The following is a 72,089-nucleotide window of genomic DNA, read 5'->3' as shown; positions in this document are numbered from 1 at the left end:
TTCCAAGAAGCACAAACTATCATATATCTTGATTTCAATCACAAACCTTATCTTTGGTGATAACCAATTCCTCCATCAATAATAGCTATGAAGGTATTAATCATAACTAAAGTAGAAGTTTTGCAAATCCCATTTTGAGAATAATATAATGACAATATTACACTTTATAAATGATTGTGATGAAATCGAAAGACAAAGGCTTAGATTTCATTTAAGATCCCATTTCAAAACATAATAAAGTCGAAGGAACTCATTTGTTTTACAATATCAGGTTGGAAACAATGGCTACCTCGTGAAACTCTCTTGAGACCTAATATAAAAATATAAACTAAGCCAACTTGGCTTGATAATTAAATTGGAGCTTGAAAAAGTATTTTAATTAAAAATTTTATTTTTTTTATTTAAATAATTTAAAATCTCACGTTGTGTACAATATATGTAATCAACTGCTATTTAAATAAGTATTTGAATATACCTTGAGAACATTATATTCACCAAATAAACTACACTGACAATTAAAGGGTAACCACTCTAAAAATTTGAAAGCATTATTTATAGAGAAACAAGATTGAATTACACCGATCATATAGCTCCTACAAGCTTATGATTTTGAATTAACTTTCTGATTTTATATTACTTTGCTATGTATTATGCAAATTAATGTGAAATTAGAAATAAGTTTTTGGCTTTAACAATGAAAGAACGGGCTTATCTAGCCTCTATTTACTAAGGTGACAATATGATTCTAAAACCATTAAATCAATTCAAACCAAATCAAAATTTTAATTTTGGATCAATATAATATTACATTTGAAAAAATAGATTTGGTTGGATTTCTAATCTCACATCTCTCGCAAAATATGAGTCTAACTACATTTTCAAAGAATATGAAATTCTAAGGAGCCTGTGGTCACCCATCAATGCGGTGTCACACTCCACTCACTCCAGCATGGTGATTTTTATTACTTGTTCCGAATGTGAACTCCATCATCAGGTGCTTTTTATTACTTGTTCCGAATGTGAACTCCATCATCAACTTCACAAACTCACAGCTCGGATCAGTACTTGGTTATAATTAACTTGCCCATTGATTAAACTCTTCTATTTATAACCATTAAAACCAGACTATTTGGCCTAAATCACTTCCGCGTTTTGTCATGTACATGATTTCTTATTGTATGATGAGTTATGAGAACCAAAACCAAACTAATTAATTATACATATAGCTAATTTCTTGGAAATTAGATATATGATGTCCTAATCTAAAATTTTGAGAAATATGGACGAAAATTCACTTCAGCAGAATCCCTGCTCATTCTTTAAATTTTAAAATCCACTTTTCATTACTCATAAATAAGTAATCCCTAACCCATTTCTCATTTGTTTTTTAATGATCAAATATTCAACTTTCACTTTTTGGTTTCTCTTTCCCACATTTTCTTATTATCTTTTTGTTATAAGAATTTGAATTTAATATAATGATAATAATAATAATAATAATAATAATAATAATAATAATAATAATAATAATAATAATAATAATAATAATAATAATAATAATAATGAACACAAATAGAATTATTGTTGAAGTTGTCGATGAATATAGGATCCTATTTTTTAAATTTTGAATTGTTTATTATATATTTAGAGATTAATTTGAGTTTAAGAAGATTAATTTAAGATAGGGTTAGGCTTGCTCATGGTTATTTATGACAAAAGGAGTGGTATACCCTTATTTGATTCGGAAGCATCGATTCTGAACATTTGCAGAAAGGTTGGTTGACACTTCTAGGAGAAGATGTACTCCATACAGGCATACACCACTAGATTGTTTCGAGGGAACGAAAAGGGCATATACTACTGCTGGCATATAGCAAATATCATAGCATATTATAATGTGGCACTCGAATAATACTCGATGCTAATATTTATTTAGTCTACTTTTTGTCTATTTTATGCCATTCACAATTAAGCAAGACTCAACTCGCAAGCATTTCGCTTTTTTATGTAACTGACAATATTCGACATTATTTGGAACATTGAACCGAATGTTGTCTTAATTATTACATCGACAAACACTTAAACTGAGAGGAGGAACCATCTAAAACCCTTAATTAAAAGATGAGTTAACATTTTTAAAATAAAAAAATTTAGTCAACACCTCTAAAAACTCAATCTCAACCATGATGAGCTGTTGTGTATAAATTTAGCCAACCTCCAATGGATGACTAAATTTGTCGAACCTCTACAGGTCTGTAAGAAAATCTGTTGGAATATTGTACATCATTTATTACCATATTGAACTGATATATTCTATTTTAACAATTTAAAATATTAATAACATACTATTTTTAAATTATAACCAACCAATATAGCCAATACCATTGTAGCAAAATGTCTTACAACTTCAGCAAATTTTACATAATATCTTACGGGTCCAATTTAGCCGACGATTATAGTCAACGCCATTGGAGTTGCTCTAATTCTGTTTATTTGAATTTATTATAACTGAATTTGCCTTCATTAAGTTTTAGTTATGTCTAATTTCGCATCGGATGGATCACGACAAAAATGCCAACTTTTTCAGGTACGATAACAATCTGATTTTCAAAGTATCAAACATTTTTCTTAAGAAAAAAAAAATTATAGGTGAATTGCACCATGTCAGTGGGGAGTATTCCCCGCCGGGCAAAAGGGTCCTAAAACCATTAGCAAATAAGAAATCAGTTTTTATATAGAAAATTTGTAACAAATTATCTAACCTTCTCAAAATTTTAATAAAAAAATAATTTATGACATCAACTTGAATAATATCGATGTTAATAAATTTAAATTTCTTTTCAAATTATTCTTTATAATATTATTTAGTCTTGTCGATTAAAATCTTGCATGTACGTACGTAGACAGTGTAAATGGGACTAGGAACGGATATATCCAAAATAATTTAATTTTATCATATTTGAATCGTATTAGCTTCAGAATTTTTAAAATGTCTGTTCATATATGATATATTATATTATCGAATCTCTGGTATTTATTTAATAAATTATCTGTTTTTGATAATAAATATAAACTAAGAATTTACAAATACATATGTCAGAATATTTAAAATTTGGTTGGTTAATATAAATATAAAATAAGAATTTACACTATAATATATATTATTATACGATATTATCATTAATAACACAATATTTAAAATTTGGTTGGTTGCTCGATATTTAGAATCACAGGTTTTCTTAAATTATACTCCCTCCGTCCCTCCCATTTCTTACATATTACAAAATATATTTAGACATTTGCGTTAAAATATACATCTTCATCTTAATTTTTAATTACTCATTTGATTGGTTTGACTATTAAGAATTTATTCAACTATTAAATGAAAAATTTATCTAGTACACTTAATTAAAATATATCAATTCAAATATGTTTATTAAAATTTTTTAAAATTTATTTTAATTGAAATACATTATTCTATCATAATTATATATTCACAATAAAATCAGTTAAATGTAAAATATGTACGATAAAATAACAAATATTATAAATCACCCGTGCATTGCACGGGTTGTAAGCTATTATTATACGATTAAAACCGAAACATTAAAAATTTGGCCGATCGATCGATACGTGGGCCGAGATACGGGTCTATTTATATAATCAATTATTCTTTTAACTGAAATATATTATCTTTTTATATTTTCTAACTAAAAAACTCAATCTTATAAAATTAAATCGAGCAATATAGTAATTAATTTCTTTAACTAAAACATATTTTAAAATTAATTATATATATAGTTATATACAATAAATTAATAACAAATATATTAATCAGAGGGCTTTTTGGGTTGTGAGTGGATCGATTATCACCTAGTGTAGGGTCGTGGTGCAGATCTAATTGTTTAAGTTTGTAGTTGGATTTTCTCTCGTTTGTTTTGATTATAGTTGATTTCTCTCCCTGGTGAGAGTGTGTGATTTTTCTCTCCTTTTATTATGAGAGTTGATTTAGATTTATCGGTAAAAACCTTACAGGAATGCATTTGTAGTTGATAGCTCAAATGGAGTTTTTGGAAAAGATGGTGCACACAAAGCAAGGATCTATACATATACCATCGTCAATTTTAACATCGCTTTTTTGTCTCATCTTGGGTATGAAGACATACATGTTAATTTATTCTATGTTTGTTCGACTCGATCATTCTTATAGATGCCGCATGACTGTTATTTATTGAATTATCTCGTTCTCTTATAAAAAAAGTTATCTGATGTTGAGAGGGTGGACTAACTTCTCGGTGTAAAATACTCCATCAGATAACTCTTCCTACTTCCATGCATGTACCTAGCTAGTTAAAGGAAAAAAAACAAGATGAGCAATCCTTTTCTACTGTTATGTCTTGCGTGGTTCGTGATTGGGTACTTGGAAATGAAGGAAAACAGCAAGAACACGGCCTGTTGTTTTCTCATGGTTTCATGCCTATCATATCATCTTCACTTACGTCTATGTGTATTCTATATTATTATTATTATTACAATCGTCATGGGTTATACTATTACGATAGAGATAGGTTATATTCATGTGATTTGATATATGAAACTAAACCTAACAGATAAGTTATTCAATCTTAGTGCCTGTTTGGCTTACTTTTTGTACGAAGGTAGTTTCTGCTTTTCTTAATCAGTTTGTGTAAAAAAAACTAGAAGCACTTATAAAAAGTTACCAATGCTAGATTTTGTTTCAGGACTTCTACTTGTTTCCTAAACAGTTTAATCACTTATAAGTCTTAATTTACTTCTCACTTCTAGTCAACTTCTTTACTTTAAGCAATAAACACTTTTTTTAAGTCTACCAAAACGGCCTCTTAATTATAATTTACTCCCTCCGGATATTCTAATTTTAGAAGTTCACTATTTCACACGCACTTTAATAATTCGGCAAAATATTGATTTTATAATTTATTTTTAAGATTTTTTTTGATCACTTAATAACTAAATTTTTATTCAGAAAATAATAATAATAAGTTTTCGAACTATGCTTTAGAGGAGTATTAAAATATGTACCGCTCCCCGCGTATACAACCCAGGAGATGGAGGGAGTAAGAAAAACGAAATTAAAGTTGTGATTCTACGACATTCGAAAATAGTGTCGAACACTACTTTGTATAAAGAGATAAACTTAATGCCTCGTTAATCAATAGTGGTGGACCATGGCCTGGGTTAGGGTTACTCCAGCTCAGGTCAAAGTCCAACAACCTCATTATTTTCAGCCTAGGTAGAAAAAATAAGTTGCCAATTTATATAAATTGGTTTATGCTCAGTCCACATAAATGTAAATAATAGAATCCGGGTCCAGAAATATAAGACTTCTCTTAATACGCTGCTCGGTAGCTACGCACATAAAAAAAAAGGCAAAGGCAATTACACATACAAGCCGTGTGTATGCATCAGAGTTGGATAGACCTAAAAGAAAGTTTATGCCCCGAACTGAAAAAATTAGGTGTCCAGATGACGATTGTTTTCTTGAATTGATTTTCTTGCATTCCACTCTCTACCTCAAGCCTGGCCACTCATCTTTGTTGTTGCAACTACGAATACAACGTAAGTATTTTAACTTTTTCTTTTTCAAATTCCTAGTATAATCAGGTATCAAAGACAAGATTGAGTAATTCACTAAAATGTTGATAGAAATAATGGTTGAGTGGTACAATTTGATAATTTCTTCGAACATGTGCATGGAGAAGCTAACTGAAATCATTTGACTTTGTGTTTGTGTTACATTTGATGCATAAGATTATGAGCATTACAGATTTGTTTTGTCGAGCCTTACAAAGTAAATCAATAGATATCTTGAATGCCATGGATTTTGTTGCAACAAAAAAAGAATTGTTACAATCTTTGAGAGATGAAGGTTTTGATGTTTATTTGGATTATGTCATGTCAGTATTTGAAAAATATGACATTGACATACTAGATATGAATGCTCGCTATATGGATGGTATTCGTTCTGTGAGAGAAGGAGATAATATATCAGTTGAGTATCATTATCATCATGATGTATTTAATTCTACAATTGATTTTCAGTTGGAAGAACTTTATTATAGATTCAATGAGATGTTGCGCAGCTTTTGAGACTAAGTAAATCTTTAGAACCGAAGAACAATTTCATGTTGTTTGACATCGAGAATATTTGTACACTTGCTACTACCTTTTATCCTGCAGATTTGGACAACAACATATGTACCATCTTAAATTCCAACTTGATCACTACAAGATTGATGTGGTTTATCATACTAAATTTCGGGATTGGTCTACTCATTCCGAGTTATGAGTACGACATGTTGATATATATAGGAAAGTCGGAGCACTACAATTTGATTTATAGGTTGATTTGTCTTGTGTTGACACTCCCTCTTTCTACAGCAACTACAGAAAAGAATTTTTTCAGCTATGAAATTAATGAAGACCGGTCTTCGAAATAGAATCGAGGAAAGAATGTTTAAGAAACACTATGCTTATCAACATTGAGAGGGAGTATGCTGAACACATTGATGTAGATGAGGTGATAGATGAATTTTACGCTCAAAAGAACCGGCGAGTACAACTCAAATGATGTGAGTAAATCTCCTTTTGTTTATTATTAAACTAGTATGTTATTACTTGTTTTTTTTTACATATATGACTTTTCAATTCAATAGTATGGCTGAATTTTGTGGTTTTGATTTACATGTATATGTTAGTTTACTTGTTTATCTCTTCACTAAATTAATTCGTGGGAATTTTATTTTCATTTTTACTCCAGCACCAGTAGGTTTAGAATCCTGGATCCGCCCTTTGTATTGGTTTCAGTTGGCTTCCTTTTCGAAAGTGGTTCATTACCTAGGGTCATTGGGTGCGCAAAAATTACTACTTCAGCTGTATGTAGAGTTTGCAGCTCCACAGAAATGAAGAGGATGGTTGGTGAAGCTGGATGCATGAAAGACATATGTTCAGCCTATTTGTATTGATGAGATGACAACTCAACTCTATTTAAGAAAGAAAGGTAAATAACAAGTACTTTTAACCGGAATCCGTACGAAGAACGTCAAGTGAATTATTGGAATTATGTGTCCCAAGAATTGTAGGTTGATTGTTGCACATCACTGAAAGAATTTCATTAATATGTTCATCCCTCAGTGTACAAATAATCTTTTGTAGCACCTCCAAGAGTTCAGAAGATATTCGGTTTCAACTTTTTATTTATTCAGAAGATTCCATGTGATACTACTTATGAAGATGTACTTAAAGACGAAGAATCGATGAACAAGCCACGGTTTAATTGTTTAATTGACGGAGAATATTCAATTAATCTATATACAGATGAACCAGACAGTACAAGCCATGGCTTAATTATTTAATTGACGGGGGATATTCGATTAAGCTATATACAGATTAAGCAGACGTACATTTGTGTGTCAGTTACTTTGATTAAAATTTCAACATCAAAGGAAGGTGGCCGTCAATCGATGGACAACTAAAGACGAAGATTTATAAATTTATAGAAGACAGAAGACTTTGCCGTTGAAGATAGGATTTAATAATTTATTTATTCACTTGTCAATATCTTTTTTTTTGGTTGCTTAATTTATTTATGGGTTAACTATCTAATTGGGCACTCACTTCACACCAATATATCATCCGGGTCACTCTCAAATTTTCGGTCTCATTTGAAACACCGTTTTCAGAAATTGTATCAGTCTTAAAAATAAAAGGTTAAATTCGAAAACAAATCGATAGTTTGAGAAGTGTTATTCATGGGGATCTAACACAGTAGGCTATAGGGATTATGTAGGTACGATTAATTAAATTTTCACGTCCAAGAAATGAATAACATTGATGGTGGAAGAGATGGGTTATGGGGAACCTATTTATTTATGAAGTTAATTAGATGATTTACCCATTTATTTATTAAGTTAATTCATAATTGAATTAATTTAATTAACTGAATTGATGGAATTAAATAAATGAGTAATTAATTATTAGTTTTTAAAAGGAAAAACAGCTTTGTCTTGCTTTTGAGGATTGTCTTGATGGCAGACAAGGTATGACAATCTAGAAATTGTCTTACTGAGTTCAACTGGTGTGATGAATTATCTTAGAAGTCTTGGGATTGTTTTGCCGCATTGCCTGGCAAGACAAATTGTCTTACCGAGATTCTAAATTGCCTTGCAATTCTATAACTGTCTTGCTGAGGTCTAAAGATTGTCACACCGAGCTTAGATTGTCTACCCATATTCTTAGAATCACCAAACATATTGTCTTGCAAGGGTATTTTGACATTTAAATTGTCTCTTATTGGCTAATTAATTGTCTCAGGCTTGTCTAGAAATTGTCTTGGCAGTTCAAAGCTCCTCCCTATAAATATGGGATGATTTCTTCATTTGCTAGTATTCCACACATTGTAAAACCTCGATTAATTTGCTTAACTTGCATCTTGTTATATTCACAGAAGTTCTGTGCTTGATCATTCGATTGTTTTAAACCCTAATCTGAAATACTTCATGTCAAGTTTATTCTAGATTATTTAGAGGACATTAAAACTGAACCCTATTAATTGTGTAACGTCAAGTTTAACCAATCATTTAACTTGAACCTTGTTTCATTAATTAAAATTAATCTGATTTCCAAGTTCAATTCCAATCAAATTATTTCCGCGTGAATTTTGTACGATTGTATTCAACCCCCCCCCCCCCCCCCCCCCCACACACACAAAATCGTATCCTGACCTAACAATGCATTTCCTTGCTAGTCAAGATGTTGGAAGCTAAATCAGAAAGTTCTAAAGAGTTAGCAACGCAAGTTGTCTCAAGTTTGATGACTCATCCGCAGAACTGCAAAGAAATTAAGCGAGATGGCAAAAGTGTGCCAAATTTAGTGCAATTACTTGACCATGTCCACTAAACACTACGCTAAGAAGTCCGTAAAAGCTAATGATGTGCTAAAAAGTGTACCAATATTACCGATAATGCAAGATAATGATTATATTGTTGTTTCTAAATATAGTGTATATAGGGCGCATAAGCGCAACTTGTTATGCAATGTATTACGCAACATATTATGTAATCAAATATGATTTCAAATTATAATTGTATTTTAAATGGTATATTTTAAATATTAAATATAGAAAAATATTATATAATATTTAAATGCAACTTTGAAAATTTAATTTGGAATCGTATTTGATTATATAATTGCATAATACTTCGCATAACAAGTTGTGCTTGCGCACCCTATATACACAATGTTCAGAATCATCGATATAATCATTTTTTTAGTATTACCGGTAGTACTATGGCATACTTCTTAGCACATCATTAGTTTTTGTTGACTTTTTAACAATGTTTTGTGGACTTGGGCATATTTTGTCATCTCACTTAACTTTTTTGCAGTTCTGTACGAATCATCAAATATGAGACAGTTTGTTCTACTAACTCCTTACAACTTTCTAGTTTAGCTTCCAGCATTTTGACTAGCAAGGAAATGTATCCAGCTCCACAACCATTTTCTTCATTTTCGTGGAGTTGCAAACTCTACATATTGTTGAGGTAGTAGTTTTTGCGCAATCGATGACCCTGTATGTGAACCACTCTTGGAAAGGAAGCCAGCTGACACTAGGGTTCATGTCACAGCGGCACGGGCATGCCAGATTGGGCATGCCAGACTGGGCATGCCCTAGGCATGCCTTTTGTCCATTTGGCATGCTTTTTTACTAATTTTTTATATAAATAATAAAATTTATATAAATATTATATCTTATAAATATTGAAAATTTTAAATATAGTCCAACTTCATAGTTAAATATTAGATAAACTACTAATATAAGTTAGTATTGTACTAAGTTCGGTTCTTAATATTTACTAACTTTTGTTATATTTGTAAGTGCACTTTAGTATCAATCCTGTAATGATGCAGCAGTTTTTGCTATATTTAATGGAAAATGGCATGCCATTTGGGCATGCCTTTTTGTAAAATACATGCCTATAGGCATGCCAGTGAGAACTGCCGTGACATGTACCCTAGCTGACACCAATATATGGACGGAAGCAAAACCAACCCAGTTCTTCAATGCTCCAACCTCAGGTTTGTTTCTGAGGCAATGGTACATCGATACAAGCTAGGGGTGATCACGGTCTGGTTTAAACCGCAAAATCCGCATAAATCAATCCGATATTAATCCGATCCAAACCGAAACCGAAATGAGGTTTACGGTTTCGGTTCGACTAATTTAAAAAACCGTGGTTTGTGGGTTGGTTTCGGTTTTATATTAAACCAACCCGTTATAAAACCGAACCGCGTATTAATATATATACAATATAAATATTTAATATTATATGTATATATATATATATAATATTAATTTATATATAGATATATTAATTTTTTTAGTTTATACTTGCTAGGTTGTTTAGTTACTTTCCTTATCAATACCAACTGCAAGTCATATCAATTCAGTAATCAACAACTTCGATTCAAGTTTATACATTTTATTAGACTAAAGTTTGTATTTTAATTTAACTACGTGAAATTGTGTAAATGGAGACAAAATGATACTTTATTTTCTAGTATTATTCATAAATCCTCGTCTTTGATTATAAGCATTAGTCATAAACCGATCAATCCGCTTAACCGAACCATCAAAAACCGCACTGCTTGGTCCGGGTTAATTGGTTTGAGGGTCACGGGTTGGTTTGACATCTTAAAAAACCGCTAATGTATGGTTTGGTTCCGGTTCTACCTCCAACCCGAACCAAACCGGACCGCGATCACCCCTAATACAAGCTAATAAACTACGTAATCCACATTCTGTTATAATATTATCATTTTTAAAAATCAATCTCTAAATCAATTTTTTCAAAAATTAAATCAAAGTTGCATTTTCGGTTGCAAAGTTTACATACCATATTTTTAAAAATAAAATTTAAAAAGTGGTAATTTTAAAAATGATTTTCAAAATAACCATATTTTTAAAACTACTTCTAAAAATGTATTATTTTCGGTTATATCTCTAATTATATTTATATGATACTTCTAATAATTTTTATTTTAAATCTCTTAACAATAACAAATGATTATTTCAATTTTTAAAAATTGTTGAACCTCATCAATAATATTTATTATATAGTTATTTTATAATTATATGACAATGATTAACTTATAAATATATATTTTTTTTAATTATCCACATATCGTGCGCTTGTACTTAAGATATGATTACTTAAATGAACGCACAATCCTAGGGGTATTCATTTGAGATTTTAAAGGATTTTTTTATTTATTAAATTCGAGGGTATTCAACTCGGATTTTTAAAAATGTATCAGAATTTTGAGGTATTCAATTAGAATTTTGAATTATATTATAAAATATGATAATATTCACCTAGGATTTTAAATTATACTTTAAAATATGATGGTATTCAAATGCTGATAAAAAAATTTACTTTATAAAATTATGAATTTTGTGGAATTGTTCGGTGTATTTTAAGATATCCCACTAAAACCCATGCTATTTTTAAGTATTGTGCTTAAATCTCAAAAGCTCTCATCAGTTCTGCGACTTTCAATTTAGAATTCGCATAAAATCAAAATTAGATACAATTCATTAAATATTAAAATTCACAGACTATTTAAAATCTATTAAAATTTTAATTAAATATACTTGAAAATAAAACAATAATTTTAAATAAATAATTATCTTTAGAATAAAATGTGTACTTTTTCTCTTATAATAAATTGCAAGCAACATAATTACCATAATTTTCCCGATCCCAGCTAATATTTAGGATGATGAGGTACTATTACAGGCTTTTAGAACTGGATTAAATGACATTTTGGTCAATCAACTGACCGAAAACTTGCAATTGGATCATCCAACTCAAAAAACTTTCAGTCACATCATTGTACTCTTAAAAATTCTCATTCAAGTCACAGTCCGTTATATCCTGTTAAAAATTGGACGGAAATCTGGCTAAGCTTGGTGAGTTTGGCTTTAATAAATCCACAATGGCATGTACAGTCAGCTGAAACAACGTTTTGGTCACTCAACTGACTACAAACTTCCAATCTGGTCATCAAACTCAAGAAATTTTCATTCAAGTCACTGACTATTACATCCGTCAAAAATTGAAAAAAAAAATGACAAATTATACATGAGCAAATAAAATGCAAGAAATACACGCGTATAAAATTAATGATTTCACACTCAATAAACTTAATCCTCTTTAAATCTCCTGTCATTTTATATATCTTTTGGCTATTTTTAAATTTTGATGGAGTTTTCCACAATTACTTAGATATATATAAAATGATGATAAACTAATAAAGATGAAATTTTTGTGAGTTAAGCCATTGACAATAATGTGCGTATTTGTTGTAAAGAGGTGTTGTAGGGGTGGCTTGATGTTATTGTAGGAGATATCTTTGGCCGGTTTCTATCTATTTTTTAATGAATGTAATTGCTAGTGACCCGAGTGAAAGTTTCTTTAGTAAACTATACCTGCACGGTGGATTTATTCAAGCCAAGTCACCAAAACTTAGTCAGCTTTCTGTTAAAATTTTAACGGAATGTAACGACTAGTGACCTGAATGAAAACTTTTAAAAGTACAATGATGTGATTGAAAATTTTGTGAGTTGGATGATCCAATTGCAAGTTCCTCGTCAGTTGAGTGAACAAAACGCCATTTAACCCTTTTAGAAATACAGAAAAGGAGATGACTTTCAAAGGTTTGTAATGGTAAGTTGCGGGGTCTATAGGCTTTATGCAAATACAAGAAATCATAAATACGTAAAGAACAGAATTTATTTTGGATTAGAAAAAGAAATCATAAACATATGAGCAAATATCAGTTGATTTATATTTGCCTTTCATAATTTAACGGTGGTTATTTCTTGTATATGATCCAACCAGTGTTCTAAAAGTCGGCAATTAATTGGGATTAATCGCCGATTAATCGCTGTTCGGTAGTCACCGTCTCGATTAAGCGTTAATCGGTGAAAAAATCGTTTTTTCCAAAAATCGGTCAAAGACATGATTAATTGGTCAAAAAACGGTAAAATCGGAAAAGTCGGTAAAAAATCGGTGAATTCAAAAAATTTTAAAAAACAAAGTGAAAAAAATTTAAAATTATAAATTTAATTTCAAATAAAACAAAACGCACGGAAATGACAAATCACAGAATTTTTTTTTTCTTTACCTTTCACTCTTTCAATGTTAGCCCCTAAACTCTAATTACAAAAATCTGCAATATCTTTATTCGCAGATTTAATCAAATTCAAGCTTATATGAGATAACTTGACACTTATATGTATAAATTTATAATATATATAATTATATTAGTATATATATACTATTAAAAAAATAATATTAATTGGATTGCGATTAATGATCCGATTAATCAATCCGATTAATCCCCGATTATCCGATTAATCGCTGGATGGTGCATTCACCGTCTATGTCCGATTCATGTTATTATTATTTTAATGATAACTTTGAGGGGAAAAGGGGGAAATGGAGGGGAAAAGTAAAGAAAGAAGGAGGTAAACGAATAATCTGTTCATAAATTAAGTAGGTAATGGTTAGAGGTTACCTGAAAATTACTAATGGTTAAAAAATATTAGGATGTATCGGTGATTTAGGTAATCACTAGAATATTAGAATAGTGTAGTATTGTAGCATCTCTTTTTTCATACATTGCCTAAACATGAGTTTAGAAATCAATTTAAATAACTTATTAGACTTGCTCTTAGCTTATTATACAAGTGTATAATAAAAAAAACCAAACCAAACCAAACATACTCAGTATATCCCGCTTAGAGCAGGGTCTGAGGAGGGTAAGATGTACGCAGCCTTGCCCCTGCCCTTAAAGTAGAAAGGCTGTTTCCGTGAAGACCCCCGGCTTAGTGCACAATAAATAATATAATGTGTGATATAATATTAATATACCTTAGCCCATGGCCTTCTTCACATGGGACTTATCTAAACAGTTCCCGTTTGTTGATGATGGGTGATAATGATCTGAAACGGTGACAATGATCTGGAACGAAGATATCAAACTGGATAAGAACTGCCACTATTTGCACACTTTTTGAATTAACTTGATATCTTCTTGTGTAATCCATCTATGTCGGTTCTGCTTCATCAAATTCTTCGACGAAACAACATCTGTGATGATCCATTAGTACGCACCAAACCTTATCAAATCCTTCGACGAACCAACATCCGTGATGATCCATTAGTACGCACTAAACCTTATCAAATCCTTCGACAAACCAACATCCGTGATGATCCATCTTACCAAATCCTTCGACGAACCAACATCCGTGATGACCCATTAGTACGCACAAAATCTTACCAAATTCTTCGACGCACCAACATTCGTGATGATCCATTAATACGCACCGGTTAATGTAGATACAATGTTTGTGTCTATATCAACGAATCATAGAGAATGAATCATTGCAATGAAAACCGACTACAGGAGTTGCTTGAAGATGAAAGACAACAGAAGATTATCCAGAGATTTGGCATATTCAAATCACGTACACTGCTAAATTGTAGGGAGACGCGCTAAATTGTTAGGAGAGATAGATAACTGACAGAGCAAAGTAAATCGGTGTTCAAATCCGGATGGTGGATTAAGATCACCGATCAAAATGGATTGATGCTACACAATTTCCATGAAAATCGAAATTATGGTTGATAATCAGAGTTAGCAAAACGAAGTGAATTAGCGAGGGTGTGATCTTCCTCGGACAGCGTAAACGTTAATGATGATGGATCCTCAATTGTTCCAGAGTTCCTACTGTATATGTATTAAAAATCCAAACTGTCACAATGCTTAAGTTGACCATGAATCCTACCCGGTGGCCAAAAATAACTACCCTCCTCGGCGGTGATTTTATCACTTTGATCAAATTCCCCCATATATACTTACGAGTATCGATATACAAGTGTATAATAGGATGTCTCAATTAAGATCAGCAATCGAATTAAGAAGTAATTTAGGGGCCAGGGCGCTGGCTTGGGCTCGTTCGTAATAGCTTCAAGGGCCGGTTTAGCTTACATGTACCAAAAGCCCGCGGCCCAAACACTTGCTCGAGTCGAGCCTCTGCTCTTTCTTCCGTTGCTGCTTTTTCTAAACTGCAATCAAAATACTAATAGCATCTTCGGAAGATTTCTAATTGACTTCAACATATAATATATAAAAAATTTGATTATTAATAATTTAGTACAAAATCAAAAATATGAACCCCAACAATTCTCTCTATATTTCTTTTCAATATCACATTTTATTCATATTGGGCTCCACTATTATAAAAATCTAAATTCAAAAGTGTTGATAAATTGGAGGGGAAGAATTTTTTATTGATAAAAATAAGGTAAAGAGCCAAGTCGTGGCTTCCAAAAAAGAGGAGAGTGAGTGAACTCTTAACTTTTTAAAAAGTCTCTTGGAGTTCTATTTTAGACATGTCTTTTTATTTTATTTTTATTTAAGAGCTGAATTTGAGAGTCTTTTGAAGATACTCTTACTTATCAATCGTAAAATTATCACGAATTTACACAATCAAATAAACTTTTTAAATATGTTTTTTTTCACTTTGAATATAATGTCACTAAGGTAAGGGTTTTTATTGAACTACAAATCTCACAACACTCGTACCTGCAATATAGTATTTTTTTTCTTCGTACCTGCCACATCGAAAGTAACCTCACTTCTAAATTTTTTTTTTATTGTTCCCCATATAACCCATTGAAAATGGGATTATACATTTTAGGCCAATAATATTTTTCTAAATAAAAAAGTTATATATTTGACCGAGTTGACTGTTGACGCTACGAAGTTGGTGGACGATGACCAACTTTCTCAACTTTCTTCTTCTACCGTAAAAATTTAAAAAATGGAAGGATGTTATCCTCTCTTCTCCAATCAAGCAAGTGTCCTCTCTCACTCTGTTCTAAATAGCAAAATAATTACTTTGTACCTTTTAACTATGTTGAACAAAAAAAAAAACTATGTTGAACAATATGATTAAAAAAAAACTATGTTGAATAACGCAATTATGTCTCATGCATTTCAATGCAACAAATTTTGTTGCACATCACATAGATATTGATGCCGACCTAAAAAAAATTTCAAATTTTTAACCCCAACTGATTTGCAACGTAATAAAATTGATTTAACTTATGAGAAGATAATCTTTTGTATCTGCTAAATTTATACTTTTATCCATCAAAATCAACTCTCGGTTGAAAAGTAAATTTTTTTCATTGATATCGCGCCAGCTTACCCCACTGATGTGATATTTAAATCTTACGAAAAATAATATGTATGTCTGAATATGTTAATTATCATAAAAAAATCGATTTCTTCAATAATATAGAGTTTCCCCTATATATTTTCTCCTCTTAATTAATTAATAAAAAAAGGTCGAGAACAGGATAATACGGATTTTGAATCGATTAGCAAACCACGAGAGAAGGACAAGAGAGTATGGACATAAAGTGAATATATTATAAATCACAGTTGAACAATGAAGCATGGACTTATATTCAAATTTATCTAAAATATCACCCCATCCCCGTCTGATTCCAATTCTTTAAATGGCAACGCATACATGCTTTTTACCTTGTGGTCTAAGGCTCGTTTGGTTGAACTTATGACTTATGACTTAACGTGACTTATTTGATAAGCTGAGAGTTTAAAATATCTGTTTGGATAATTTTGACTTATTAACAGCTTATGAGTTATTAAAAATTTAATAATAAATAAAAAAAATTATGAGCAACTTATGATTTATGGGTAATTTTTATAAAAAAAAGTTCAAAAAAATTAAATTATATTAAAAAGTATCTAAAACTAACTTCTGGTTTTAAGTCAGCTTCTCATTTATTTCTGATATTTTAAGTCCCAGCTTAAAACGGGCTTAAAGCTGGGGCAAAGACTTTCACCATACTAATTTCTGTTGTACGTCTAAACATATAAAAAGACACAAACTTTTTGCTATTACACCCAGAAAAATGATATTTTAAAAATAAATAAGTCATCTGAAGCTGGCCAAAATTTAGTTAGAGCATCTTCAACCATCTAAAGCCCTTGGTTAAAGGGTGAGTTGGCATACTTAAAATAAAAAGATTTAGCCAACAGCTCCAAAAACTCAACTCTAACCATGATCAGCTGTTGTCTGTAAATTTAGCCAACCACCTATGGATGACTAAATTTGTCGAACCTCTACAATCTGTAAGAAAATCTGTAGGAAGATTGTACATCATTTATTAACATATTGAACTGATATATTCTATTTTAACAATTTAAAATATTAATAACATACTATTTTTAAATTATAGTCAACCAATATAGCCAGTACCATTGGAGCAAAATGTCTTATAGGTTCAACAAATTTTACATAATGTCTTACAGGCTTACAGGTCCAATTTAGCCAACGATTATAGACAACGCCGTTGGAGATGCTCTTATAAGAGTAATAGTCATTTTTAACCACCCAAAAGGGATGGTTTTGTGCATATACTGGGCTTGGTGTATGCCCGTTTTCGAATTACAGTAGGTCAGGAGCTATCACATGGCGGGGTGGGCCCAAAACGGAAAAGCAAAGCGAAAGCGGACGGGTCATTGTATTAATTTTGCATGTGCATTGTTATCTTCATGGACCCTGTTTCCTTCTATTTGGATCCTCTCAATCTTATACGAAAAAAGAATGAATATTTTCAGTTAATTTATGATGTCTCTGCTAATAGATACTCATACTTTTTAATCAAAAATTATTGTTCATTGGAAAACGCTAGAAATTATTTAAAAAATTTAAGATTTTTTTTTCAAAGCGAAGTTCACAATTTTTAATTATTTCATTCATATTAATAATAATAGGCAATGAATTTTTTTCAAAAAAAAAAAATAATAGGCAATGAATTGCCTATACAGACATAAACCAATCACTTAATCTGTCATGTTATTTGATAAAAAAAAATTAGAAACAAATTTGAGATATATGATTGATGGCGTATGAAACTGTACACCAGGCTACGGCTTTGACAGTTGTTTTCTATAGCCTACGGCAAACCTATATGCAATCCCTGAAACATGCACCTGTGAGATTACAACTTCTCTGGCTCCTACGGAATGATAAAGACTCATGTGATGGCCTCTGAATCCTGACTTAAACATGTCCCCTACGGTATTATCACCCTACAATGCATGTCTCTCGGAAACTAATCCCCTGCAGATTCCCGAAGCCAATCTTTATTGAACAACAGGCTCTCAAAACCGCAGGCTCCTAGCACCACCTACAGACCCCGTAAACCCTTGCACCCCCAGGGATCTCCTGATCGAACCGTAAGCCTGATCCGAGTAGATGATTAAGCTGCTTGTAAGCTCTCTGCTAGTCACCTCCAAGCACCTGGACACGTGGCACTTTCTCCTGCATCTTGTCACCCCTGAAAAACTGGACTGACCTCCATCTGTCCCATAATAGCTTGTCCTTCTCATCTATCTAGCTACTAGATTAGCCCATTCAACATCCTAAGCAGCCACCTCAGACAATATAAATAAAGAAGAGAAGAACTCCAGGAGGGGAGGACGGAAAAAAATAAAAGGAAAAGACTGTGATAGCTACGGAATGAGGCGGAAAACCGCAGTCCATCAATGATAATAGCTTTTTTTTTTTTGAGTAAAATATATGATTTATCTTATTCATACCTTATTACTTTTATATATGTTGTTGCTAAGTTTTCGATTTTCCGGAGCTCAAGACCTTCACAACCATTCCGGTTACTTTTAAGAAGTGAGTTGTTAAAGAAAGAACTTAATTTGAATTGTATCGTTTCTTTAACGGTGATGAATTTACACTGATCCCCGAACTTTCATGCAATAATGAATACTAGCATATATGTGTGCAATTCTGGTATATAAACTTTGGGTTTAGGGTTACAGAAGAAAGATGAGACCGGATGTGAGGGCTGTCAAAAAAATCCGAAAAATTTGATCTCCATTCGAAAAATTATCATTCGTATCCTTTATTGTGTGTGTCTTATAGTGTGTATATTTATATATTTATTTATAAAATAATATATCTATATAAATTTTATATAACTGTAAAATATTACTCCCTCTGTCCCTCTTATTTCTTTACGATTACTATTTTGGGATGTCCCTCTCATTTCTTTACGTTACTATAAAAAGTAAGCTTTTTCCATCACTTCCCCACTATCTCATATTTAACAATAAAAACTACTATTACACCCACGGCTTTCCTCCACTATCTCAAATCTATTATTAAATATTAATGGGTCCCACCACTTTACCCACTTTTCATCTAACTTTACTCATTTTTCATATATTGTCTTGGTCTCCGTGTCCCCCTCCAATGTAAACAATTGAGTGGGAAGGAGGGAGTATAGACATAGACATATATCATAATATCATTCGAGTTTAATATTTAAAGATAATAAGTTTATATTGAATGATAAATAAAAATTAATTTTTGAATAGATATAAATTGTCTTTAATGACTATAATTCATAACTCAGTTTTTTTTTAATTTTGAATATAAAAATAAAAAATCGGATTAAAAATCGGATTCGGATCCGAATATTATCCGTAGCCAGATAGTATCCGTCAGATCCGAATTCAGATATTATTCTTTAAAAAAATTCGGATTCAAATTCGGATACATATATGAGTTTTCGAATTCATATTGATACAGTCATATTCGTATATGAATTATCCGTTTGACGGAACTATTCGATAGACATCTGAATAAACACAACAGATGGGCAGAACATCAGAATAAAGCTATACTACCTCTTTTTTTTTATATATATATAAGATTCTTTGTGAATGATAGGAGTATTTTGGACAAATTATTTAGGCCCCGGTGTATTCCACTTGGTTGATTGAAAGATGCAGCAATGATAGCATATGTTTGGCAACAATCCCGGAATGGACATGGGGTGCAAGGCTTATCAAATGGATAACTAGTTTCTACCTTTTGTCTCAACTCTTCACTTCCCCCCTCGGAAATGTTGATCTGGTATTCTAACCTTATCTCCAAGACATTGCTTATATTTTCTGTATGATACTCTATTCTGAATTTCTATAGTTTTTTATGTGATAATTTTGACAAATATATTTAAAAAAAATTATGTTAGCATACTCCTTGTTATTTTCTAAATTATTAGGATTCATTTTTCATTATTCATAAATTTTTCATTTAATTTTTAATGATTAAATATTCATTTATCATCTTTTGCACATTATTTCTCACATTTTTATATTATCATTTCGCTAAAACTTTTTGAATTAACACTATTATAATAATTATAAAAAAATCAAATACGAATTACTGGTAGAGTTGTCATTCAATATAGATTCCGCACCTTTTAAAATTTAATTATTTATTATATATTTAAAAAATAAAACTCTTATATGAGTCATATTGTAAATTTTTAATACACCTTTATGTAATTCATTTCCCCAACAACTAATTTGTGATAATTGCTTGGAAGGGTGAATTTTTAGGATACCACACATTTTGAAAGTTTAGATTTCGCTTTCAATAAATATATGATAATACCAAAATATACTTCAAGAGAACTCTAATCCGGAAAAGATTTATTAACATGATACTTCAAATCATTGTAACGATCATAAAATGTTTAAATTCCAATGAACCAAATCTAATCAAATATATCTAGGACATAAAAAAAAAAAAATCTCTTTACCTCTGATCTCTGCATGATCATTGATTAGTCGGTTAACTTTTTGAATAAAAATTCTCATTTTTTTCTCGTATGCATATTTTACTTTTAAGCAACGTATAATGTGGCTGTTTGGCGGGGCTTTTAAGCCCCGCTTCTGGACTTTTAAGTTAGAAGCACTTATTTTGTACCGTTTGTGTAAAAAGTCGAGAAGCACTTATAAAAGGCTACGATTCCTAACTTTTGTTTCATGACTTCTGCTTTTTTCCCAAACACTTTAATCACTTATAAGTCTTAACTAACTTCTAACTTCTACTTCACTTTTTTATTTTAAGCAAGAAGCACTTATTTTAAGCTCACTCAAACGGCCCCAATGTAAAATCAAAATAACAATTTAAGCTAGGCTCTTCATTATTTTAAACTTAGGTCAAAGCATCTCCGATGAGTTGATTATAATGGTTAATTAAATTGGACTTATAACACATTATATAAAATTTACTAAATTTGTAAGACATTTTGCTTCGATGCTACTCACTATATCGCCTATTTTTTAAATATAACATGTTATTTTAGGTTGTTAAGAATATATTATTTTGATATGTTAAGTGATGATGTGACATTTATTACAGATCTGCAATGATTTGACAATTATAATCATTTATAGAAGTTTGGTTAAAATTATTGACAAAAAAGAGCATGGTTGGAGTTTGATAATTTTGTTTGAAAATCTAATTTTTTAATAATTCATGGAGTAATAACTACACTTTTTAGTTACTCCCTCCGTCCTCTTTTACATGTCCATTTTGCATTTCGAGGAGTCAAATTGACCAATTTTTGACTAAACATTACAAATTTTCTACTCATTATTTTTAAAATCTGAAAGTTGCATATTAAAATATACTAAATATACTTTCTATTGATATAATATTTATCATTTTTCTCAATTATCTGATACATGTAAAGTTCAGTCAAAATAAAATCAATTTAACTAGTCAAAAGTCAAAATGAACATGTAAAAGGGGACGGAGGGTGTAAGAATTTTTCATGAGGTTGGGCTCTAAAGCCGGAGATTGTTCCAACGTGTGCGCGTTGATTTTTGAAAATGCTAGAGTCAAAGACAGGTTTCAAGGAGTCCGGATCCTCTGTCTCTTTTTTGTGTCCCTTTGTATGTCTCATCTTTTCTATTAGTCAGTTCCTTACCTTGCACGTGCATTATAGTTTCTCTTTCTGATAGTTTTTCGCAGTTAAACTTTTCCAAATTTATATAACCTATATTTTTATTATTAAAATATAAAATATGTGTATAAAAAATATAAATTAGAATTTCATCCCACAAATAATAACGAGGCCCCTGCATGCACACTAGTTTTATAATTAAAATTAGCCTTCTAAATAAAATCAGTCAATTTGATATTTAATAATAAATTAATATTTTTTTAATTATTTCAATGATATTAAAAATATAAATGATATGTGGCAAACAAAAATAAAAAAATATAAATGATATAATTCTAATCATTTATATTTTTTAATTCTAATTTTAGCTAAAAATATTAGTGTGCATGCAGGGGGGTCTTGTTATTATGTGTAGGATGAAATCAGTTTATATATTTTATACACATACTTGTTACTTTTCTAGTTTAAAAAATGCAACATTTGGGTATATATTATTATATTAAAATAGATCTTATATTCAACATGCTTTTTTATAAATAAATAAATAAAATATATTTTAATAATAAAAATGTAGGTTATATAAATTTGAAAAAGTTTAACGGTGAAAAACTATCAGAGAAAGAATAAAAAGAAAATATAATTCACGTGCAGAGTAAGGAACTGACCAATAGAAAAGAGGGAACATACAAGGGGACACAAAAAGAGACAGAAGATCCAGACTCGGTTTCAAGTTGCTTAAAATCTCAATTAAGAAGTACTATTAATTGAGTCTTATAATTAGCAACGCATAAAGTACAGTTATATATGACTAATCTCCCGAGTCAACAATATAACATGTGATGTCCTTGTCCAACCTGCTAAAATACTGGGAGTAGTTCAGCAGATTCATTTCATCCCGCTCTCTGTTTCACAAGTCAAAGTTGATCCCTCCGCGTTATTCAAAATACGCTACATTTGAAACTTGAAAAACTTTGGCCACTCTCCCAAACTCCCCTCCACATATTTCAAGTTTTCCCATACAAATCTAGCCAACGTTTCTTCGTCTTCTGACACCACCTCTCGGTAGCAGGTGAGACGTACGCAGACCTCGCTAAAAGCGCAAATCGAAATTTTATTCACACACTATTTATACAGAGTGTGCATCTTTTTTCCTATCATTTCTCAGCAATGGCTATGGATCTTTGCAAGGATAATTCAAGCCCTCTAGGCATCATGAGCCCTCGTATATCATTCTCACACGATCTTTCTCCATCCGACATTATTAATTTTCCAGTTGAACAAAGCCTTCTTCGATCAATCTCATCCTCCAGTCCCGAATTTGATTTCGGTAATCATCATAATTTCAACCAACACTCTGTCTCCGCTGAAGACATTTTTCTTGATGGAAAATTGCTTCCAACCGATAAGCCCAAAAACCCGAAACCGCAACTGGCACCTATGCCACCATCATCCAGTCATAAACATGATGCGGTGCTTAAAACTGAGAAAAAATGTTCAGAAAGTCAAACGTCAAATGAAACTCCAGGCTGTTCTGATATTCAGGCAGATGATCAGAAGAAAAAATCAAAGTCATTTTGGCAATTCAAGCGGAGTAGTAGTCTGAATAGTGGCAATAGCTATGCAAGAGGCTTATGTCCGATACCGCTATTATCGCGTAGCAACTCAGCCGGTTCAGCAACTAGTTCAAAACGCTCATCATCGTCGAAAGAGAGTCATAATCTTCACAAGCAGCACGCACAAAAGAGTTCATCAGTCTCATCATCCTCTACAAAATTGTTATCTTCAACGAACCACCAAAAGCCTCCGTTAAAGAAGAATGGCTATGGTCTGAACAGTAGTTACGGATCGTCGACGTCGCATGGGAATGGAGTCAGAATCAATCCGGTGCTGAATGTTCCTTCTGCAAATTTGTTTGGTTTAGGTTCAATTTTCTCTACTAGTAGTCACAAGCAGGACAGGAACAAAAAATTTTAATTTCTGATGTACATGAACAATGTGGAATGCTGGAGTGCACAAAAATCCCGCAGCAGCAAAGCAGAGGAGGTTTGAACAGCGGAAATCAAGTAGACACTTGACCATCAAATCCATGACGTGAAGTACTAGTCTTGTTACGAAATTTTTTCATGATTTGCAACAAAAATTGGGAAGTGTTACAGTAGTTGATTGGTTTGATTAAGATTGTATTGAGAGGAGAATGGAGGATGTATAATGGAGGGGGCACACAGCACATGCTCTTGCTTTCCACCAAGCTCTTTGCTGATGCTGACCAGCGAAATAAACACCTAACCTTTGCTTACGACTTGTCATTTTCTTCTTTGTTTTCCTTCTGTATCGTTTTCTTTTATAATAGAGTACAGTATTATTTTGGTTTGACATGAATGGTACATTACATTACATGCCTTCAAACATGATTACTTTTCCTGTTCTTTACTATATTCAGTTTTAACACTTACATGAAACTTGGTACTCCTACAAAACAGATTTTCAACCGGGAACAAATACTTTTCAAACAGGTGGTGGATTTCTATTGGCTACGGACTCATTAATAATTATGTATGCCTTACAAAAATCTTTAACAATAAAAAAATTTCACCTAAAAGCAGTTCTTAGTGTGTATCAATGAACACCGAAAGATCCAATATTAAAAATGGAAGCACGATTGGATAGAAAACAAGTAGAGGTTAAAAAAAAAATCACTAAATCAAGTTTTGAATTTTGGATACAGTTTAGTTTTCTTTCTCACTTTCTCTTTGCAGATTTTCTGCTATTCTTCTTAGATCATAAATATTATTTAACCAATTTACAGACCACTGCCAAGCACCAACAACTTGCTGACGCTTCTGGCAGTCTCCATTAATGATAAATTTATGTATTTATCAAACATCGTACTTGCCATTTACCGACATGTTCAGATGATTGAAAAATTGAGGATGTAATTATGACTTGTATTTAAAATTTGAATCAGTAAGCAAAGATGAAACCAACGAGAGAGTGATAAAGCCCATAACCGAATGGATTTGTAAATATTACACCTATGGAAGCAAATTAGTTTGATGGGCTTATAACTTTTGGATTAAGAAGGCTACTTCCAAAGAATTACTCCTTTGTCTTTTTGACACGTATATTAGTATGTAAAAAAATAATATCTACATTCAATACAAAAATTCAATTCTCTTATCTAATAAAAATATAGATTCTAAACTTTTATTTGATATAAATTTTATACAGAATAATTATGATTAGATGTGATTTTTTTACTACTTTAAAATATGTGTAAAAAAGTCAAAAACAGTTAAAATAAGACATAGGGAGTAATTCATACCATATTCGTCAATTGGGCTGATAAATTTACAAAATTCGAAGTTAGAAGCCCAATGGTGTTACTTATTTTGAACCCCTAAAATATAATAAATTAATGGTTATCAATATAGGCAACCATAAAGTTGTTTTAGTCCAATACTGTTCCCTATAATCATTCCTATATTTGATAAAATAATATTTTATTGGAACTTCTATTATGATGGGAGAGATGAATAAAGGAGGGAAAATGAAAAATGAAAGAAAATGAGAGAGGGAGATGAGGTGGAAGAAATAGGGGCTTACCTTTCTATCCCCTGAGAGCAAGTCCAATATGTTAAGTAAATGAGCTTCTAAACTCACATTTAGGTAATGTATCAAAAAAGAGGTGCTCCGCCACTATCCTAATGATTACCTTAATCACTGGCACATCCTCAAATCCTCTGGCCATTACCTATTTTTTGTTAACCTCTAGCCGTTACCTATTCAATATTTATGAATAAAAAATTCATCTACATCCTTCTTTCATTAATTTTTTCCCTCTGTTCCCCCTTAACTCTCTTAAATTTTTTATTAAAATAATAATAAGGAAACAAATATATGGATTGCTATTAGAGTTGACACTCAAAATAGATTACCTAAATCACTAGGACTCACTAAGATTCATTATTTTATATTATTAGAGCAAGTCCAAAAGGTTACCTATATGATGTCTTAAACTCACATTTAAGTAATGTGTCAAAAAAATGCACTCCAACACTATCCTAGTGGTTACCTAAATCACTAGTACAACCTCAAATCTCTTGGCCATTACCTATTTATAAATAACCCTGGCCATTACCTATTCAATATTTATAAATAAAATAATCATCTCTCTCCTTCTTTCTTTATCTTTTCCCTCCTTTTCCCATCCTCTCTCTTAAATTTATTATTAAAATAATCTTAAGAGAACAAATATAGGGATTGTTATTGGAGTTGAAACTAAAAATAGATTACCTAGATCACTAAAACTCACTAGGATTCATTATTTTATATTATTAATAAGTAATGAGATAGGTAACCTATTGGACTTGCTCTTGATAGATAATGAGATAGGTAACCTATTGAACTTGCTCTAGAGAATGGCTTTTGTTTTCATTCACCTAAAACTTTTAGGTAAGGAAAGGATGGTTGGAGTGAACAATTATTGTAGTTATTTTTAATTATTGTAGTCACTGGATACTATTTATGTGAGTCTTGGATTGTGACTATGTTTGATTAATCATTTAATTAACTAATATGTATAAGTTGTAAAATTGCAGCAGCTAGTATTATTGGCACGCTGAAATTCTACCATTTTGTGTATTTCCCTTTTTGACTTAATTTCTGATTTTTTACAAAATGAAAATGTATCAATCCTTTCATCATGGTGTCTCATTTAATCTTGTCTTTTGAATTTTTTTAAAATATTTTTAAATATAAGTAAAAAACAATCAGAAAAAGTTAAATGGATGCAGATATCCGATCCATGATCACAATGGATCCGTATATGGATTGACTTGTAAAAAATTTGGTTCTGATCCCATCCGAATCTAAATCTAATAAAAATAGATAAATTTTAAATATGGATTTAGAACCCGATCCGTTGACAGGTTTAGCTCCAAGTCCTAAAAGGAGTTAAAATAATTGAAACCCCCCCCCCCCCAAATTAAGATTGATATTTATTTCAAGACAAAATAATTATTCTCACCATTTTGCTCATTTTAATCTCATTTTTTTGATGCTTGTCACAAAATTCTTATTCATATGATAAGTTAAATATTATTTTATTTGAAAACAATAATTCTTAACAATATTTAAAGGGAATATAATATAAATTTTTGTAATTATAATATTACAATTTTAATATGAGTGAATAATGATGTTTTAGATTACGGATAAAATGAGTCAAATGAATCATGAAAGAAGTACATATTTATATACAAATTTTGAAATTCGGTATTTTTGAGACATTTAGTATTATTATTTGGAAAAATAAGTACTTTGGTTTGGAAAAAAATTATATATGTGTGCGCGTTAATGATCAAATACAAACCACTAAAGCAGAACTTTAAATAGGAACCCATAGAAACTACACCAATATAACATCACCCACCCCTGGATGTCATCATCCACCCGGGGCCCACTCCCGACCCCACTCAATAAACCTCGGGCCCACTAAAATCTCACAAAGGCTCCGGACAGAACTCAGAAGGGCTCTAAACAAGCTCAAGTGCCAATAGTTTACCCCACCTCCTTCCCTCTGTCCACTAGGTCCCACCTAGGTCTGACCACCTTGGGGTCCATTCTCGGGGCCCACAAATCTTCCCATACTTTTGAAAGTATTGGTTCACATTTAAGTTTGTATTTAGTAGTTTGTCATATAAATTTTGACATACATCATAATTTATATTACCACCGTTTCTCTATTCCTTTTTTTATTCGTCTTCATTCCTCTTCGTTCATGTTTTTCTTCCCCTGACTCTGCATTATAATAGGCTTCGTCTTCCCAAAATGTTCAGCTGGCTTAACAGTCATCATCATCATTAGTTAATTCAGTACCATGGCTCACTTTCCCTATCCCCCATTTTGACCTTATATCTAAACTTTCAAGTTTTAAAACGGTATTAGATCCACTTGTAGCTCCTCTTCCGGACTGCATTTTGTTTCCCTGCTCTTTTCCTCTTGTGTTCAAAAATTTTGGCTGTCTCTCAACCACGCCGCTGCTTTCTTCGTCTATATTAATATAAATTGGGGGCCTTTTGGGCTAATTGTATACCCATGAAATCTCAATGAGTCTCGCACTGCTCCTTCATTCTGCAACGTTATATAACAACAATGATGTAATTAGACGACAATTTGAACTCATATTTAGTAGTTAATTTCCAACCAACACAATATACTTATCCTTTAAATTCTAGTCACACAAAAATATTTACCAAAATCAGGGACACAAATTTAATAACAAGCCCCAAAGGGCAAATAAAGTAGAAAGAAAGGGCATAAATTTACTCATTTCCCATTTTTTCCTACTATTCACCAAGGAAGGATTCTAAAACCTAATTGAACAACAATAATATAAACTAATCCAACTACTCTATCTCCCACATTAGACCGGGGAAGAGTTCAAAAAGAGACAATAAAGAGTAACGCAAAGAGCATATCTTTATATAAGACTCCTGGGTTTCACATGAAAATTTGAAAATCAAACTACGGAAACATTACCCATATATAATTGTATTTGGCACTATGGTAATCTACAATTAAATTAAGGTCACATATTGTTCACCGTAAAGCAATCACTGTTTAAGCAATATCTGGGCATGATAATAGCAAAACAAATGATAGAAGAGAAGTTTATTTGTTTCCAACTCAACTTGATAAGGACTCACTTCAACTCATTCCTCGGTTTCACAATAATCTTTGATTTGTAGACAATTATAATAAGGCTTTCACTGTAGTTCTATAGATGTGGTTCTCGGCCGTGCTTATCTTTTCAAATTTTGGATTTGATTTAGGGGAGTGAGTTTAGGGAACAATTGACGGGTGACTGTCACTTGAATCCATTTAATGCGAGGTTATACGGTGTTATGCGTTTTGTAGACATAATGTGGATATAGTGTGATATTCGAACATATTTATCTAGTAGTTTTCTACTCTAAAAGAAAATGTGAACTATCATGCAAATCTAGCGTCCATTTCAGTTTTAATCTAATGGTCTAGAATAGGTCTCCAAGTTAACCAGTCTTTTAGGTTTTTAGGCGAGACAATATGGAAGCAGTTTTTTTTTAGATTTTCTAGTGGATTTTTTTTTTTTTTTGATTTTGAGGTGGAACAATATAAGTGTAAGTATTTTTTTGGGTGGGAGTATCAAGATTATATATAATTAACTAGAGTATAAAATGATATAAAATACAATTTTTTTTACAGAAACATAAAATATAAATTTGTTTAATCTGTAGGTTGTTGTATTGTGATAGTATTATGGTGGATATATTTCAAAAATAATATTTTATTGCTCATTTGAAGTTGATATAAATAGAATATATTATTTTATTATGAGAATAGATGATTTGAAATCAGGTTTGATAATTATAATAAACATCACTTGATTGATTAAATTTTTTAATAAGAAAAATGTGTGGTTGTAATGAATTCTTTTTTCACATATTCCTTATACCTTTTATTTATGATATTATTTATCCAATCTTAGTTAAGAAATTGGAGGGTCGAAGATACGATTTTATATTTAGTCTATGACATTTAATATTTGTAAATTAAAAATATCTAGTATTTAATATTAAAAATTTCTTTATATTGAGTCATAACCCTCACTAAATTAATTGAATTACAATATTAAATAATTTTTAAATATTTAAATTGATGTTTAATTTTATGAGTAAGAGAGTATGTCGTATGAAACTATATATGTGTATTTATAAAATCTAATTCGTAAATATAACTATATTTATCTTTAATGAATTGGGGGTGATTAATTAATATGAAAATTTTAAAATAAAAGATGGATTTTAGTTTTATTTAAAATATAATTTTTTATTTTTAAAATAATTTCGGTTCTTTTGGTCCGGACCGAACCGAATTATTTCGGTTTGGTTTGGTTCAGTCCATTATAAAACTTCGGTCCGAAAAAAAATTCAAACCTCGGTTCTCGGTCTATTCGGTTTGGTCTGGTTTTGCTCATAGGACCATTAATAAACAAAACGTTGACAAACAAAAGACATTACAGAATAGACTTCAAACATATGTTGTTCAGAGACATAAAACAAAAGACTAGACCACAAAGTGCTAACAAGACTTAATTTTCTGTTGTTCAAACTAGACGAGTAAAGCGGAAGGTGAAAATTGAAAGCATGGGGCAATTGCAGTACTAGCTGTCAGCGGTCCGCTGTCCTCCTGACTCCTGACTGCTACAATAGAATATACTCCCTCTGTGTGTCTTAGAGCAAGTGCAACGGAGGGACAATTAGTGCCTCGGGACAAACAAGATGAATTGGCTGGTGAAAAGCGGCACTGGACAACGCTGCGGATGAAAGTGTGAAATGGTCAGGGGTCACCATGCTGGGCCGAGACATTTCAGTTTTCTTATAATTGTTAAACATCACTTTTCAAAAAGCTGCAGTGAACCTGAGTAAAAGTAACGTTAATATAACCGTTAATAAATAATAACATTGTAAACATAACGTGTATATTAACAGTAATATTTTTCCTCCCTATAAATACCAATCCCCAAGCCTTTATTATTTACACTCCTTAATTCTAAAAAAATTATATTAGCAAGAGATGAATCCAAATAATCCCCCATCTTCAAATCAAAATCCAAAATTTCAAAATCTAAATCCTCAATTTTCATATCCATACCCAAATTCATATTTTCCCAATTCACAAAACTTACCCTTTAATTCTCAAAATTCAAATTCTCAATACCAATTTCCACATTCTCAATTTCCATTTTCATATCCTCAAAATTCTCCATATCAATTTCCATTTCCTCCATTTTCAAACCCACAATTTGAAACCCAACAAACACCTATCAATATTCAGAATTCTCCGGAAACACAAGTCCCGGCCTTTAGTCATGAAAACATTATTGATCTAAATAATGATTGTGAGGAAACCAAAGAAGTACGAGAAGCTATTGGTCAGTGGAAGTGGGTTGAAGATAAACTTTTAATAAGTGCATGGTTGAATGTGTCAATCGATCCACTAATCGGTACTGATAAAAAAACCGACGCATTTTGGGATCGGATTCGTCAATATTGTGAAGAAGATAATCCTGGTGTCATTAAGAGAGGAGTTATGGCAATGAAAAAAAGGTGGCAACGAATAAATGAAGGTGCCCAGAAATTTGGATCGTGTCATGATAAAGCTCAACGAATAGTCGGGAGCGGCTCAAACTTGGATGACATAATTGAGAAAGCTCATGCACTTCATTTAAAATACTACAAGAAGAAGTCTAACTTTGACAATCATTGGCGTGAACATCGTAGACAACCCAAGTGGAGAATTCCTACAACTAGTGCAAGTTCTAAAAGAACTAAATTAAGTAGTTCTGGAGCTTACTCATCGGAGGTAAATAATGATACACCAACTTCTGATGAATTTGAACTGATTCGTCCTAAAGGTACAAAAGCAGCTAAAAGGAAAGGAAAAGGTAAGGATACAGCTACCGAAGTTGAAGAATATGAAGCTTTCGAAGCTAATGACTTGAGGAAAATGACTATAATGGAAACTGTGAATGAAATTCGTCAAAAAGACATTGAGACTCGACAAAGGGAGCTTGAGGCGAAGCAAGCTGAAATGGATTTACAAGTCATTTTGGCGGATAATGTAAAAATGAAAAACTCAGAGGAAGGCTCATGCAAAATTGCTTGAGAAAATTATGGCAAGAAACTAGCCGTTGGAATTTAGTGCTTGTTTTTATTCCTTTGTAAACTAGCCGTTGGAAGCTAGTGCTTGTTTTTATTCCTTTGTAAACTAGCCGTTGGAAGCTAGTCCTTGTTTTTATTTATTTTTAAACTAGCCGTTGGAAGCTAGTACTTGTTTTTATTTATTTGTAAACTAGCCGTTTGAATATATTCGTTTTTACCTTCTATATAAACTAGATGCATCATCACTTTCAATTCACATCAACATAAATCAAACACCCACACTAGAAAGCTCAACTAAAGAATTCATTGAAGAATTCCAAGAAGAGTTTTTTGATGACACTAAAAGAAATCGTCAACTTGAGCTCTTTCATAAAATACATGGACAGAGCTCAACATCCACACCTCGAAGAAATATATACAGAGATCGTGAAGGAGGTCATCACCGTCTAGTGAATGATTATTTTTCACTAAATCATGTGTATCTAGAAAATATATTTCGACGAAGATTCCGTATGGGAAAACATGTCTTTCTTCGTAGTGTGGACGCTGTTTCAAATTTTGATCCATACTTCCAACAGAGGATTGATGCAGTGGGAAGAAAAGGTTTGTCATCTTTACAGAAATGTATTGCGGCAATGCGTATGTTGGCATATGGTGTATCTGCTGACGTTGTTGATGATTACGTTCGTATTGGAGAGAGTATTGCAGTTGAAGGCTTGAAAAAATTCGTCTCAAATATAGTTATAATTTTTTAGGGTGAATACCTACGAAAGCCGAACTCGAATGACATGCAACGTCTACTGCAGATGGGTGAGGCTCGTGGCTTTCCTGGTATGATGGGCAGCGTTGATTGCATGCATTGGCAATGGAAAAAATGTCCAAAGGCATGGAAGGGAATGTTCATGAGTGGTCATAAAGGAGTTGCAACAATTATACTTGAAGCGGTTTGAAAGGATATCTTCGATATAAATTTATTTATATTTGTTTTGGTATTTGTGATAAACATTAAATTTAAATTCACTTAGTAATCCTCCCAATAGGTCATTGATTTAATTGATTAATCAAAAGTTAAGAGTTATTTTTGGCAAGTCATTTTAAAATACTTGTTTATTCCTTCGTACTAAAAATACATTTATTTCTAAAGGAATATTTTTGGCTCGCAATATGCGTGTTGAGGAATCGTAAGATATGATGTCCTTCATCTTCCTATTGCAACATCAAAATACATGAAGCTCGAAAAAGGATTATCCTTGTGTGATATTCTTTAGACCACTCATGTGACATTAAAACAAAAATTTCATTTAAAGTAATTTATTCCATATTTAAATGTTTTATTAACTCTCGGAATATATTATTTTAAATCTTTTAAAATCATAAATCCTTTGATCTTCAATGATCTAACTTTTCTAAATAAAGGATTTATCTTCTCCATATTAATATTGGTCTTGAAAAATATTAATATCGTTTTAAATATACCTTTGGAATATTTTCTCCCGGTCTCTCAAATTCTTTATTTTTCGGAGAAAAATATTCACAATACTTAGAAAGGCTTTTCAATGTATCAAAATCATGATTTATCATGAACACTTTATTTCTAAGTATTTTGGTATCAAGATATTCGTCAAAAGGTCTTCTCGAGTATTTAAAAGACGAATTGTTTCGGTTTTTCGTAAACCAGCTTAAATCTTAGAAAATCGGTTTAAATACTTTAAAATAGTTCTCAACCCACCAAAGTATTTTATCTTTATGGGAATATATTTTAAGTATTTATTCAAGTTTTAAGTTTGGCCTAAATCCCTCTTCGGATACTTCAAAAGAATTGTCGTATTTTATTCGATACCCGAAAGGCTGATTTAATCGTTTTAAATTCAAATAAAATACTTCCACTTGCCAAATTGACTTGAAACTTGAGATTAGCCAGTTATATATTATTCTTAATGCATGGTAAAAGTTTCGGAATTTTTCGAGAACTTTCATTTTTCTGCGTTTTCTAGCTGTCTGTCCGAACTTCGGCTGAACGTTTGACCAAGATAGGGTTGACCAAAAATCACCAAAATTTCCAGAGTGCCATTTTCCAATATTCTAAGATTTATCATAATTTTTCTGGAATTTATTTCGCACATTCGAAAAATCACATTACTTAAGTGTAACGGATTTATTACCGTTATCTCGATTTACGTGCAACTTCTAGAAGCTTTTTAAAGTGCTGAGAATTCAAAAGGAAGGTGCTAGGTTGCTTCCTTAATTGAGCACATGGGATAATGGAAGTACTTGGTGGCCAAGTTGATTGTGTCATGGATGACTTCATCCTTTGTTTATGTCATGCATGACATCATCCCCCACCATTTGCCTATAAATACCAAGCCTCCCCCCACCCATTTTCTTCAAGCTAAGAGCCAAATATATGCTGAGATTTTGAAGTGAAAATACTCTCCCAAAGTTTATTCAAGCACCCACCATATTTACTTCATCTTTAAAACCTTCGATTCTTCATATACTTCGTTATATACACAAGGTTTTAAACTCCGAGGCTTCGTACCACCCAACCTAGCCAAATCTCGCTTAGCTCATTTTCATACCACTCTTTTTGTCCTCCCGAAGGGCTCTCCAAAGTTCGTGTGCAAAGCCAAAATCCGGTCGAACCTCCGACGAATTTTTCCGGCGAACTTTTTGTAAGTGGTTATTTTAGCTTCGTTTTACTCGTGTCTTAACCGACCATTTTGAACAAAGGGCTTTTGAACAAAAATATTCTCTTCATCTTTAAAGCTCTCTTTGTTTACAAAACACACGAGTTAGCCACTCGTTATATATTTGTGCGTGTGTTTTGTCCCGGAACCTAACTCGTATCCTTTGAGATTTCCTCACCAAACTTTGGAGGAATCTTTGCCTTGGCACGGAAAGCCGGATATAAGGCCAAAGGTAATAAGTTAGTTATTGTTGTGCGTGTTATCTGTGCTTAACTGATTATATCCCTACGCCCAACATACCCTTTCTCGTTTGGTGAACGTTTCCATATGTGCTGTGCTTCGTGGAAATACTAACCTTACGAGTTACTTGGTTCCCGATCCCGTGTGTGTGAGTGTGATTATCGACTGCGTCTTATATCTATAAATCACTCCACACTAATTAATCATAACTCTCGTAGCTTGCCCGTACGCGGTTTGCTCAGGTTATTAAAATCAATCCGACTTAAAATCAACTATTTATATTTTCCGCGCAATATAAATTGTTGGACTGTTGTTGGACACTTGTTGGACTAATCACCGTTGGACTTGTTATAATTGACAAACCTTATACCTGACCGTGATTATTGGACTTACTTAGCGGACTAAAATCTTATTAAAACAAGGATATATTTTCGTAGATATTGTGTTCTAACTTTTGCAGTGAGGTGAAGTGAAGTGAGGTGATCTTCGTTCTAAGACCCAAGTCCTTGACGTATTGACGGGGAGTTAATAGTCATTGCACCGTGAAGAAGAGGAAAGACCCGAGATCTAATACCTAAGACCCGAGACCGGCAAAAGGTGTAGAAGTACAAAGACTACACAAGGTTCTACATCGACTTTGAGGAAGTAACGGGGAGTTACGTTCCGAGACAAGCTTTGTAGGTGTTTTTACATTTATAGTGAGGAGGTAACGGGAAGTTACGCTCCAAGATATATATTTGTAAAGGCTTCTCCGCCTACTTTAAAGGAGTATCTTTTTAGTAGAGAAAATCTCGAGTCCGGGGAGGAGCTCGGGGACTGGACTAGGGGTGAGTGGACTCCATCGGTTGAGTTAGCCACCGCGAACCAGGATAAAATCCCTCGTGTGGTATTTTTCTTTCCTTGCTTTTTGCTTCCGCATTTACAACTGCCATTACTCTAGATACAAGCTTTTAAAAAGGGGATAAACTTTTTAAAACGCCATAAAGTTTTTAAACTGGTGATTAAGCTATTCAACCCCCCTTCTAGCTTAATTATCCCTATATACGGACCTAACAGTTGGTATCAGAGCAGTTGCTTTTATTTGTGCTATTTGATTTTTAAGCACTACAAAAAGTAGATCCGATATGGCTTTTATCAATGCCATCGGTTGTAGTGAAGGTCTCTCAAATTCTAGACCTCCTTTATTTGATGGCACGAACTTTGCCACATGGAAAACAAGATTTCGCATTTATGCTAGAAGTCAAGGTGTCAAAGTTTGGATGGCCATAGAAGATGGTACAATTATTCCGACTAAAATAGTCGACGATATTACTATCGAAAAGAAAGTAAGTGAATATACTCACGATGAGGAAGATAGAATGAATATCGCCGCTAAAGCGGAAATGGTTCTCACAAGTGCACTTGCAGAAAAAGAATATAAACGAGTAAACAATTGCAAGTCCGCACAAGAAATGTGGAACAAGTTAGTAGTAACCTATGAAGGAACTACCGACATAAAAGATTCTCGAATGGATACTTTGATCCAAGAATACGAGAACTTCAAACTCCAAGATGGAGAAAATATCATCGATATGGAAACAAGATTTACTCGTATAGTCGATGAATTAGCTCAACTCGGAAAGAACTATACTCGAAATGAGAAGAATCGTAGGGTTCTTAAATCTTTACCTCCGAGTTGGAAAGTTAAAGTTACAACTATCAAAGAGATGCACAATCTCAATGATTACCACATCGATAACTTATTCGGAAATCTTCGTGCTTACGAAGAAGATAATGTTCCGGATATTGTCGTTCCTAAAGTGGAAGACAAAAAGAAAAATATGGCTTTAAAGTCCATATTAATCGATGAGGATGAAAACGACGAGGAGTTGAATGAAGAACTCCAAAATCTCGATGAAAGCGAGATCGCTCTCTTAACGAGACAACTTCGTCGTGTACTTCAAAGTAAAGCTCAAAGGTATGGAAAAGGCTTCCTTAAATCGAATAATCAACAAAGAGTTTTTAACTCTAATGGAAGGCCTAATTACTCTCAAAACTATACTCCTAATTATAAGAGTAATTATCCTACTACGGGCTATAACAAAGGCAAAGTCAATCAAAGCCCTAATGCTTATAATCATGCCAATAACAACCATACTTACACTCCTCCTAAACCAAAAGAACAAAATCCGGAGGAAGCACAGGATGTGTGTTTCGAGTGTAAGCAACCCGGTCACTTTAAACGGGAATGTCCTAAACTTTCTAAAGGAAGGATTCTCGTGGCCGAAAATGGTTGGGATTTAAGTGAAGATGAAGAGATCTCGGAAACTAATGAAGAAGTGGTCAACTTGTGCTTGATGGCTCTCGAGGATGATTCTTCGTCATCGGATGTCTCCATTTCAAATGATGAGGTAAGTTCTCGATCTAAAGTTTTACATAACTTACATCTCTTTAGTGAATCTTCATTGCATTTATTGGATTTGAGTAAAAGTGATTTGATTGATTTGGTGGTTGAAATAAATAAAATAAGTAGTAGTGCTAATCAACGTACTCTCTCACTATGGTCCGAGAAAGAAAATATTGAAAAGATGAACAAAACTCAAGAAGAAGAGTTATCTCGGATTAAGGAGTTAAATCTTAAAAATGAGGAAGAAATCTCATCTCTTTGTGAACAAAATGATATCTTGAAAAATGAGCATAACAAGAGTAAAGATATTATTATGAGATTGGAAGTTGAAAATGTTTCCTTAGTTCTACAAACCGAGGAATTAGAAAATGAGAAGCTACAATTAAATGGAGATAATACTAAGCTTCATATTGACTTGTTGAATTTGAAAATCCAAAATGAGTCATTAACTCAAGAAAAATCAACTTCGGTTTCTCAAAAAGATAACCTTGAATTAGTTCATGCCTTGAAAGAAAAAGATAAGATATTTGAGTTAGAAACTCAAAAGTTGAAGGATGAACACTCCAAGATTTTAGCTCATGTTTTAGATCAAGAAAGGATTCTTAATGATAAATTAAATGTCTTGATCAAGGAAAATGAAAATCTTGAAGTTGTAGTTCAAAGGTTCACTAAGGGAAATAAGATGTTAGATAGAATGGTACATTCTAAGACATCATATAATCATGAAGGATTAGGATATGATAAAAATGCTCAAACTAAAAAGTTTGTACATGATAAGAAACAAACTACCTTTGTTCCCGCCTCACCTAGATATAGATGTTCATATTGCAATAAAGATGGACATACGGTTGAATATTGTAGAATCAAGAATGGTGAGATTAAGGGGAAGTATGTATGGGTTCGTAAAGGAACAAAACCATATCATAAGGTTGATCAAAAAGTGAGAAATAAAAACGTTGATAACACTCAAAGACAACCACGGTTTAGTTATGTTCAACAACCTATTTCGTATCAACATAGAAACACAAGGTATAACTCAAATGGACAAACTTCTAGAAGTCGTTCTATTCCTAGTCAACATTTCTATCCACGAAATACCATGTATTATCCAAATGATAGAAATAACATGTATCAAGGTGTAAACTTTCAACGAAACAATCCTTTAAGAAGCACAAGATACTATGACTATTCTAGGAATGTTGCATCTAGAAACTCCTATGTGCCTAATCATGATTATGCTATGCCTAGTTTCTATCACGCGAACTCGAATGCTTATAATGATACACTAACCCGAGGACCCTTAAGACGAAAGGGTACCTATAAATTTAATTAATTTGTTTTGTAGGTGTGCCTTGTTACTAAGCATGATATGTGGTACCTTGATAGTGGTTGTTCGAGACATATGACCGGTAATAAGTCTCTCTTGAATGGCATTAGAAAGGTTGCCGCTGGAAGTGTCACGTTTGGAGATAGTAGCAAGGGTAGTATCATTGGTATTGGAGATATTGGTAATGAACACTTCAAGATTGCTAATGTACAACTAGTTACGGGACTTAAGTATAATCTTCTCTCCATTAGTCAACTTTGTGATAATGGATATAAGGTAATTTTCTATCCTACTCATTGTTCTATTTTAAATAAGGATGGAAAATTGATGCTTACTTGTCCTCGTAGCAAAAATGTGTACACTTGTGATATTAGCAAACATTCTAATGTATGTCTATTTTCTACTCTTGATGATCCATGGTTGTGGCATCGTAGATTAGGACATGCGAACATGAAATTAATTAAAAGTATTTCAACTAATGATCATGTTAGGGGTATACCAAAGTTAAACTTTAAAAAGGATCATATTTGTGAAGCTTGTGAAATAGGAAAGCAAATTCGAGCATCTCACAAAGCTAAGTTTATGGTATCTACCTCTAGACCTCTCGAACTATTACATATGGATTTAATTGGACCGGTTCCGGTACAAAGTCTTGGAGGTTGTTCGTATACCTTGGTCATTGTTGATGATTTTTCACGATATACGTGGACGGAATTTCTCAAAGCTAAAAGCGATGCTTTTGAATCATTCTCTTCTTTATGCAAAAAGATTCAAAATCAACAAAATAATACCATTGTCTATATAAGGACTGACCATGGTAAGGAATTTGAGAATTCTAGTTTTACTACGTTTTGTGAGTCAAATGGAATTACACATAACTTTTCTGCACCTTATACTCCTCAATCTAATGGAGTTGTAGAAAGGAAAAATAGGACTTTACAAGAAATGGCAAGTACTATGCTTAATGAATATCGTCGTCCTAAATATTTTTGGGCCGAAGCTATGTCTACCGCTTGTCATATCTTAAATCGAGTATTATTACGTCCTATGACTCAAAAGACTCCCTATGAATTGTATTATGGTAAAACTCCTAAAGTTAGTTATTTTAGAGTTTTCGGGAGCAAATGTTTTATTTTAAATTCTAAAGAATACCTTACAAAGTTTGATCCTAAATCAAATGAAGGTATATTTCTTGGTTATTCTACCAATAGTAAAGCATATCGTGTATTTAATCTTAAAACTCTTGTGGTGGAAGAATCTATGAATGTTGCTTTTGATGAATCAAAACCACCCTCGAAATATATTGATCTTGTGGATAAAGAAGATGCCGAACAAGATGGTGTCGAAGATGTTATCCGTCAATTCGAAAATATGGATATAGGAATTTCCCCTCCTAATAATCCATTAGAATTGTTACAAACCGATGAAGAACTTCCTAAAGAAATCCCGGTTATTAGAAGTCATCCTTTGGATAATGTTTTAGGGGATTTGACTAAAGGAGTTCAAACTCGGTCACAAGTTCAAAATGTTGTAAATCATCTTAGTTTTCTTTCGCAAATTGAGCCTAAAACTGCTAAAGAGGCTTTGCTTGACGAGGATTGGATATCCGCAATGCAAGATGAATTAACACAATTCTCTCGTAGCAAAGTATGGGAACTCGTTCCACTACCCGAAAATACTTCCATTATTGGAACTAAATGGGTATTTAGAAATAAATTAGATGAGAATGGAACGGTTGTTCGAAACAAAGCACGTTTAGTGGCTCAAGGATATACTCAAATGGAAGGTATTGATTTTGATGAAACTTATGCACCCGTAGCTAGAATCGAGTCTATTCGTATGTTTTTAGCTTTTGCGTGTCATAAGGATTTCAAAGTATATCAAATGGATGTTAAATCTGCATTCTTAAACGGGATATTAGAAGAAGAAGTTTACGTTAAACAACCTCCCGGTTTTGAAGATGCAACTAATCCTGAGTATGTATACAAGCTATACAAGGCTTTATACGGATTAAAACAAGCTCCGAGAGCTTGGTATGAAAGGCTTAGTAAGTTCTTATTAGAGAATAATTTTAAGATGGGAACGGCCGATAAAACTCTATTTACGCGACAAGAAAAAGATGATATACTACTTGTCCAAATTTACGTAGATGACATTATTTTTGGATCAACAAATAATGATCTATGTAAAGAATTCTCTGAAAATATGAGTAAAGAATTCGAGATGAGTATGATGGGTGAATTAAATTTCTTTTTGGGTTTGCAAATTAGGCAATCCGATGAGGGCATTCATATTTCTCAATCTAAATATTGCAAAGAAATGCTCAAGAAATTTGAAATGGAAAATGCTAGACCCATATCATCTCCTATGTCTACTTCTGATAAATTAACGGAAGATCCTAAAGGGATTCCTGTCGACACTAAGAAATATCGGGGAATGATTGGAAGTTTATTGTATATTACTGCAAGTAGACCCGATATTCAATATAGTGTTTGTAAGTGTGCTAGATTTCAAGTTGCACCAAAGGAATCTCATTTATCTGCTGTTAAAAGAATTTTACGATACTTAAAAGGCACCGTAGATCTAGGCCTTTGGTATCCAAAAGGAGTACCGTTTGATCTAGTATGTTTTTCTGATTCGGATTATGCCGGACATTTGGTTGATAGAAAAAGTACTAGTGGTACGTGTCAATTTCTTGGTGGATGTTTAGTTTCGTGGTTTTCAAAGAAACAAAATTCCGTATCTATTTCTACCACTGAAGCTGAATATATTGCCGCCGCAAAATGTTGTGCACAAATATTATGGATGAAGCAAACATTAGCGGATTACAATGTTAAATTTGATGTTATATCTATTTTATGCGATAACACGAGTGCAATTGATTTAAGTAAAAATCCCGTGTTACATTCAAGATCTAAGCATATAGATATAAGACATCACTTTTTACGTGATCATGTCAATAAAGGCGACATAAAAATGACTCATATTGAAACTGAGTATAATATCGCAGACATTTTCACAAAGCCTTTAGGTTCCGAAAGATTCGCTAAACTCCGATTGGATTTAGGAATGCTGGAACACAATAAGTAATATTTTGGCCTATTATTCATTAAATATTCTTGGTAGAATATTTATCATGTTTTTAGTCATCTTACGTGTAAGAAATATTGTCAATTAATTTTCTTGTGTGCACTCTGAAAATTCAGATTTGTCAATAAAGAAATTTATTGATCGGATGTTCATGAGCTATCACTAGAGAATTTTAAATATTGATGATCATTCTTAGGCGAGCGAATACTTTTGATTTATCAAAAATATTTTTAAGATACTAATTATATGGCATTTGTTCTATTTATAAAAGAATTATCTTTTGCCAAAATATTTGTTTTTTAAATATACCATATTTAATATATTTATCCGGATATTCAATTATTTATTTCAAGTGGATAAATATTTTTTATGGAAATATTTGGGAAGGAGAATTAATATTATTTTGCTAGCAAGTTTATCCAACAAAATTTTAAATATATTATCTTTCGAAAATTGGATAAATTTGTACTGTAATGCAAAATATTATTTATTCCTGTATTTAATGGTTTTAGATATTTAGGAATAATATCTATAGATTATCGCTCTTTATAATATTTTATCCAGTATATTCGTAAAAAGATATTATTTTTTAAATTGGATAATTTATTACAATAAGAGGATAATTTATTAGTTATTGATAATTTGATCTGTTTTTAAATATTATTTTATCCGATATTCTGTTACTTTTTCTCAAAAATTCGGACAAAATATTTATTTTCTATTCGGGCTTCTATGGTTTAAAAACAAAACTATCTGATTTTTATTCAAAAAGAACTGCAGCCCGAAGTATTGTATTTCGGCCTGGTTTTTTTTTTTTTTTTTTTTTTGAGTCGAGTATTTTTAAACACCAGCCCAGCTTGTTTAATTCTAAGACCCGGCCCAAGCACCTAACCTAATTTCCAGCCGTTGATCTAAACCCTACTATCTATCTCAGCCGTTGAGTGTGTTTATATATATATTTAAACAGTGTAAACACTGTTCTCATTTTATCTCGAAAACACTCGCCGCACCTCTTGTTTTCTCTCTCGTTTTTGCTCGAGAACTCTAGTGTCTTCTATCGAGTTTTCGAACAAAAATCAGCGAGTCTCTTCTCCACCTCGCCTCAAATCTTCAGATATACACATCTTTTTCGAGTTTTATCTTTAGTTTTGATAAACCTCACTAATTTCGAAGCTGGGTTTGGTAAGAGAGATATGGTTTTCAGCCTCCGTGCTCGCTGACGTCTTAATCGACGGCGAGATAAGGCTGGAGCCAGACATTTATATACATATACAGTCCCATCTCGTTGATTCTTGGTTCGATTATTGAAACCCTATTTTTAGGGTTTGAGTTTTGGATGAATACTGACATGATTTCAAGCTCTTTTTATGCAGGTAAGGCGAATTGGAGCTTATGCTATTAATCTTGTTGAGTTTTGCAGGTTCTGGGATTTAGGGTTTTCAAACCCTAATCGGCGTTGAGTCCAATCGACTTATGGTTGATGTGGTCGGGACTCAAAAATGCCTCATATCGAACTCGAGAAGCAATTCAAATGCTTTTGAGAGTTAGGGTTTTAAAACCCTAATTCGATCTCGAGTCGACAACGAGTATTTATGTGTTGTTTGATCGATTAAGCTTTTGACTCGGCCTTGTCATCTCTCTCGGGGGCGATTCAATCGCGTCGAGGGTTAGGGCTTTACACCCTAACTCGACCTCGAGTTGAGAAGGGAAGAGTCGGGAACCTCGAGTCAATTCAAAATGATTTCGAGCGATTTGGAGACATTCGACGCGCGTAGCTCGCTAAAAGACTCCTACATCTCCATCTAACTAAGTTGTTCGAATGGTAAGTCCAAGAGACTCTACGCCTTGGCTCAGGTGAGTATCTCTCAAACTATGCTCGTTATTCCTGTTAAAGTGCTTGTATGCTTCTTTAACTCATGAGTGGTATGATATGTATGCTGAAATACGGAGATATATATGTTTTGCCTGCTAAATAACATGATCTCGCTGTTGTTGTTCTTCTGATAGGTCATGTGTTTTGCTGAAAAAAAAAAAATCATTTCGAATAATGATATTGGATCTGTTAATTGATTTATGTGTGAAATCTTGCCTAGAATTGTATGATGTTTGATCTGTCGAATTTAGTTTGATCCCACTTGACATAATGCTCAACCGGCTGTATAAAGTATTCATAGAATGATTTTGTGAAAGATTAATTTAAATTGATTATTTTTTTTGCTTAAAATGGGTAAATCATTTTGTCTTGATGAAATTATGCTTGACTGAGTATTTGTGGAAGTTAAGCATGTTTTTTTATGCCATGTAAAATATGTATGAGATTGATTCTTAACTGACTTGTGACTATAAATGTGCTTATATGCTGCTGAGTTAATTTGCCCTATGGTATATTTTTATTGGTTCGGTTCTATGATTAATTTGTGCAAAATTGTCTATGTGAATTCATGCTTAAGTCTGGATGATTGAAAATCTGCTAATTGTTGAAAAATCTGTTAAAACTACTTGCTCCCATATTATGACAGAACTTTATAGCCTAAATTTTTTTTTGCTCTGAAATGTTGGAAATTTGTGTATTGTTTAAAAAAAATTTTATAAAATTTGAGTGACATGGTGTATCATGCCTTGGTATATTGTCAGTACTGGATTATATGCATGAATTGGTATGGAACTTTTGGTATGGCTTGATTAGTTTTTTTTTGTTAGTACATTGTTGATTAAATTCGAATATATGACTATTGTTGCACACCCTGTTTAACTGGTTGCACTTTGTTGAACCTGATATGGTTTGCACTGTTTCTAACATTATTTGTCGAGAAATTTTGCAGGTGATGAGTTTGGGAAGGATGGATTTTGATTGAAAATTTCACATGTCTGGCATGATTTAAGTTGTGATAACATGAACTTTTCGGAATTATGCTCTATGTTGCTGTCTGTTTTGAAAAATCGATTACATGAAAATTCAAATGTTTTAACGACTCTTTCATAAAATTCGATTCGACTCAATCTTGATAAATTGGATAAAATGCATCTTCACGGTTTCAAATAAAAATTACTAAAATTTTCAAAACTTGATTTGTTAAATCAATCGATTGTTTGTTGAAACTGATTTGATAAATCTAAGAAAGTTGCATGCCTAAAACTGAAACCCCTTGATTTTATTTGATGTAATGCCTGGATCTTGTCTGCTATCATATCTGAATGCTTGAAAAATTGTGTCCTTGCTCTGTTCAAAATCTGTAACTTGTATTAAATGTATTCAAACTGGATGTATGGAAATCTTGTGAAAAAAAATGCTTGTGTTAAAACTGTTCTTGTATTCTGGCTTAAAATCGTTGCATGATAAAATGAATACACTAACACACACAAAAGCCTAACACCCTAAGACTTGGCTGGGAGTTCCTTGAAATTCCCAGTATCTGGAACACTGGGGTGTGTCATGGTCACATAAATTTAGGACTTTTTCCCAAGAGATTTGAGCGAACGGATTTTATTAAAAGGAATGGACAAATGTTTGAAAGCTTTAAAATTGAACCATTTGTGCTGCTTACTTGATTCGATTTTTGTGTGCAATTGTGGTTTTTCAAAAAGTCTTGATGCCTATCTAATCAGTACTGTCAAACTGATTTTCAAAATTAAACTGATAAGATTTTTATATATTAAAAATGGTTAAATTTGGCTAAATGGCGCCTTGACTTAGAGAAGTTTCTCCTCTGAACCTTGCCAGAGATGTCCTTTGTGCATCTCTTGCTTACCTCACCTTGTCCTTTGCCAGTTGGAGCATTTAAGAAGAGTTAATGCTTCACTTTTGGATATGACCCCACCCACAAAGAAACAAATTTTTAAACAAACACACACATTCACAGACACTCGGCAGTGTCACTTTCCACTTATTCCCTTATTCCTTTACCCAAACAGCACCTTATTTATTGCCTATTTAAGGCAACTGCCCAATCACTTTCACCTTTACACCAAAAGCCATACACTATCACTATCACCTTTCCCCTAACCATGGAGTTTAAACAACTCTCCAACCCTAACCCTAACCGTGATCCTGTTTACCACCCTGATTTACTTGAACCTCAACCTCATTCCCTTAACCATAACAGAAACTTCCACCAAAGCCAATCCTCACACCCTAAAAGACACAAAACCAATCACCACCTTAACCCAAATGCTAAACCTTACCACCCTATCACTAACCCAAATCCACTACACAATCACCCTTTCCCCAACTTTTATCCCACGGGATATAATGTCGGGACTCCACCAGCCCCTGCATTTCCCTACTACCCCAACCAAAAACCTCACAAACACAACTACCCCAATCCTCCTGCCCCTACCTTAACCTATCAGAGGAGGAAAAATAATCTGAGTCAGACGGTGCCGCGTTTGGTGAATCTGTCTAACGTTGGGAAATTAGGAAAAATGATGAAGGCTGTCCAGCCCGGAATGATGGCTTACGTGCCTAAGCAGTGTCCTGCTTTCAACATACTGATGAATAGTAAGTGGGGTAATATTATTTTTTATCGGGGACAGAGTTATCATCCACATTTAATGGGCGAATTTTATGCTAATATGGTTACTAAAAAGGATGATAATGGGATATTTGATATAAGTTCAGTGGTTAATAATCAGGAAATACACGTGAACTTTCATGTTATGTGTAGAGCTTTACAACTTAGTCCCGAACTATTCCCCCAAACATGCTCAAATATCTATGAATTATTTAAATTCAATCAAACTGAATTTGAAAAATTTATTAGCTTTTTCTGTGGGGAGGTTGTACCAACTGGATTAAGTGTTGCTGATTGTGGGATACCTTTTAAGCACTTTTTGCCCGAATATCAACAACTTGCTATGATCATTAGGGCTAATATTCTGCCGAAACCGGATAATGATCAATATTTCGACTTTGCTGATTTAAAAGTAATGTATCAGTTAGTTACTAACAAAGTTGAGTTCAACATTATCTATGTGCTTATCTTGCATATGTTTCTGGCTTATCAATTGGATTTTATGCCTTACGGGTTGCTGTTAACTGCGGTTTTTGAGCTGTATAGTATACCTATGCCTAGGGGACATGCTAATAGGATTGACTACTGTAATGTTGAAAAGATAGTAGTTCCTAAGGTCCCACTTGAGGAAATTAAACCGTATAGGAGTATTCCCGTAGGTAGAGCTAAGGAAGAAATCACGCATGATTACATGAGGGAAAATGAAATCCTTAAAATAATGCTAAAAGATTCAAATGATAAGATTAAGGATTTAAAGACTAAATATTTGGAGGTAACTACTGAGCTAGATAAGGCTAAGGGAAAAAGAACAGCACAAGAAATTACTTATGAGGAAGTTAACTCTGAGATTAATAAAATGATTAAGGAAAAAGAGTTAATTGCCTCTGCTGTTGTAGATGATACTGGGTCCCTGCCTGAGATAAATGATTTCTCCTCTGAGCTTGGAGTGGTTACCGATGTTCCCTAAAGTTGTTATGTGCACGTGGCTGATTGGGTGACTGGATGTTTGTTACTGTTGGTTGACTCTCTTTTGGTACTGTTGGTTCAAGAAAAGTTCTGTTTGTCTGCTTTTGTTTCTGTATCAGGATATTATCAGCTCGTGGAGCACTTGTATCTATAACCTAGCAGGTTATTTATTCTTCTTAAATCAGTGAACCACACTGATCTAGAAGAATTAATTTTGGTACTATATATTAAAAATCCTGCTTTATATATTTTGTCTGTCTCGTTATTTACACTTCACACATGCACACACATTTACTTTATGTATGTGGGAATATAACGGATGGATTTATTTCGATTGATAGAGAAAATAAAAATAAAGATTCGAAAAGAAAATTCTCTCAATCTTAATATTACATATTATTCGAATATGGATTGATTTCCAAAAGAAAAGGAAAATTCGAAATAAAGAAAACGGAAAAAGGAAAGTCAAATCCATTATACAAATTCGAACATGTTACAGAAAAGAAAATATTGGAAAATTCTGAAAATTCGAAATTTGATTCGAATAAAAGAAAAAGGAAAAAGAAATTCGAATTTTATCAAATTTTCGAGCAGAATAAAAAGGAAAAATCTGTCTCAATTCGATTTCAGAATTTGATTCATTCGACTAACTCCTTCAAAAGGAAAGAATTTTATAAGAAGGGACGGATTTTTAAGAGAAGAAGATATGTTTTTGGTATCTTTATCAAATAAAAGGGGAAGAGAAAACGTCAACATTTTAAAGGAAAAGAAGAAATGTTGAACGTTCAAAATTTAAAATTTTGATACTTCCAAAAATAACGATTTATTTTAATGTGGTACTAATCAATGTTTTTTTTCAGGAATTGTCCTAAATGCCTTGAAGGATTACTTGCTCCTATTTGTGTAGATAAAAATGTTTTTATTCATGCATACACGTAGGGGAAGCACACACTTGTAAAATTTAAATTTTATGTTTATTTGACAAGTACCAAAAAGGGGAAGATTGAAAGGATATCTTCGATATAAATTTATTTATATTTGTTTTGGTATTTGTGATAAACATTAAATTTAAATTCACTTAGTAATCCTCCCAATAGGTCATTGATTTAATTGATTAATCAAAAGTTAAGAGTTATTTTTGGCAAGTCATTTTAAAATACTTGTTTATTCCTTCGTACTAAAAATACATTTATTTCTAAAGGAATATTTTTGGCTCGCAATATGCGTGTTGAGGAATCGTAAGATATGATGTCCTTCATCTTCCTATGGCAACATCAAAATACATGAAGCTCGAAAAAGGATTATCCTTGTGTGATATTCTTTAGACCACTCATGTGACATTAAAACAAAAATTTCATTTAAAGTAATTTATTCCATATTTAAATGTTTTATTAACTCTCGGAATATATTATTTTAAATCTTTTAAAATCATAAATCCTTTGATCTTCAATGATCTAACTTTTCTAAATAAAGGATTTATCTTCTCCATATTAATATTGGTCTTGAAAAATATTAATATCGTTTTAAATATACCTTTGGAATATTTTCTCCCGGTCTCTCAAATTCTTTATTTTTCGGAGAAAAATATTCACAATACTTAGAAAGGCTTTTCAATGTATCAAAATCATGATTTATCATGAACACTTTATTTCTAAGTATTTTGGTATCAAGATATTCGTCAAAAGGTCTTCTCGAGTATTTAAAAGACGAATTGTTTCGGTTTTTCGTAAACCAGCTTAAATCTTAGAAAATCGGTTTAAATACTTTAAAATAGTTCTCAACCCACCAAAGTATTTTATCTTTATGGGAATATATTTTAAGTATTTATTCAAGTTTTAAGTTTGGCCTAAATCCCTCTTCGGATACTTCAAAAGAATTGTCGTATTTTATTCGATACCCGAAAGGCTGATTTAATCGTTTTAAATTCAAATAAAATACTTCCACTTGCCAAATTGACTTGAAACTTGAGATTAGCCAGTTATATATTATTCTTAATGCATGGTAAAAGTTTCGGAATTTTTCGAGAACTTTCATTTTTCTGCGTTTTCTAGCTGTCTGTCCGAACTTCGGCTGAACGTTTGACCAAGATAGGGTTGACCAAAAATCACCAAAATTTCCAGAGTGCCATTTTCCAATATTCTAAGATTTATCATAATTTTTCTGGAATTTATTTCGCACGTTCGAAAAATCACATTACTTAAGTGTAACGGATTTATTACCGTTATCTCGATTTACGTGCAACTTCTAGAAGCTTTTTAAAGTGCTGAGAATTCAAAAGGAAGGTGCTAGGTTGCTTCCTTAATTGAGCACATGGGATAATGGAAGTACTTGGTGGCCAAGTTGATTGTGTCATGGATGACTTCATCCTTTGTTTATGTCATGCATGACATCATCCCCCACCATTTGCCTATAAATACCAAGCCTCCCCCCACCCATTTTCTTCAAGCTAAGAGCCAAATATATGCTGAGATTTTGAAGTGAAAATACTCTCCCAAAGTTTATTCAAGCACCCACCATATTTACTTCATCTTTAAAACCTTCGATTCTTCATATACTTCGTTATATACACAAGGTTTTAAACTCCGAGGCTTCGTACCACCCAACCTAGCCAAATCTCGCTTAGCTCATTTTCATACCACTCTTTTTGTCCTCCCGAAGGGCTCTCCAAAGTTCGTGTGCAAAGCCAAAATCCGGTCGAACCTCCGACGAATTTTTCCGGCGAACTTTTTGTAAGTGGTTATTTTAGCTTCGTTTTACTCGTGTCTTAACCGACCATTTTGAACAAAGGGCTTTTGAACAAAAATATTCTCTTCATCTTTAAAGCTCTCTTTGTTTACAAAACACACGAGTTAGCCACTCGTTATATATTTGTGCGTGTGTTTTGTCCCGGAACCTAACTCGTATCCTTTGAGATTTCCTCACCAAACTTTGGAGGAATCTTTGCCTTGGCACGGAAAGCCGGATATAAGGCCAAAGGTAATAAGTTAGTTATTGTTGTGCGTGTTATCTGTGCTTAACTGATTATATCCCTACGCCCAACATACCCTTTCTCGTTTGGTGAACGTTTCCATATGTGCTGTGCTTCGTGGAAATACTAACCTTACGAGTTACTTGGTTCCCGATCCCGTGTGTGTGAGTGTGATTATCGACTGCGTCTTATATCTATAAATCACTCCACACTAATTAATCATAACTCTCGTAGCTTGCCCGTACGCGGTTTGCTCAGGTTATTAAAATCAATCCGACTTAAAATCAACTATTTATATTTTCCGCGCAATATAAATTGTTGGACTGTTGTTGGACACTTGTTGGACTAATCACCGTTGGACTTGTTATAATTGACAAACCTTATACCTGACCGTGATTATTGGACTTACTTAGCGGACTAAAATCTTATTAAAACAAGGATATATTTTCGTAGATATTGTGTTCTAACTTTTGCAGTGAGGTGAAGTGAAGTGAGGTGATCTTCGTTCTAAGACCCAAGTCCTTGACGTATTGACGGGGAGTTAATAGTCATTGCACCGTGAAGAAGAGGAAAGACCCGAGATCTAATACCTAAGACCCGAGACCGGCAAAAGGTGTAGAAGTACAAAGACTACACAAGGTTCTACATCGACTTTGAGGAAGTAACGGGGAGTTACGTTCCGAGACAAGCTTTGTAGGTGTTTTTACATTTATAGTGAGGAGGTAACGGGAAGTTACGCTCCAAGATATATATTTGTAAAGGCTTCTCCGCCTACTTTAAAGGAGTATCTTTTTAGTAGAGAAAATCTCGAGTCCGGGGAGGAGCTCGGGGACTGGACTAGGGGTGAGTGGACTCCATCGGTTGAGTTAGCCACCGCGAACCAGGATAAAATCCCTCGTGTGGTATTTTTCTTTCCTTGCTTTTTGCTTCCGCATTTACAACTGCCATTACTCTAGATACAAGCTTTTAAAAAGGGGATAAACTTTTTAAAACGCCATAAAGTTTTTAAACTGGTGATTAAGCTATTCAACCCCCCTTCTAGCTTAATTATCCCTATATACGGACCTAACACGGTTGCTTCATCCGATCTTTGGATATGGCATGTATTTTTTGGAGTTGCTGGATCTAATAATGACATAAATGTTTTAGATCGGTCACTAGTATTTGATGATGTGCTACAAGGTCGTGCTCCAGAGATAAATTATACTATCAGTGGAAACAATTATAATATGGGATATTACTTAACAGATGGAATATATCCTGAGTGGGCAACGTTTGTTAAAACGATACCTCGTCCACAAGGTGAGAAAAGAAAATTGTTTTCAAAATATCACGAAAGCCAAAGAAAAGACGTTGAACGCGCGTTTGGTGTGCTACAGTCCCGTTTTGCAATTGTACGTGGTCCAGCACGTTTTTGGGACAAAGAAGATCTTGGGAGAATAATGAAAGCATGCATCATACTTCATAATATGATTGTTGAAGACGAAAGGGACACATATGCCACTCAATTTGGTCAATTACCAACTTATGATGATGCACAAATGGTTTATCGGAACCAAATTTAGGCGAAGAACCTTCAGTCCCGTATGAAACGTATATTCAAAACAGTATGCAGATGCGTGATAGACGGGCACATCGTCAACTACAAAATGACTTGGTTGAGCATATCTCGCAGTTCCACGAGAATCATTAATTTTTTTTTTATTGTAACATTTAAAATTTAATGTTTTCTTGTGTACTGTTTTTTATTCCATGATTTTTAATAATATGATGCATTTTAATTATTGGGACATGTTTTTTAATTTAATAATATTTTTAATTACTTTAATTTAATTATTACAATTTTAACATTAATAAAATAAATTTAAAATCAAATTATAAAATCATATACTAAAAACACATTATAATAATAATAATAATATTAAAGACCCTACAAAATGTAAAAAGTGGCATTTGCGTTGGATGGCTCGGGGTCAGTTTTTCACGAGGACACCTCCGGCCGAGGTGTCACGAACCTGTCAGGCGGTAGCAGGGAAATGACCCCTGCGCTGTTGTTGCTCTTAATACTGAGGTCTGAGGGACATAGACTTGGCACACAATTATTGTTCTCATAAAATGATAAATTATTTTGAATTTATTTTTATGCAAAGAAATGAGAGATACAGAGAGAATGCGTAACTAGACTTGTGGAGCTCACAGTTATCCTCGAAAGCCAATGGCGAGAAAGCAAAATACTCAACAATACTCGGCGTGCTATTGTAGTTCACACATCAAAGTTATGTACTTGATGAAAAACATAATTTTTGCAAAATGATTTTAACTGATTTAATCATTAGAACTAACGGAAAAATTGAGGTAAGCATGAAAGAAACATTACAAGAAAAACGCAATCAGACAACGCTAATCAGAGAACGCTTGGTCAAAAAAAGTGTTGGCTGAAAATGACAGACAACTGTTAATTTTCAGCATTTAGAAAGTATTGTCTGAACTATGATTTTTACAAGAGTTTTAAAACCGATGCCTAGCAAATCAAAATAGACAAATATTTTTCTAATAGTGGTGTTCTCTAACACCAGTGCTTACTGCTTAGACGACATTTTACGTTGTATTGAGCGACAATCAGTGAGACAATAGCTTTTAACCCGTTGTCTAAATTTATTGGTCAGACAACTGTTTTCAATAGCGGTGTTGTGTTGAGGTGTTGTCTAAATTTAAATTTGTTAGAATATAATACGATCCTCATAACTTCTAGCATTTTGAAATTTTGAAAAATTTGATCATTTAATATGATATCAGAGCTTAAACTCGCGATCCAAAAATGGGTTTTCGGGTGAGAAAACTGTTAATCTTTTGAGAAAATTGGTCATTTAACAAAATCCCATCAGTTACTACATATTAAGAGAGTGAAGATAAAAAAAATAATGTATCATTATCGTTCAAATCGGTAACTCAACTGATTAGGTACGATTACCTCAACTGATTAAATTCGATTCCCGATTTCTATATAACACAGCCAAATCAAATATTGCTAGAGAGATGATTTAATCCGAAACCTCTTAAACAAAACCATCAGATGAGATGTAATGAAGAAACTTGAGAGGCAATGAAAAAGTGATAGAAAACTGTTGAGTTAGCAAGTGCAAAAGGCTGTAATAAAAAGACATGCATGTTGCAGAAGTGCAGGAGAACGAACATATATGAGACACGGAGACAGCTAGACAGACGTAGACTCAACGGCGATACGTATCTTATTTTTGTCACTTCCTTGTCAATTTATATATACTACAGTAGTACTCTACTTCATTTTTTTAACCCAACCTTTGCCATCTTATCTCTCTGGTACTGCACAACTGCAGCGCCTCTCCCTACGAAGAGGAGCCATTTTCAAGGCCATAGCCTTCTTTTCTTTTTTTTCAAAATTTATTCACTTTACAATGCTGCAATCCCAGAAAAAAAAAAAAGAGAACCAATCCTTACTTATTAAGAGCTTTGTGTGAATGAACATTGTAGACTTGTAGTTTCAAGTGGAGATAAAAGATGAGTGATACAGGGTCAGCTTTGGTGGTGAATGAGAAAAGGACTCAAAGAACAGGTGGGTGTGTGGGGATTTTCTTTCAGCTCTTTGATTGGAGGAAAAGGTTTGCTAAGAAGAAATTTCCTCCAAACAAGCTTCTTTCTCTAGGTCTGCATTCTTTCATTTTGATACACCTTTTTTTGTGTTTGTTTAATTTTTTATTTCTAATTATGATGTAAGAATAATTTCAAAAAAAAAAAATTATGATGTAAGAACATGAATGTTACTTTGCTACTAGATTCTGCTCAACATGGTTCCAAGAAGTTTGGAGGTGATGATAAGTTGCCCAAACTTAGACTGGTATGGATGCGTTTTGATTTTAGAAGTGTATTGTTTTTCTAGTTAAGTTGCATATTGTTGTGTCTTGCCACTTGTAATAGAAGAATGTTATGTTCTTCCAATTTAGTGATTACCTAGTTATCCACATTACTTTGTGGTTTTGTAGATGTCCAATGAGAAAAATGGGACTAGAAATGTTGATACTGGACAAAAATATGCGATGCGAACTCCAACTTTGGTGGCTAGGCTCATGGGCTTGGATTCGTTGCCTGCTGTACAGCGGGGTAAGATCAAGAAAATTTCTTCTGATAGAATTGAGGTTGATACGGGTGGTAAATTTGCTAGTGATTGCTGTCAGTTTGGTGGCCAGCACAAAAAATTTAAGCCGGAAGGGTCTAAGCATGAATTGAAGCCTCATAAGCTTCAGAAGACGGGGTTTTCTGAAAGACGAGCAGTGGCTAGGTTTGGAGCTGAGAGGTTGCAATTTAAGAATGTTTTGTCGAGATCAAACAAGCATCATCACCCAAACTTTGTCCCATCAGTGAAGAGTCCTACAAGACTTTCAAAGAGAAATGCAGCTCGGCTGATTGGGGCTGCCACTAGAATATTGGAACCTGGGTTGCAAGCTAGGAATAGAGCAAAAAGCGGTCTACCTTATTCGAGTACAACAGATGGCCTCCTGGTTGAGGCAGGCACAGGTTTGTCAAAGGATCAAGTAGAAAGTGCTACATATTATGAAAATGTTGCCAGGTTTTCCAGGGGTAAGTCTTCTTGTGAAAATTGTGGCAATATTGTTGATATTCCAGAATCTGGAACTTACATGGAAGAACAACCATCATGCCAACCATCTATATTAGTAAATGGGGGTTGTCCTTTGTCCGGACGGGAAATATGTACGCAAAGATTACCTTTGTCATATCTTGGAACAGAAAAAGGGATTGAAAATCCAAAAAAAATCACTGCTTTTTCTGCTCAATCACCTGGCAATGTAAAACCTGGAGCTGAAGATAATTTCAAAAGGGAAACTCTTCACAGAGGTAGTCAAATTCGGTGGCAGCCAAACCAACGATACAGAAAAGAAGAGATTCCATCTTCATCAATCTGTTACAAACAAAAATTTTGTGTTCGAAATCTGGGGGTTACAGGAAGGGACAGAACTTCACCAAGGTGTACTGATACAGTTCATTTGAAGAAAGACATATCCCTCAATCAGAGTACCATTGACCACAAATGCTCAAGAGTGCCTTCTAAATTAGACAAATGCAGATATGCCTCAAAGAGGAGATCAACTGATAGGCTCTATGATCCTCTATCTTCTGCAAGGAAGAGAAGATCTGTAGATGCAGCCAGACAAGATGATATTTTTAGTTCTTTTGGTTCCACTATTGAAAGAAAAAGCAAAATAAATTGTAATGTATTGAGTCAAACAATGGTGAGTGGGGATATTCAATCTGCAAAACTTGCCTGCATCAGTAGCAATTTGGTCAGTCTGGAAAAAATTAACAAAACCAGTGACACCAATGCTGGTGTTCTTCCCTTCACATTCAACTCAAAGAAGCTTAAAGACCGAACGCTGGTGAAAACAAATGATGGGGGATTTCCGAGTGAATGTACTAGCAGTTGTTCAAAAAATAGTTCAGTATTAGATAAAATCAACATAAATGAACAGGTGTTGTTCCAGAATTCAAGTCCTTTCACAGTAGATACTTTAGGTGTTCTGGAACAGAAGCTGAAGGAAATAAGAAGCCTAAATGACAATGAGATGGCACTAGGAGGCGCCCCATTGAGGCAAACACCTGCTATAATTCTTCAAGAGCTAATATCAGCCTTGACTGCTGAGGGGTCTTTCAATGTAAACAATGTAATATCCATGCCAACTGAAACAGGGATTTCATCTTGCTGTGAGCATACGATTAGTGCACATCCACATCTCCAGGTTTTTATTCTTTCTAATATACATGATGCAATACCTCTCACCGTTTTATAATTCTGTCTTTTTCCTGTCTGGCTTTCTGACATGCTTTATGCATTAGGCATGCAAACATGCGATGCATCTATTACTAGTTTCTTACTTTTATTGTTAATTTAATTACATCAAGCTTCATAATGATCTAGACATTATCACAGACTACAACACTGTGCGTACTAAGAAAGTAAATTTTTTCCTACTATATGGCATTATAGCATATTAAAAGGTATAAGAATTTTACCATTGTTTACTCCTGTAATAGATTAAAAAAACAACTTCAGTTCAAGAGCAGAAATTTAGTAGGAGTAGATGCTTTATGCTCGTAATTTACATTTGTGAGCTTAGGAGAATTATGTCCATAGTTTCCCATAAGTCTGTGCTGAGGTCTTATTTTCATTAGATGGTCTGCTGGAGATCACTGTCTTCATGTTGGGAAGAAGACAACCATTAATTACTCACTATGATATGATGAGTTGAACAATCCTGTAAACCTAGCAAACTCCCGAGTGTGAGTGCCATGGCTCCTGAAATCAGTTTTCCGCAAGTAAACCTGCATGCATATAGTGATTTACTTCCTGAAACTTCAGCTTAAAGTCACACATTTTTAACTGACTTCTCGAATGCCAGTGTCAGGGGTGCGACCCTCCTGGTTATGTAATTATGATCATCATATAATGCCCAAGTGTGCCTCATCTATGTTATGTGTTGAGAGTATTGGCCGTTGGCAGTTATATGACCCCATGATGAGTTATTTTGCCTTTTTTAATTCTCGTCAGGCCCAGCAGAGAAAAGAAGCAGTTCAAGGCAGGCATTTAAACGTTAGCACAAGCAATTATATGAACCCATCCTGTGTTCTTGAAGCTTCCATCTCGAATGGGAGCTTCTTATCGAACAGTTTGGATGAGGGTTTAGGTAATTCTCCTGAATTATTATTGTTCAATGTTACAAATTATATTTCCACAGTGCTGTTCCTTCAGTTTTCTTTCGAAGGCTTTTTAATTTTTATAGAATGTAATGTAGTTCTCTTTTGCTTTTTTCGGCTTCTACCTTAAATCACAGTGCATAAACCACAAACTGATTTCAAATATCTGTTCCACAACGAACAAGTAGTGGAGTCTGGTGCAGATCTATTGCATGGTACAACCTCAACAAGCATAGGAAGGCCTGATACAGAGCTGATGGCTAATTTCGTCAACAGTATATCTGATGTTTTGTGTAGTATGGACCTTGTCGACTCTAGATTGAAAGGAACCAAGCTGGCCCATGCAGAGGAGGTCATGCTAAATGCTGAACTAGCATTCGGAAATCCTTTTCCACATAACTCAAATGAGACTAAAGGTTTCTCAATATGCCGCTTCATTGTCAATGAACTAGAAACTCTTGGTAGTGTTCTATGGACGAACTTTGGTTGCTTTTCCGAATCTGAGGACACAGAGGGCAATCTCCTGAAAGGATTTCTTTTCGACTGTGTGATCGAGTACTTGGATTCACGATACATTTCAAGCATACAACAAAGAATCAATTCATTGACAAACCTACCAATACCAATGAATACTGAAATGTTGATCAGGGAGGTGGTTGAAGAAATTAGAAGGTGGACCAGTTGGTCTGGCTCTGTTTTGGATGAGCAAATAGAGAGGGAAATGAGGAGTTGGACTGATTTTGATGTAGAAGCTTTTGAAACTAGTGTTGCAATTGATGGAGATATACTTCATTCTTTGGTAGATGAAATAGTACTAGATCTATGGCATATCAAACTGACCTCATGTATATAGTTGAGTTAAGTAGGTTCCCCTGGCTGGTTTTAGCTGATTGTCAAAACCATGCAACTACAATTTGTTGTTGCCAGTTTTTCATCTTAACATCAGGTGCAGTTTTTGGTATTATCCTGCTTTTTATCTAGTACTAGTGCCTAATAAAGGTGCTTAATTTCTCAGTAAAAATTGTACAATGGCATTACTTTAACCCTGTCTACTGAGCCTGCTTCTTTCCGGTTCGATTCTGGCTTATCTTGTCCTGAAATTTACAATTTAAAAATACATCAATTTATCAACAAGTATATCAGATTATTAGGATATACTCTCTCTTTTCCTTTAATTTGTTTACGTTCACAATTTCCACGTATTTTGAGACTCCATAATTTTCTTTTATAAAACTTTAAAAGTGAAACTTTTATTCAGAAAAAAATATTTTAAAAATATATTATGAAATCATAATTTAAATGAATTCTAAGAAACATGCGAAAAATTAACATAAAGACAGGAGGGGATAGATGGAGTAATTACGATTTCTTTTCACAAAATAAAAGTTTCTACAAAAAACGCTTAGGCTTGGGTCAGCAGGCAAAGTGGCCACGTGTGTAAGTTAGCATGCCACGTGTCAGTCAGAGCTGAGGATCAACATTACACGTAAAGTCCACATGCAACTCATGATACTCATCCAAATCTACTGAACTAATCCCATACGCACTAAACATTTTCTAAAAAAGATCTAATCATAAAAAAAAAAAACAAATCTTGATAATCTTGATCGTGCAGAAGTTTCCTAAATTTCGTTCTCTCCGATATTTTTACACAATTAATCACGTGATCAAAGTAAGTTTATAGTTCGATCAATTACGCACGTTACATTCTATGTTTCATCTTTATACAACTTCTGTGGAATTAGAAACTGAAGAAAAATCTTGGTTTGTGTTGAAATCTTCTTCACCTTGAGCTTCATTTTTATCTCTCCTTTTCGATTTCTCATGTTTGCTTAAAGCTTTTGAATTGCCCTTTTGTTTACATATGAATTAGCACTTAATTTCGCTATGGATCTGTTTATTGTCATACTTATATAAATACGTGTTTATAGAACAGATACTAATTTGTAAGGCATATAAGTCTGCATTGTCAAAAATAAATACGTGTGTGTGATCGGCAGGTGAAAATGCAAGGATCAAGCTTTTGTGTGCAAGGGAACTTAGGTTTCCATGTTGGAAAGGGTAGGGTTTTAGGTGGTTGTGATATGAGAAATGGCAGAAAGGTTTGGGATAGCCTCTGTATAAGGAAACAGGGAGGTTTTGTCTCCGGTCTGCGCCTTTCTGTGGGGGCTCAACATGGTGGTAAGAGGAGTGTGGACAGCGTTTTTCGGAAATCAGGCAGGGCTAAAACCACAAAGGTTCATGCTACAGGTTGGGGTTGTAGTATTTGATTAACATTTTTGTGTTTGCCAGTGAATGTAGTTTTCTTTTTTCTTTAATCGGATCACACAATAATCTTATGCCGCCCTTACAGCTTATGAGTGTAGATCATATGCTATTGTGCATTTGTGCTTGCTTTCATCCTTTATTATTTGGCACCCTTATACTCGACGTATGTGCTTGTATTCCTTTTTTGTTGTTGGAATTAGTATACAACTGTTTGCAGATACATATTGTTCCTGTACTTGTGGCTAGGTTGGTCATTTAAGTGGAATACTAGAGGATAATGTTAGTAGGAATTAGTAGTTGTGGGTTATATGTGCTCAATCTTGCCTATGTCACATGTACTAGATGTTGCGTTCCTAATACTCACGTTTGTTCACAATCACATGTTTAGTTTGTGGAATGAATCATTAAACTAGCGAACACTCTTTACATGCATGATATTTGTGTTTGGAAGATGAACTTGAAGGACAATATTACTCTTCATTACATGAATGAATGCACTGAAGTAGAAAGAATGATAATGGGGATTGTATGTCTAGGTGTCATATTGCCTAAGAGCTGAATTGTTTTTTCCGTTGTAATTTATCAGTGTATTATATCAATATTAATTTTTGTAATGGAATTATAGCAAATATAAATATATATATAATAAAAAATCCTCTTTGTTCTGCTAAATTTCTGACTTTAGGTCGAACATTATCGAGTTCATATTCTAATTATTCACTTCATTGCACATAAGAACATGGCAAGGAGAGATTTACTCTTAGGTGCATGGTTGAAGGTATTGCTTTAGTATAATGCATCATATAAATGTTTATGTCACTAACTACTAACATGTTATATCCAGATTCTTACTTTATTATCATAACTTCTTGCATGAAACGTGTCTCATATTCAGAACATCGTGGGATAATAAAAGTTACAAATTTCTTTTATTGAAGACTGTAGCCTTAATATGCAGTACAATGTTCTTCTAAAAAATTCTCCCTTTCCCTTGGCACTAGCAGATAACACTAAAGGAATCTTATTTTCATTTTTTAAACTTCTTATATTGTAGAAGGAGAAGCGGACGATGTTCCCCCAAAAATTCAAATGAACTCTTCTGGATCAGTATTGCCTTATGTTGGAGTTGCTTGTTTGGGAGCTATTTTGTTTGGGTATCATCTGGGGTAATAGCTCTATTTTTGCATTGCATTGTCCTGTACCTTTGAACTCTGCAGTTTCAAGAATCTTTAAACTCTGCATTTTGAAGATCTAGGTTTGTCATATTTATTCAGCCTATAGCATGCTAGTGGTCCTAGTTTTTGCAATCTTAGGCTACTAACGACTTCATGTTAGTTAATTACTCTTGTATTTGGTCTTAGCCAAAAGTTTGACATTTCATAATCTGCCATATGTACTTCAGGGTGGTGAATGGAGCTCTTGAATGTCTCTCTAGGGATCTTGGAATCGCTGAAAATGCTGGATTGCAAGGTAAGTCTTCATTGGTTTTACGGAGAACCTTGATTATAATTACAGTACATATCTATTTTCCGATGTGTGGGATATGTGTTTCTTTCCCAAATGCAGCACAAATCATCTATGTAATTAACAAAAAGAAGTAGAGAGGGCTCAGTTTTGATCTGTTTCCTGATCCAATGTTAGGCGAGCTTTCATAATTATGGTTAAAAAATTGGAATAACTATCTTTATTCTTGGCACATAGACATTACTCTTCTGTTGATCAAACTTCTCAATGATTAGCTCTACTTTCTTTATATTGTCTATTTAATATTTTAGTATTACAATATTCCATAGATGCCTTTAAATAGGATGGATTGTCAGCTCTCTTCTTGCTGGTGCCACGGTGGGCTCATTTACTGGAGGATCAATGGCTGACAAATTTGGCCGAACCAAGACTTTTCAGTTGGATGCAATCCCACTTGCAGTTGGAACATTTCTCAGGTCTGTCTCCTGTCAGATGTGTTAAGATGATCATAGATTGACTTTTTAGTATTTTCCTTAATTTGTTCCAACATTTCAGTGCTACTGCCCAGAGCGTTCAGACAATGATCATAGGTCGCATACTTGCCGGAATTGGCATTGGCATATCATCTGCAATTGTGCCATTGTATATATCCGAGGTAGTAATTTCTGGAAAGCAGTATATTATCAAACACTAAGGCGAGCATCTGACTCTTTGTTGTCACATTTTGTGGTCAGATATCACCGACTGAGATACGTGGCACTCTAGGATCAGTCAATCAGATATGTATTTGTGTTGGGATTCTTGCAGCTTTGGTGGCTGGATTGCCTTTAGCAGCAAATCCCCTATGGTAAGTTTATGTATCGACTTGGTTAAATTAATTATGGCATCTTCTCATTGCAAAATAAAAACTTGTGAGGATAGCATGCACCGTCTAGTAAATTTACTTTCTGTTGATCATAGATGAAGCAGCATTTCTGTAAATGTAGTTATAGCTGTGGAGATGATATTTCTTTTTGTTAGGTGGAGGACAATGTTCGGGATTGCAGTAATTCCCTCTGTTATATTGGCTCTGGGAATGACATTTTCTCCAGAAAGTCCTGGATGGCTTTATCAGGTTTTAGCGCACACACATCTACTGCACTTAATTAAATGTGTGTGTGGTATAGTCTAGTGATTGCTATCATCTAATTTAAATGCAAATTTGGGTTGAATTACATTGTAGCAAGGGAAAATTTCTCAAGCTGAAATAGCTGTAAAAAGACTATATGGAAAAGAAAGGGTTACCGAGGTTATGAACAACTTGACTACTGGTAGTCAAGGTTCTTCAGAACCTGAAGCTGGTTGGTCTGATCTATTCAGTAACCGTTACTGGAAAGGTAAATCCAAAACCATGTCGAAAAAGTATGAGCGAGACACTATCAATGCTGAAGCAAATTTTAGTGGATTTTACATTTTAGGTTGTAGTAAGCCCATCTACCCTAGTTTTGTTTTTATTCCAATGTGGCTGTACCCCCATAATGGATAATGGACCCCTAGATCTTGATTTTTGTGGTACGATACATATGCCTCTTTTATGGTACTCCATATTAAAAGTAAGATGTCGGAGCTCTGAGTTCTTATATATGTATTGATGTAGTTGTCAGTGTTGGTGCTGCACTTTTCTTGTTCCAACAATTGGCTGGAATAAATGCTGTTGTATATTATTCTACACCTGTGTTCCGAACTGCTGGAATAGCATCTGATGTTGCAGCTAGCTCTTTGGTCGGGGCGTCAAATGTATTTGGTCAGATTCCAGTAAGATCTTTTTTATAATTTATGAAACTGAATCTCTAATAATACAAGTAATGGAGTTTAACTAATTTCACAGGCTCAACTGTGGCATCTTCTCTAATGGATAAGCAAGGAAGGAGAAGTCTCCTAATAACAAGTTATGCAGGAATGGTATTTTGACATATCTTTATATTTGTAGAACAAGAATTTAGTACAATCATAAATAAACCACCTCGATGGATATCTCTGGACAAAAATCGTATGCTAAGGATGGTTTTGAAGATAAGCCCAAATACTGGTCAGGGGTATCCTGGATGTTGTGTATCGTTTTCCTAAAGTAATGGGAGTATATATTGAACGGAGATCCTTATTTAATTTCAGGCTTAGCTTACTATCTTTTATATTATGATGTTGCTGATTTATAATCTTCTGGAATGAAATTGCTGAAAGTTTCTTTCACTGCGTATGTTTTTAATTATTTTTCTTCTTATGACTAGATATTTTGATGTTGTTACTCTTCTAAGAAGATATGTGAAGGGAAATGCTTTCTCTCTCACATGTGACTAAATTGTAATCCCATCTCCACAAATAGTCTTGCTTACACAATCTTAGATCTTACAAATATGTAGATGATATTGGAATAAATCTTCAATTTATCATTTATAAATGCACGCTTTGTAAAAGACTATTAAAGCAGTCTGGCGGGAGGTGTCACTGTAAAATACATGGTTTTATAACTCATTTGCATGATCATTTTGAGATCTATTATTCCGACCCTTCACTTGTCTATTATCTTTGTAAGAAACATTTTTAGTACGTATTCCACAGCCAGCTTATAAGTTAAGCAGAATGTTTGACAAACTTTAATTTATTAATTATTTTTTCCTTTTGAAGGCGGCTTCAATGTTTCTGCTGTCTCTCTCCTTTTCTTGGAAGGTCCTTGCACCATATTCTGGCAAAGTTGCTGTTGTTGGGACTGTTTTGTAAGTTAAATAGTTTTCTTGTAGCCAATTATTGCATGTATGCCTTATGTCTCGGTTTTATGTTAACAATGACATCTAATTGTTATCTAATTCTGTATGTAATAGATATGTATTATTCTTTTCCCTGGGCGCTGGTCCTGTCCCTGCCCTTCTACTTCCCGAGATATTTCCCTCTAGAATCAGAGCAAAAGCTGTTGCCTTGTCATGGGGCATGCATTGGGTAAGTCAAGAACAAGAAAGTTGCATATATTATAAGTTGATGCTTTAACAAATGGTCTGTGACACCGAACAAGAAAGAGAAGGACATACTTATGCTATGTTGTTCACAAGTAATATAATTATTTCAATTTGTAGTTTGTATGCAATATATCAACCAAGTAACCATCACTTACTAGTTCATTCCGGAGGATTAAGTAATACCACCTCTCATTGGAAATTATAATACCATGAAAATAAGGTAAAAAAATTGATTGAAATCAAGTACATGGGATAATATTCCATAATATTTAAAGGGTATTAACCTTAGTCTAGGGATTGTTATTCCTCAGACACAAACTTGGTCTTGATTTTCTATTGTAGTTTCCCTATATTTATATTTGTATTGAAAGAAATGTTGAGGTACTTTGATTTCTTTTTGAAACCTAAGGTGTTGAAGTTTAGAATAATGTTATCCCAACATGCCTTAGAATCAGAAAAATCTGCCAAGAAAACACGATTCAGATGTGCATTTTCTTTTCCACGTCTTTTAGCTTCCTCCCTCGCTGTGTCTCAATTTTTTGTGATGTTTCAGTGCTCTAGCTGGCTAACGTTCGCATATGTGTTTTTGTTTACAATTGTCTTATTTCTCCTTGAACCAGGCATCGAACTTTGTAATTGGACTCTCCTTTTTGAGCCTCGTAACAAAGTTTGGGATTGGCAAAGTGTATCTAGGTTTTGCCTGCGTCTGTCTTCTTGGTCTTCTATATATAACTGGCAATGTGGTGGAAACCAAAGGCAAATCTCTGGAGGAAATTCAGCATGCTCTGAGCTCAGGAGTATGAACAATGTTTTAATTGCTTGTTGAAATAAAAGTAGGTTTTGACTTGGTAGCTCAGATTGTTGTGATCTGATCACCTCGAGTCTCCAGTAGATGCCATTTTTAGCTTCTAAAACACAGATCATGTATGGACTTGGCTCCTTGTTTCATGGTTTCTGGTGTAAATGGATAGATCAAGTTGTTTTTAGTGAAAGCATGAACAAAAGTTACATTCACAAGATAACCAAAACTATTAACAATGCCTACTACTGGCATCAAGGAGGATTCAGTTCAAAGAATTGCAAAGATTTTGGTAGGCATCGGGGTATTCAATCCAAAGAATTACAACGATTTTCGTATTGCATTAATCGTGTTGGTTAATGTTCAAGTATAAAATTTTTAGTTCCTGATGTGCATATGCATATATTTTAAGATACAGTGATAATCCTACATATTTTGAGCTAATATTAATATAATTTTCCTCACGTGTTAACACTATCATAGATCAAAAGAATGACAAATACAATATCAAAAATGTGTTGGAGTCTCGACTGTTAATTGTTATAGGTAAAAAAATTTGTGATGAATTCTCGGTGTCGGATTCTCTTATCTTATAATTAAAAAAATTGGATTCTCAGATGTTACATGTAAAATCAAAATGACAAATACAATATCAGAATTGTGTTGGACTCTCGACAATGAGAAAATCAAAACAGTGTTTTTGACCGGAATCTCTGTGTTGAATTCTTTTTACTTAACAGCAACATAACACAATTTAATTTTTACTAATATTTAGTACTTATTTTAGTATTCTTTTTACTTAACAGCAACATAACACAATTTAATTTTTACTAATATTTAGTACTTATTTTAGTATATTATTAGCACATGTTAATTTTGACTGCTGACTTTAGTATTACTCTCAGCTGACTTATAGTATAAAAACAACATAGCACGTCTTAATTTTTACTAAATTCTAACTTTTATTACAAAAATAACATAGCACGTCTTTTTTTAGATTTCGTATCGCCGGAGTTGCAGTTTAGATTTGTAAATTGGTTTGTCAATAAAGAGGGGCTTACAAAATACACACACACGATGACAGGAAATTCCTTAATATCTCAGCAAAACAGAATTAATTAACCAGCAAAGTGGTGTAGAATATTTAATAAACTAAAAAAATATATAAATGTCAATTGCTTGCTTACCTAAAAAGGCAGGTGCTTAATTTTTTAACTCAATATTATGTTTTGCATTATCTTTGATTAAGTGCTTAAGTTAATGATCACGTGTTTTAACTTCCATGCGAAGTTGTCAGGTTCACAGATACATGGCCTCAACTCAAGTGTACAAGTAAACGCAAAGATTTATGATAAGTTGGTATCGAGGCGTTTGAGTAAGTTTAAAAAAGTGTTTCTTGCTTAGATTAAAAAAAATAAGTAGAAGTTGGAAGTTAGTTAAGACTTATAAGTCAGTGTTTGGAAAAAAAGTAGACTTTTTACACAAACAGTACGAATAACTGTTTCTAACTTATAATTCCTGAAGCGCGGCTTAAAAGCTCCTCAATGTCCCGTGATTTAAGTCTATCTCTTAATTCTCTGTGTAAAAAGAGCAAGAAGTAACAAAGAAGAAAATTCTGAGGCCTTGCTTGTGAAGATCATCTAGCTCTAGCTTTAGTAATATCTGGCCCTGAACACTACACATGCAGATGATCACAGTTCACGTCTTGAGCATTTATCACCTAATTCATTATATATACCAACAATTTAAACCTTGTGCTTATCCTCCTCTTTCAAACTTAAGTACTTATAATGGGTGAGATTAAATCTCTTGCAACTCCCAGAGTCTTCATCATTTTGCTTGTCGTTTTTATAGGTTCTTTTGCTACACTTTATATCAGAAGCTTCTCTAATTTCGACCTGCAGAACTTTGTAGTGCACCATTTTGTCACAATTTCACTGCCAGAAGAATCAGAAGCACTAGTGCCTTCCGTAAGCAATATCTCGGATACTAGTACTACTGAAGCTGTTACATTTAGAGATGAAGCGCCTCTCATGCACAACATGAGTGACACAGAGTTGCTTTCGCGGGCATCTTCAGTTGTGGAAATTCGAGATTTTACTAATGAGAAGCAAGTGCAGAAGGTGGCTTTTCTGTTCTTGACACCAGGGCCATTGCCCCTCTCACCTTTGTGGGAAATGTTCTTTCAAGGACATGAAGGTCTTTACTCCATTTACGTGCACCCTCATCCTTCTTTTAACGAGACGTATCCTCAGGATTCTGTATTCTACCGCAGAGCAATTCCCAGTCAGGTCAGCTAATCTATTGCATATGCTTTCTCCTCTGCAATTCATTGCCATTATGTGACTTCATTTGAATCGGATTTTCTAGTGTGTGCCTGACAACCACTAACAACCACTTTTTAGTTAGGTCACCGATTTCAATTGGCTCCAATCTCATTGATAATGAAGACAGGCCCGGTCTAGAGGGAGGGCGAGTAGGGCGACCGCCCAGGGCCCATATTTTAACCATTTATAGTATATATTAAGGTTTAACATAGGTTTTGTTCACCTACTCACGAGTTTGTGTGTTATTCTGTACTATATTGTTTCTCTTGACATCATCGGCTAATCCACTTCTAAAGATTCAAAAATTGAAAGGCTAGCATGCAGGTTTCCTACGTTGATTTCATTAATATAATTTATGTATTAACATATTTAGTTAAATCTGAATTCCCACTATCATAAATATTTTATAAGAATTTTTCTAGGAGGGCTCAAAATTTTATTTTCGCCCCTAGGCCCTCATATGGTATGGAACGGCCTGGAAGACTGCCGTCTATCTTAGAAATTTAATTTCTTTTTAAATGTTTCAGCCGCTAGATTGGGGTGCAATGTCAATGGTAGCTGCTGAGAGACGACTCTTAGGAAACGCCCTCCTCGACTCGTCTAACCAAAGATTTGTGCTCCTCTCTGATTCATGCATTCCTCTGTTCAACTTCACCACAACTTTCGACTACCTCATGGCATCAAACCAGAGCTTTCTTGAATCATATGATGAAGATACAGAACGCGGGCGTGGAAGGTATAACAAGCTGATGTGGCCAGCCATCACCATCCAAGATTGGCGAAAGGGGTCTCAATGGTTCGAATTGCACCGTGATCTCGCTCTTAAAATTATATCAGATACAAAATATTACGACATTTTTGAACAATTTTGTCTGCCGCCCTGTTACAGTGACGAGCACTATATGCCGACCTTAGTGAATATATTTTACTCGAAGATGAGCTCGAACAGGACAGTGACATATGTGGATTGGTCCCGACTCGGTGAAGCTCATCCGGGGCTATTCGGGGCAAAACAGATTACTAGGGAGTTTTTGAATGAGATTAGATTTGGAACAAAAAATGTGAATGTTACTAGTACAATATGTAATCTTTTTGCTAGAAAGTTTTCGCTAGATGCATTAGAGCCCTTGTTACTGATGGCTCCTCTCATGTATGGTTTCGAAATTTGATTCTATTCTTTTTGGTTTCAATATGTTTATTTGAGAAGCCAGTTTATAGTTTTCTTACATGGTCCGGTCGCTACTAGAATTATGCTAATATACCTCAGTCAAAAACTGATATCCGATATAAGTTCAACTGATGCTATTATAGGCCATATTAAAGGTCCCTGTCTAGGAGTTTTTTTTATGATGTGATCATTTAGTGGGTGTTTGGCACAAGCTTATAAGTCCGGCTTCTGAATTATAAGTTAGAAGCACTTATTTGTACCGTTTGTGTAAGAAGTCAAGAAGTACTTAAAAAAAGCTACGATTACTAGCTTTTGTCTCACGGCTTCTACTTATTATCCAAACACTTTTATCACTTATAAGTCTTAACTTGCTTCTAACTTCTATTTCACTTTTTTATTTTAAGCAATAAGCACTTATTTTAAGCTCACCCAAACGGCCCCTTAGTATGAAATTGAGCTAAGCTAGGCTCATGCGCCTGGGTTGTTTCTAAAATTGTATTTTGATGATCCTGGAAATATTGTTTTTGTTTCATCATAGTTAATATATCCTGGAAACTAGGTTTTTCTTTATAATAAATTTACTAATTCATTTTAATATTTTATCTTCATGGTAATGATATTTTATTTGTTTTAAGTTTTTTAACCAACAAAAAATATATTAACAAAACTCTATGAAAACATTCGTTATGAGTATTAAATTACACTTTTCAACATTTTACAATAATTTATATTATAATTAGTTAAAAAAATATAACTAAGCTTCAGAAATATACAAATAATAATTCTTTTCCTTCAAATATACAATGAAGTCTAAATTACAACTGTTGCAATTTGGAAAAAAATATGAATTTATGCAAATTTTTCATACATGTGTGCGTAAGTGCGTATATGAATTAGAGTAGAAATTACATGTCATTATTGATTGGGAAGCAAGTACCACTACCTGACCCGAAGATGATTATTGAATTAAATACGGTTAGGTAAGTTCACTCTCATCCTTTTCTCGATGTGATGAGCATCTAATTATTTAAATTATTGCATGTGATTTCTATATACATCGACCTCTTTGTCGTTTGTTTATTCCTGAAGACTGAAATAGATTTTGACGCCCGTTATCATTGCTATTTCCTTGAAAATATGGCGATGGAGTTTAGTTCGCACCTCCAGTCAGCCTATCATCAGGATGATTAATGATTAATAAAAATTAGCTTGTTCTAATTTTCTGATATACATATTGAGTTTCATTTCAACTCCTCGATACCCGTTGAACCTCGAAATAGATTTATTCGTGATTATTCAGAATTATGAATCGTTTCTTTTTTTAGCCCTTTTCATTTGAAGTACTCTCTTTATTTTTTTTATATGTCATTTTTGACGTGAGCACGTAACTTGAGGTGGGTTGACCGGATAGTAAAAATTACTATTATTTTTAAATAATTTTTTTGTAAATTAAAATTGTGATTACGTATTTTTATTTAGAAAAAGAAAATTTTAAAAATAATACTTTTAACTACCCGGTCAAAAAATTTAAAAGTGTGTGCCAAAAAGTCAAACGTCATATATTAAAAAACAGAGGGAGTAATATTTATATTTTAATTCTTTCAATAAAGGACTTCAAGTTATCTTATATTGTAATGCAATTTTGATTCCAGTTAAATATTGTATATCTGTTGTTGAGATATTCGAGATATTTGATGATTTTTACTTGCATTATCCAGTTTTGGGGTGCATTAAATAATTCTTATTTTTAATTGGATGATGCACGTGTTCACACTAATTGAAAGAATGAGATTGTTGAGAAAAAAAATTTCTTGTACTCGGAAAACTCTTTTGACTGACCAATCCGATTAATAGTATTCATGATAAAGATGAGAATTTTATTGTTTGTATTGTAGACAATTTAAGTGTTAAAAGCGATAACCAGAGTAGCTGGTGGTGTATTTTGAGGTTGGTGTTACAAGAGAACAGTAGTTGTGGAATGGTGATGATTGAGCCATATAGTGGTGCTGTCAGGATGGAAGATGAGCAATCCTTTCAGATGATTATTGATAAGTGTAATTTTTTCTGTTCAACTCCATCTGCTTATCTTATTTTGCCGTAGATGTTATGTGAGCCTTATTGTGTTACAGTCAATGATCTAGTGGACTTGCTGAACAATCAAATTGCTCATTCTTGTATTTATTTATAATCTGTGAACGGTGAATGTGAACATGGCACGTATTCGAAATATGATCCGGAAACGAGTGACATCGAGGACAAGGACAAAGCGCACCAGACAAGTTAGGATGAGAGTTAGATAGAATGTGTCCCTTGCGCGAGAGAATTTGGTGGTCTTTGGAATATATGTTTGTGTACGTGTTATTCTAATAATAATTTATACAATATTGTATGATCGAGCTTAAATTTGTGGTGCGATAGTATGTAATATACATATATATCAGAGATGATGTAATGACCTGAGTTCATGAGATGTGGGTACGGAGAGTCATAATTTTCACTCATAATCATATGTACTTCAAAATATTTGATTTGAATATGGTTAATACTTTATGAATAACTTAGGAAATTGTTAAAATTTTCAGAAAAATAAAATAATAAACATGATTAGTACAATATATATAGTCACGAAATAATAAATGCTATTCATTTAAAAATTTAGTTGTAACTTTTAGCTGGTTAATAATAAATAAAAAATCATTGATTGGTTAAATGAATATTATCGAAATTTCATATATTTAAGTTTTGGAGTGTTGGTTAGAATTTTTATAAGAAAACAATGAAAGGATAAATATTTTTTGGTCTAAACTAAATACTCCCTCCGTCCCAGTGAGTTATATACATTGGGATTGGACACGGAGACCAAGAAAAAGGGTAAGAAATGAGTAAAGTTAAATGGAAAGTGGATAAAGTGGTGGGACCCATATATTTTTTAATAATAGATTTGAGATAGTGGAGGAAGTTAGTGGGTGTAATAGTGTTATTATTATTATAAAATGGAGATAGTGGGAGAATGTAGTGGGTGTAGTAGTGTTTTATATTATAAAAAATTGCTATTTTGGGAATGTATAGAAATGATGGGACATCCCAAAGAGGAAACTGTATAGAATTGATCGGGACGGAGGGAGTAATGGATAAATAAATCTTATTGTGTTCTGAAATTTACTTAGGGGCCGTTTGGGTGAGTTTAAAATAAGTGCTTATTGCTTAAAATAAATAAGTGGAGTAGAAGTTAGAAGCAAGATAAGACTTATAAGTGATTAAAGTGTTTGGGAAATAAACAGAAGCCCTGAGACAAAAGCTAGCATTCCTAGCTTTTTATAAGTGCTTCTTGACTTATTACACAAACGGTACGAATAAGTGCTCATAACTTATAATCCAGAAGCTGGACTTAAAAGTCCGAAACAAACACCCACTAAAATTTAGTTTTTTTTTTTGACAAAAAATACACTTGCTTGTATCGATATACGCCAATACTATGAGGAGTTTCTTTTATTCAAAAAATTTATCATCCAACCGAAAGAAATGAAAATGTCTCCGGAAGTTTAGACAATAAGACATTATCAATGTCCGAAAAGAAAACGTCCCAATTTGTAGACAATAAGATCTAGAGCCGTTTAGCTGAGCTTATCACTTGTAACTTAACGTGACTTATGATTTAACATAATTTATTTGATAAGTTGAGAGTTTAAAATGTTTGTTTGGATAATTTTGACTTATTAATGACTTATGAGTTATTAAAAATATAATAATAGAAATAAAAATGATTTATAAGTAATCTATGACTTAAGAGTAATTTTTATCAAAAAAAAGTTCAAAAAAAATTAGTCACTGAAAAAAGTACCTTAAACTAACTTCTGACTTTAAGTTAGCTTATGGCTTATTTCTGACTTTAAGCTGACTTCTGACTCATTACACAAACAAAAATTTTTCAGCCTAAAGCCGGATATGACTTAAAACCCGGGTTTTAAGCCCAAAGAAACATGCTCCTAATTTCACTTTAGAAAGTTCAAACAAAACGGTACTCCCTCCGTCCCAATTTATCTGCTTGTGTGACTTTTTGTGGTCAAATTGACCAAACTTTGACTACTAATCAGTAATTATTCTTACATGATCTTGAAAATCGAAAAAATACATTTTAAAGTAGAATAGATGTACTCCCTCCATCCCAAATTAGATGGCCCCGTTGACTTTGGGCACACAGTTTAAGGTTCATTGACCGTATAGCTACATGACTTATTTTTAAAATTCTATTTTTGTAAATAAATATTTAAATATGAAATTTTTATTTACAAAAGAAAAAATAAAAAAATATATTTCGGAAGTAGACGGTCAATGCACCTAAAGTTACGTGCCCAAAGTCAACGGGGTCATCTAATTTGGGATGGAGGTAGTACATTCTAGTAATATATTTTTCATAATTTTTTATAATTATTTTATATATGTAAATTTTAGTCAAAGTTTGGTCAATTTGACCAAAAAAAAGTCAAACAAAACAGATAAATCGAGGACGGAGAGTGTATTATGGTTGCA

The 72,089-nt window shown here is 33.3% G+C and overlaps 4 protein-coding genes, 1 long non-coding RNA gene and 1 pseudogene across 12 annotated transcripts; all 6 read left to right on the top strand.

Moving 5' to 3' along the window:
• The first annotated feature begins 23,087 nt into the window (after nucleotides 1–23,087).
• Nucleotides 23,088–23,894, top strand: LOC108220384 (uncharacterized). The gene has a single exon (XM_017394134.2). It carries the CDS (start codon nucleotides 23,088–23,090, stop codon nucleotides 23,892–23,894), a length of 807 nt encoding a protein of 268 aa, XP_017249623.1.
• A 6,642-nt stretch (nucleotides 23,895–30,536) lies between these two features.
• On the top strand, nucleotides 30,537–51,583 carry LOC108221346 (uncharacterized; annotated as a pseudogene).
• LOC135153013 (uncharacterized) lies at nucleotides 34,017–38,892 on the top strand. 2 transcript variants are annotated; one of them, XM_064094585.1, is made up of 2 exons: nucleotides 34,017–34,296; nucleotides 35,012–38,892. In XM_064094585.1, exon 2 carries the CDS (start codon nucleotides 35,676–35,678, stop codon nucleotides 38,268–38,270), a length of 2,595 nt encoding a protein of 864 aa, XP_063950655.1. In that variant the 5' UTR covers nucleotides 34,017–34,296; nucleotides 35,012–35,675; the 3' UTR covers nucleotides 38,271–38,892. The 2 variants fall into 2 exon arrangements, with proteins under 2 accessions (XP_063950655.1, XP_063950654.1); XM_064094584.1 differs by having other exon boundaries at nucleotides 34,017–34,543.
• LOC135153014 (uncharacterized) lies at nucleotides 49,281–50,714 on the top strand. The gene is made up of 2 exons (XR_010292491.1): nucleotides 49,281–49,807; nucleotides 50,276–50,714. It is a non-coding gene; the product is annotated as an uncharacterized LOC135153014 (long non-coding RNA).
• Nucleotides 51,584–52,885: 1,302 nt separating the features above from the next.
• Nucleotides 52,886–64,257, top strand: LOC108220429 (uncharacterized). 7 transcript variants are annotated; one of them, XM_064094559.1, is made up of 16 exons: nucleotides 52,899–53,481; nucleotides 53,612–53,673; nucleotides 53,819–55,588; nucleotides 58,544–58,793; nucleotides 59,866–59,977; nucleotides 60,214–60,281; nucleotides 60,619–60,751; nucleotides 60,831–60,930; nucleotides 61,010–61,122; nucleotides 61,296–61,389; nucleotides 61,498–61,651; nucleotides 61,912–62,058; nucleotides 62,143–62,216; nucleotides 62,940–63,028; nucleotides 63,134–63,248; nucleotides 63,886–64,257. In XM_064094559.1, the coding sequence occupies exons 1-16, from the start codon at nucleotides 53,337–53,339 to the stop codon at nucleotides 64,066–64,068; spliced, it is 3,609 nt and encodes a 1,202-aa protein (XP_063950629.1). In that variant the 5' UTR covers nucleotides 52,899–53,336; the 3' UTR covers nucleotides 64,069–64,257. The 7 variants fall into 7 exon arrangements, 3 of the variants coding, with proteins under 3 accessions (XP_063950629.1, XP_063950630.1, XP_063950631.1); XM_064094561.1 differs by lacking the exon at nucleotides 52,899–53,481 and having other exon boundaries at nucleotides 53,652–53,673; nucleotides 53,819–53,936; nucleotides 54,011–55,588; XM_064094560.1 differs by lacking the exon at nucleotides 53,612–53,673 and having other exon boundaries at nucleotides 53,355–53,481.
• Nucleotides 64,258–65,635: 1,378 nt separating this feature from the next.
• LOC108221344 (glycosyltransferase BC10) lies at nucleotides 65,636–67,594 on the top strand. Its single transcript, XM_017395226.2, has 2 exons — nucleotides 65,636–66,355; nucleotides 66,919–67,594. The coding sequence occupies exons 1-2, from the start codon at nucleotides 65,855–65,857 to the stop codon at nucleotides 67,558–67,560; spliced, it is 1,143 nt and encodes a 380-aa protein (XP_017250715.1). The 5' UTR covers nucleotides 65,636–65,854; the 3' UTR covers nucleotides 67,561–67,594.
• The last annotated feature ends 4,495 nt before the right edge of the window (nucleotides 67,595–72,089 follow it).

The sequence above is a fragment of the Daucus carota genome, chromosome 5, assembly GCF_001625215.2.
Source record: "Daucus carota subsp. sativus chromosome 5, DH1 v3.0, whole genome shotgun sequence".
Taxonomy (NCBI): Eukaryota; Viridiplantae; Streptophyta; class Magnoliopsida; order Apiales; family Apiaceae; genus Daucus; species Daucus carota.
Note: the sequence above shows the minus strand (reverse complement) of the source record. Positions and strands in the feature narration are given on the sequence as shown.

Excerpts from the sequence above, each read along its gene's own strand:
- LOC108221344 (XM_017395226.2), top strand. The coding sequence starts at position 65,855 with ATGGGTGAGATTAAATCTCTTGCAACTCCCAGAGTCTTCATCATTTTG. Across the intron at positions 66,356-66,918 it reads GCAGAGCAATTCCCAGTCAG|CCGCTAGATTGGGGTGCAAT; the intron begins GTCAGCTAATCT and ends TAAATGTTTCAG.
- LOC108220429 (XM_064094559.1), top strand. The coding sequence starts at position 53,337 with ATGAGTGATACAGGGTCAGCTTTGGTGGTGAATGAGAAAAGGACTCAA. Across the intron at positions 61,123-61,295 it reads TTAGCAGCAAATCCCCTATG|GTGGAGGACAATGTTCGGGA; the intron begins GTAAGTTTATGT and ends TCTTTTTGTTAG. Across the intron at positions 63,249-63,885 it reads TGTCATGGGGCATGCATTGG|GCATCGAACTTTGTAATTGG; the intron begins GTAAGTCAAGAA and ends TCCTTGAACCAG.
- LOC135153013 (XM_064094585.1), top strand. The coding sequence starts at position 35,676 with ATGGCTTTTATCAATGCCATCGGTTGTAGTGAAGGTCTCTCAAATTCT.
- LOC108220384 (XM_017394134.2), top strand. The coding sequence starts at position 23,088 with ATGGCTATGGATCTTTGCAAGGATAATTCAAGCCCTCTAGGCATCATG.